The following is a 72,089-nucleotide window of genomic DNA, read 5'->3' as shown; positions in this document are numbered from 1 at the left end:
GGGGTATATCTGATTAGGTGGTTCGAGTTAGGGACAGAAATGAAAATGGCCCTTTTTTAAACATATGATGTGGACTATGGGTTGAATTTAAGAAACTGTAGGGGGGTTTCTACAAAATGTGAAACATTTTCTTTAGGCCACTTAGAGTAGTAATGCGGGTTAACTATTCAAAATGATGATTTATTTTGCAAAATGAAACGTTTTGTTTGTTTGTCACTTAAAATTGTATCGCAACCTAATTACGAGTAAATATAGGGGGTTTTCTGCAAAATTGATAACAATGTGCGGGCCTAAGCTATTGGTACTTTATTATTAGGTATAGATAAAACATCCTCGTGTACAACAACCCCCCTCTAAAATAAAGATATGACTTCTGAAGCAAACCAATGGTGTGGACTTACTCCTCACTTACAAAGGGTAATTTAAACAATTTCGGTGTTATAAATGCCCATAAAAGAAAATGATTCACCCTTTTTGACCTGCAGTGTTGACCCCATCCGCCGAGGGAGACGTAGGCTAGGCTCTTTGGTAGCGGATGCATATTCATCTGACCCTAATTACCGTCCATTCTAACTAGCACACATGTGAGCAAAGTCAATCTACCATATCTTAGAGTTGCACGACACGTGAGGTGCCCCACCCGACTATAGTCTCACTTTTGTGCCTCCACACCTCTCCAACGAAGACATACCTTCCCTAAAGGAGGAAATTCCAACAACACATCCTCGTCTCCATCATTTACACTTGTGGTTATGATAAGGGGTTTCCCAATCTTCTCAGTGAGCAGCTGGTGTCGATGATGAACTTGCTGGATAAATTGTGAGACGCTCTCGAACTCTCCGGTTGTTCCCTTGTTCCCAATGCAACGGATCTTCAACCCTATGGATATTCGCAACACCACACACTTGCACATGTAGCCGCCGACCACAAAGCGGTTCTGCAATCTCCATATTCCCAATGGAACGACAGATAGCACTTGACTTTCAGTAGCAAAACACCCTATCAAAATGAATTTGGTGTACATAGATATTCCTGGATAGATGCGAAGATGAATATAATTTCAGAGGAATGCTTAAAGTAATTCAATCTGGTAGAGGTTTAATCAAAACTCTGTCTAAACCTAAAAGCCACGACTTACAAGGGTATATAAAGACCCCTCAACGTCCAACCTAGTGTTGGGGTCGAAAACAACCATATCTCTAACTTTCCTAACTTAAATGACTCTATTTGGAAAACTGGCAGAAACAACTGCGGTATAGTTTTGACGACTACGACTCGGTCTTCGCAAATGTGGGACTGCGGTATACAATCTGGAAAGCACACGGGTTGACCTTTCCAAATTATATTTACACGCCTTATTTGGAGCACGGACACGGATTCTAAACGTATATCAATTTCAGGCCTCCTAACAGCCAATCCAAGTCTGCTTTTGATTTTCCTTCTCCTGATGTTGTGCACCTGCCTCCATCTCCTCCCTCGTGCACGTGCTGATATTGGACGACGTCCGTCTTGCTTCAATTCTTCATATCCACGTGCTAAGCTTGTCTTCCTATCAAATCTAATCATACAAACATGCAAAGACTTAGGCAATATAAATTCTTATTAATACAAATGTCTGATTCAACTAAGAGTGAATTGACATGTTGTTCTAGTAGCTTTGCACGTGCTCTTGTAATTGGTCCAATTCTGATTTCATTGGACTTACTATGTTCAACAACATCATCAATGGGGAAATATGATAAGCAACTAGGGATGTCATCGTCGCCCTCCTCGAAAAGGCATCGACCTCAAGGTGCCAAGTTCTTCTCCATGATATGGTGTCAAATCAGCGATGTTGGATGTATTACTCACACCAAACTCGTTCATGTGAAGAACAATTTTGTATGCATTACTATTAATCCTGGGAAGCACTTTATATGGTCCATCAGCCCTTGGCTTCAACTTTGACTTGCACTGTTTAGGAAATCTATCTTTGTGAAAATGAACCCACACCATGTCGTCGAGCTCAAACATCACTTCCTTTCTCTTCTTATTAATACGTTAGCAGTGTACTTAATATTCTTTTCAATAGCTTCTTTAGTCTTCTCGTGTATCTTCCTCACAAAATCTACCCTCTTGGATGCCTCCATGTTCACTCTCTCTTGAATTGGAAGGGGTAACAAATCAAGGGGCATAATGGGTTTAAAACCATAGACCACCTCAAATGGATAGAACCGAGTTATGGAATGTACCGTCTCTTATGTGCAAACTCCACATGAGGCAAACACTCATCCCATACACGTGGATTCTTATTTATCATGGATCACAACAATGTGGAGAGCGTGCGATTAACCACCTCCATGTGACCATCTGTTTGGGGATAACAAGTAGTGTTGGATAATAACTTTATCCACAACTTTCCCCAAAGTGTCTTCCAGAAGTATCTCATGAACTTCACGCCATGATCAGAAACAATCGCCTTTGGTACTCCATGTAAGTATATGATGTCCCTGCAAAACAGATTAGCAATGTGTGACACATCAACGCTTTTGTGGATGATATGTATGCAATGTATCTACTTTCCCAAATACCTTTTCTCTTGTTTTGGACTCTAATTTGCATGATTTGAACAAAACTAATCCGGACGGACGTTGTTTGAAGCAGAACTACCATGGTGTTGTTTTTATGTAGAAATATAAGTTCTTGGAAATGGACGAAACTTTTTGGAGAATTTTTCTAAAATATATAAAAATAATGGAGCGAAGACCCACCACAGGACCTATTGGTGCCAAGCTAAGAGGGCACAGCGACCCCCCTAAGCATGCCATTTTGGCTTGGTACCACCTCGTAGCTCCATTGACCCTAATTCTAGTCCTATAAATTCCTATTTCTAGAAAAGAAATCAGAGAGAATATTTTGTTGCATTTTATGAGAAGGAGCCATCGCCACCTCCTATTCTTCCTTGGGAGGACTCATCTGGAGTCAATTTGGGGCTCCGTGGAGGGGGATTCATCGCCGTCGTCATCACCAACCTTTCTCCATCAACACCATCATGATGCTCACCACCGTGAGTGAGTAATTACCTTGTAGGCTTGATAGACGGTGATAGGGTTGGATGATATTGATCATGTAATCGAGTTATTTTGATAGGGCTTGATCCCTAGTAACCACTATGTTGTGAGATTGATGTTGTTATGAGTTTGTTATGCTTAATGCTTGTCACTAGGGCCCGAGTGCCATGATTTCAGATCTGAACCTATTATGTTTCTATGAATATGAGATAATTTTTGATCCTATCTTGCAAGTTATATGCACCTATTACGTGTCACGATCCGCATACCCCAAGGTGACAATAATTGGGATTCTTTCTGGTGATTGCCGTAGTTTGAGGATTTAATGTATTCACTATGGGTTAATGCTTTGTTTCGGTTCTGTACTAAAAGGATGCCTTAATATCACTTAGTTTCCTTATGGACCCCGCTGCCATGGGACGGTAGAACAAAATATGTCACGCAAGTTCTTACTATAAGCACTATGACTTTATATGGAATACATCCCTACATTAAATTGATGAGTTGGACCTAGTTTTGTGTCGCTCTAGTCGTCGGTGTCAAAACCGGTTGATCTTAGTTAGGGGACCGAAATGTGGATCTAGGGTTGATGGGTAACAAGAGACAATGGGACGGGATTTTACCTAGGTTTGGGCCCTCTTGATGGAGTTAAAACACTACGTCCTACTCTTGTTGTTATTCATGAGGTAGTACATAGTACAGAGTTGATCTACTGCGAGATCGATGGTGTGGTCTAAACCCTAATCTTAATGAGCTTGATGTGTGCTACGAGCTACTACACCCTGGCTTATATAGATGCCAGGGGAGTAAGGGTTTATAGAAGGTTAGTTACAAAAGAGAAGGAATATGTCGATTACTATATCTCCTTGGATTATAGGCCAAGTCTCCGGAAGAGTCCATCTTGAATCCATCGCTTCTACAATAGTCGAGTAGGAGAGAGAGTCTGGCCCATAAGGACAGGTAGGCGGCCCAAGGACCCCCTAATCCTGGACTCCCTCAGTAGCCCCCGAACTAGCCTCTAACGTCGTAGTATAGGTCCACCACTTCCTCGTTTCTTCGGTCTTCGGCTTGCGAGGCGAGTTTCGCATTGTATCCGGTTGACCCTTTCTTCTGCATTATTCCTTCATCTACAACCGATGAAATGCCACAAGGCCCACAAAGAGCACATATTTTATTTTCACGAAGTTAACCACCCCCTCGATTCCCATGCGCCAATGGAAAATGGGTGGTTCCTTCCTTAGAGAAAAGGAATCACACACCACATAACACACACGTGCCCCCTAACAACGCTCCCCATCCCTTCCAACACACCAAGAAGAACACCAGAGGAGCGAAGTCATGGCGACCGCCGCAGGCCCCTCCTCGCATCCTCATGGCTCTATCCTTGGAGATTGGCCCAGCTGTTCTGTCTCGCACCTCCATTGCGCGAGCTCGAGGTGCAGGGGTATTTGCCTGACTCAGATCTGGTTCCCTCTCTTCATGGGTTAACCTCCATCAATGGTGATGCCTTTGTAGAGAGGTTTCCTAAACCCGATACAACATAGAGGGTATGCTTCATTCTTTACCTCTTACGAGGCCTAGGCTTCCCTATCCTTCCCTTTCCGCGGGGCTTGTTAGAATACTATGGAATCCAACTTCACCATCTTACCCGTGGATCTATTCTCCATATTGCGGGATTCGTTTCTCTTTGCGAGATGTTCTTAGGTTGTGAAGCCCATTTTGAATTGTGGAAGAAGTTTTTCTGCCTCGTCTCCCGAACCGAGGGCAGGATTATTTATGAAGTTGGGGGAGCCGAAGTATGGCACATTGCCAGAATCGGATATCTGGTAGGTACTCCGAAGGAAGCTCCCAAAGAATGGACCTCCGAATAGGAAGATCCTAGGTTTTGTAAGAAAACTACGAATAGGAAGATCCCGAGTTTTGTAAGGAATCCAATTTCATCTATTCTAAGCATGGTAACGGTAGTGCTCCTATCCAACGGCCGGGGATATATTCGATTTCTCAATTTTCTAGTGCCGATAAGCTTAGGATGTTATTTCATCATCTTGCGCTAAAAAAGGCACCCTCGTATTATGCTAACAAAGGGGCGGATTGAAGACATACCTTTATTTGACCCCATTCGAAGGGGTTTGCTCGAATTCTCAACCGCTCCACTTAGGAAGCAGTTTAATTGGCACCCAAGAAGCCCGTATAAAGAAGACGACTTGGAGGTTAAGTAGCTGGTCGCCAAGGTAAAGCTGTTGATGCACTACCGGCTAACCATGATCGTTATGGCCGAAGCATTAAGGTGATGCGTCCACCCTCACCAACAGAGATCCCATACTTTGTGACAATTCAAGAGTGCAAGCAACGCCACTCGATACAAGCGGGAAGATCCGGCGGATCAGGCGACATTAGCTGCCATGCTAGCCGATCTTTATATGGGCGAGAAGGATGGATTTATCAGCCAGAATACCAAAGATGGTTATTCAAATCATAATCCATCGAATGGGTTAGTGCAGTTCAATTCCGTTAATTCGGATCCTTAGGTTGTCTCCGGATTGACTAAGTCCCTCGATTTTTTGTTCTTTAAACAGGATTGGAGGCGTGTGGTAGAAAAGATCCGCTTACCTCCTCCTCAGCCAGAGAACCATGCCAAGGACGATGACCCGAGTTTCCATGATGATACGGATATATCGATAATTTTTGCAAACGGGTTCTTTTATGAGAAAAGTATAAATGACACCGAGGTCACCCTCATTGTTGACTATCCGAAGATACCTCCCTCATCGAACAAGGAGAAAAAGAAGAAAGTGACTTCGTGGAAAGGCCATTCGGTTGTCCCAACGGCCCCTCCAGTTACAACATGTCGTCGCTCCATGCGCCAAACACCTATTATTATAGGTTGTGCTGATTCTACGTTGAATACTAATCGGCCCTCCAAACGCGGATCCTCTAGAGGGACTTCTCCCACTCCTCCCTCTTCCAAGAGATATTATTTTTGCAATAAGCATTGTTTTTCCAATAAACAATGGGTATTTATGTCCGTCGATTTATTCGATAGGACTTGAACACAACCACCCCCTTTGACGGTGGTGGAAAATGTGGAAATCCCTCATGCACGTCAAGCCGCCGAGGAGTATGACAATTTTTAATTTACCAACTATGAAGTGGAGAGCATAATGAGCCATCGTCGAAGGAAAGAATCCATGCGCCATCCAGATTTTACCGAATATTTTAACACCTTGAGTTTGGTTGACACGCACCTTGGAGCTGCCCGGGTAGGACTCGAAGGAGTAGCCAGGCATATGTTAGCAAGCATTAAGGTGTGTATACGGATTGATACTATTTTTGTGTATAAATTCTGAGATACTAGCCCCCAATCCTCGATTTGGTAGCATGACCGATCCGAGGGTCTAACCCTAACTGTCGACACACTTTGTAGGCTGCAAGGGACAAAAATAAAGAAATGTCCCAGGAGATCGGGACTTACCGAACACAACTCGAAGTTACGAAAACTGAGTTAGAACAAGTGAAAAGTTTCACCAGATAAGCACATGGTAAGAGTTTTTGTTTTGACCTCATATGCATAGTTGTCCTATTGTCCCCTTTTTAAAATGAAAGCATATATTGTAGCAGCTGAATTTATAGGCCAATTTCAAAAAAAATCTAGAAACGGCCAAAGAATTGCAAAGATATGTCGAGTCTCAAAACGAGGCCAACTGCAAGTCCTTATACCAAAGTGTAAACGAGAATAAGAAGCTTGAAGCAAAAAAGCAAGAATATATAAACAAAATTGAAAGTTTAAAGACTCAACTCGGACAAACCACGACGAAAACAAGAGACTGAAAGGTGGAATGTTCGGTAAGTAACATACCGAATTGTGTGAATATATAGAAATGACTTCAAAAATCAGATCAACGATTCCATTCTTTTGGTGCAGCACTCTTGACCGGGTGTCCTGAGGAAGAAGCCAGTTCATTTAGTGGCAATCTTTTGAAAGATTTGTCCCTGAGTTATGAGCGCTGCCGCAAAGGGATGAGAAGCATGCTAAAGGCCTTATGGCTAGTCGAGACACCTCCGGAAATGATGCCAGAACTGGTTGAGTGCCTTAAAGGGGCTCAGAGCCGATTTTAGCCATGGGAGACATTGGCCTGCCAAGAGGGTGCTTGGGAGGTGTGGGCGATGGTGAAGACAAGGTTTACAAAGCTCAATCCCGAAGACCTCACACGAGTCGGGCCAGCTGGGCCCGATGGTCAAGAGGTGCCACTTCACCTCGTTTATGACTAAGTGATGCCCGTCGTACGTTTGTCGCAACAAGATTGTCGTCTAGATGCAATAATACATAACTTAGATCAGCAATCTAACACATGATATGATGCAACTTAGTATTAGCAATTCTCCGTCCGATGTGTAAATGTTATCTTAATCGACCATCTTCTTCTACCTTCCTGGATAACCATCAGGAAGTATTATGTACTGTGTAACCTATAAAATCAGTAAACAGTTCAGAGAATCAGGCAATCCAGCCAATTGGTGCTACCATATAGATAATTATCGTGGACTAATTTTATATTACTTTTTACTTTAGCAAGAAACACCTTCCCAAGGAAATAGTTCCTTTATAGGTTCGTTTCTCGGGGTTTTGTGAGCATCCGCTTTGTACGGAGCTACTGTATGTTTGGGAATTTTGACCCTTGGTGTTAACCACCGAATTATTGTTATTTACCTTACTTTGCGAGACCAATTTGTCATTTAAGAACCCTAGATTTTGGATTTACCCATCTGAGGTACGTATCCGGATTACCCGGTCATAACAATCACAGAGGTGCTCCCTTTATCCTTTAGCTGAACAATTGGGAACATAGATGATAAACACAGGAGCTAAGCAACACAGCTTGGCAAAATCTTAAGTTAGTGCATATTGAGGCTTTAAGTAAACGAATAAATGACGTATTATATAAAAATAATGCACAATTGTATTATTATCAGCTTTACAAAGCCCCCAGGTGCCTATAGAAATTACATACTTCACACACACAATCCGGTTAATCCGAACATGAACTGGGATACGTTAATTCCCTTCGACAGAGAAAAAAGGATACAAAAATTGAAAAGATAACGAGGAAATCGGTAAATGTAACTGTGTCAGCTTAGCTATAGAAAATACGAAGATGAGCCGCATTCTAGGGGTTTGGTTCAAGACGATTGTCCAACGCATTGCAAAGGCGATACGCCCCTCGAGTAAGTACGTCGTTGATGATGAAGGGGCCCTCCCATTTGAGTGCAAGTTTGTTCTTTTTCTTCTCAGGGAGGCGTAGCACAAGCTCGCCCATGTTGTAAGTATTTGCCCGAACTTCCCTGCTCTGATTGCATCAAACCTGTTGTTGATAAAAGGTGGACCGTGCCAGGGCTATGTCACGCTCCTCTTCCAATGCGTCCAAGTCATCCTGCTGATCTAACTCAGCTTCTATTTCCTCATACATGCGCACTCTATGTGCATCATGGATAATGTCGCAGGGGATGACTGTCTCCGCCCTGTACACCATAAAAAATGGTGTGTAACCCGTAGATCTATTCGAAGTTGTTCGCAGACCCCACAATACGGAGTCGAGCTCCTCTACCCAATGGCAACCAGACTCTTTAAGAGACCAAACTAGGCGAGGCTTAATGCCGCTCATAATGAGACCTTTAGCCCGTTCGACCTGTCCATTTGTTTGTGGGTGGTAGAGGGAGGAGTAGTCGAGCTTGATGTCCAAATTCATGCATCAGTCCTTAAACTCCTGGGCTATAAAATTGGAACCATTATCCATGATTATACTATGAGGAACGCCATAACGGTGAACCACATCGGATATAAACTCGATGACCAGCCCCGATTTGGCAGAATTTACTGGTTTGGCTTCGATCCACTTTGTGAATTTATCAACCATAACTAGTAAGTACTTCTTTTTCTTGAATCTTCCTTTTAGAGGCCCAACCATATCCGACCCCCACACCGCGAGCGACCAAGTGATCGGTATTGTCTGAAGAGATGTTAAACGCATGTGGCTCTAGTTTGCAAAGAGTTGATATCCAACACAATGTTGGACAAGCGCATTAGGGTACGCTCAAGCTGTTGGCCAAAAGAAACCAGCTTGGAATTCCTTGCCTACCAGGGGCTCTAGCCAGCGCGTGATGGCCACCCATACCTGCATGTATCTCAGCCAAGAGTTTTTTACCTTCTTCTTCGGATATGCATCGCTGGAGGACACTGGTAGTGCTTTTTCTATAAAGTTCGCCTTCGTGAACTTTGTAAGTCTTGGATATTCGAACTATCTGTCTTGCTTCCGTATGGTCATCGGGGAGTTCCTCGTGAAGGAGGTAAGCCAGAAAGGGTTCGGTCCATGGCACGATTATAGCCATGATCTCATGGGCTGACAGCGTTTCCTCTAATGCGGATCCAGCAATGGTTTGATCATGTGGCTCAACTATAGGGGGAGCACTTTGCTCCTTCTTTGTGGTTTCAATATCCCCATGCTCGTCTTGCCATACCACGGAAGGTTTAAACAGTCATTCCAAGAAGGTATTTTGGGGGACAGGGTCACGCTTGGCACCCATGCGAGCGAAGATATTGGAGGCTTTATTATTGTTCCTAGAGACATGATGGAACTCTAAGCCTTTGAACCGAGCCGATATTTTAAGGACAATATTCCTATAAGCTGCCATCTTCGGATTTTTGGCATTAAATTCACCATTGATTTGGGAGATATCATGGTTTGAGTCTCCTCGTACCTCTAGTCATTGTACACCCATTGAAGTTGCCATCCTTAAGCCCTATAGCAGAGCTTCGTATTCTGCTGCGTTATTTGAATCAGTATACATGCTTTGTAGAACGTAACGAATATTGTCGCAAGTGTGGATGTAAGTATAACATCAGCCCCGAGGCTAGCTAGCGTCTTGGAGCCGTCAAAGTACATAATCCAATGGGAGTATGTACTATACTCTTTAGGGAGTTCGTCTTCCGTCCATTCTGCTAGAAATTCAGCCAACACCTGAGATTTAATAGCTTGGCGTGGCTTGTATATAATTTCAAAGGTAATAGTTCTATGGACCATTTAGCTATGCGTCCGGTGGCGTCCATATTGTTGATTATGTCATTCAAGTGTACCTCAGATGCTACCGTTATAGAACACTCTTGAAAGTAGTCTCGGAGCTTGCATGATGCCATGAAGACTGTATAGGATATATTTTGGTAGTGAGGGTAGCGAGTCTTGCATGGGCTGAGGACTTCACACACATAGTAGACTGGCTTCTGTACCCGCCATTTGTGGTATGTCGCTTCTCGTTCAACCACGAGTACTGCGCTGACAACCTGATTCATGGTCGATACGTACAATAGCATTGGTTCCCCTATTGTGGGTGCTGTCAGTATTGGGTTGCTGACCAGCAATGTTTTGATTTCTTCCAGGGCTAATGTTGCCACTTCAGTCCACTCGAAGTTTTTGGTTCGCTTGAGCACGCGATATAGTGGCACTGCCTTTTAGCCAAGGCAGGAGATAAAGCGGCTTAATGCCGCCATGCAACCTGCTAGTTTTTGGGCATGTTTTAGCTGTGTTGGGATCTCTAGTTGGGATAGGGCTCGGATTTCGCCGGATTAGCCTCTATTCCCCTATGGGAGACAATGAATCTGAGAAGTTTACCTACAGAGACACCGAAGACGCAGTTCTGTGGGTTTACAGATTGTCAAAAGTTCGCCGGAAGTCGTCCACTAGCTACGTGACGTGTTTGGTTTTGATGGCCACGTCGTCCACATATGCCTGAACTGTCTTGCCAATTTATGTTTCTAAACATGTTTGAATCATGCGTTGATACGTGGCACCAACTTTTTTTTAACCCAAAGGGCATTGTGTTGAAGCAGAATGGCCCGTAGGGAGTGATGAAAGCGGTTGTTGACTGGTCGGATTCCTTCATCTTTATTTGATGGTATCAAAGTAAGCGTTGAGGAAATAGAGTGAGTCATTTCCTGCGGTGGCATCAATGATTTGATCAATGTGAGGAAAAGGAAACGGATCCTTAGGACATGCCTTGTTGAGGTCTTTAAAATCGACACACAATTGCCAAGATTTGTCCTTTTTGGGACCATGACCAGGTTTGCTAGCCACTCAAGATGTTTGATGTCTCGAATGAATCCGACTTCGAGCAATTTTGCTAGTTCCATGCCCATGGCTTGATGATTGGGTTCAAAAAAACGACGCGACGTTTGTTTAACAGGTTTGAAGTCGTCTATGATGTTCAAGATGTGCTCGACTAGTTTTTGCGGGCTTCCTGACATGTGTGAAGGACTGAAGGGTGCCACGCGAATATATCGTAGTTTTCTTGCAAGAATCCGCACAATGCTTCAGAGATTGTGGGGTCAACCTGTGTTCCGATGGATATTGTCTTGGTAGGGTTCGTCGGGTGTACTTGAAACTTGACTATTTCGTTGGTAGCCTTGAAATATGTGGACTTAGGCCTCTTGCTAAGAGTCACATCGTCAGTGTTGACCATTGATCTCAGTTTGGGGAGTTCTTCGACCGCAAGAGCTTCTGAAAGTGCCTCGAGGGCGAGCGTTGCGGTTTTATTTTCAACCCGTAGGGATCTATCGGGATCACTTGTGAGGGTAATGACACAATTGGGTCCGGGCATTTTTAGTTTCATATACCCATAATGGGGTACGACCTGGAATCTCGTGAAGGCCTCTTGATTCAGAAGGGCGTGAAAGACGCTTTTGAAGGGTTCAATGTGGAAGGTGAGCACTTAGGACGTATAATTCTTATGGGTGCCGAAGACCACATTGAGGGATAACTGACCCATGCATCGAGGTTCCCTTCCGGGGATGATTCCTCGAAAAATTGTGCTACTCCGTTCTATGCGGGATCGATAGAACTGCATTTTCTCCAATGTATCCTCATAGATGAGGTTTAGGCCATTTCCGTTGTCCATTAACACATTAGATAATTTAAAACCATCTATGATGGGATTGAGGACTAATGCGGCTGGTGTTTGGTTGGACTGTATTCCAGGCTGGCCTTCCTCCGTATATGTGATGGGTTCATTGCTGCCACCACAAATACTTGGTCGGCTTCTCGGAGAGCTCTTTTCCTTTGATTATTTGAGGAGAAAGTCTCATAAATCATGAGCACATCAACACTATTATGGGGGGGTTGTTGAGTGAACGCCCTTGTTGTGACTGGGCCTCAAAAATAGCTTCTACGCTTTTGGCCACCTGCCTAATGACCCAACAGGATCGAAGCATGTGAGTTGCGACAGTGCGAGGTAACACAGAGTGAATGAGGCAAGGACAATCTTATATCCTATCCAGTACAGTTTCAGATCCGTCAAGGGGCTTGTTCTTTTTTGACGACCCTCATTTACTTGGTTGCTGCCAAAGTATGCATTTTTTTCGATCTTCTTTGGGTTGCTCGGCGCAGGTAGATTCTGCGTGCAGCAGCTAAGACTGCCACACACTTTCCATGGCACATTATTTATGTACCAATGCCGAAAGATGAGTGAGACTTTGGATGCAGCAACGGGAGAGAGCATTCAAGATTCCCTCTTCGTGGTAGTTATGCCAAAATATGTTTATGACGTCCCGATAGTTGTAATCCGATATCTGGTTTATGTCTAGAAGGAATCTGGCCCAGAAGTGTTGGAATAACTCTCATGTCACGTGCCTGGCATGATGGACGTCTCGTATGCTAGGTCCTTCATCGATGCTCAAGTGCTTCCTAGTCTCGGAGGTGGGTGGGAAAAATTTCGGTGTTTTGACAACACATGTTCCTCCGGTATTACCAATCTATCAAAAACCATTATAGAGTTTGGAGTGCGAGGTCTAGGGCCCATATGGCTGACCAGACATGACACCTCACAGTCTGAATTTAGTTGGGGCAAAAATCGATCGCCGGGGAATCCATGTTACTAGATATTGGAACACACATGGTTCTGAGTTCCGGTGGTCGAGAGGGCGAGCCCCCGTCGGTTCCTCTGTGGTGGCGGTTAGGTGAGTAATGGGTGGGACATAAATTTCCCTGACATCAGGTTTGATCCCGATTGGATCATAGACCGATGGTTGGTCATGGAATACTCCCATGTCCTATGTTCGACCAGATAGCTCGTCTAATTTATCAATATCCACGGCGCCCATAAGTCCGGAGCCGACATGATCAACCGGGGGCGTTGCCACCTTCGGATTATTCAGAGCTAGGGCTGGGATGCGACCACTTGTTGGTGATTCGCATTTCACGTGGATCCGAAACTGGAGCCTCAGCATGAGTTGTTTCAAGGACAAAACCCACCTCCTGTGATGTTAAAGCATCTTTTGGGAGAGAATTTGTCAGAATAAGGTCTCCCCGGGGATTGATACATCTCCAACGTATCTATAATTTTTGATGGTTCCATGCTATTATCCTGTCAAACTTTGGATGTTTTGAATGCATTTTATATCTTTTTTGGGACTAACTTATTAACTCAGTGCCAACTGCCAGTTCCTGTTTTTTCATGTTTTTGACCTTTTTCTGAGGACAATATCAAATGGAGTCCAGACGGAATAAAACCTCCGAAAAGATTTTTTTTTCCGGAACAGAAGATACGCAGGCAGCTTGAGAACCAAGGCAAAGGGTCCCGGGGGAGACCACAAGCCCCCTAGCCACGGCCTGGGGGCGCGCCTAGCAGGCTTGTGGGCCCCCCATGGCTCCTTTGCCCTACTTCTTCCGCCTATAAATCCCCGAAAAATCTGAAACCACGGGAGGGAGCCAAGAAAGTATTTTTCCTTCGCCGCAAGCTTCTGTCTCCGCAAGATCCCATATGGGGCACATTCTGGTGCCTTGCCGGAGGCGGGATTCGGACACGGAGGGCCTTCTTCATCAACAACATTGCCTCTCCGATGATGCGTGAGTAGTTCACCACAGACCTTCGTGTCCATAGCTAGTTGCTAGATGACTTCTTCTCTCTCTTGGATCTTCAATACAAAGTTCTTCATGATCTTCATGGCGACCTATCCGATGTAATCCTCTTTTGCGGTGTGTTTGTCGAGATCCGGTGAATTGTAGGTTTATGATCAGATTATCTATGAATCTTATTTGAGTTTCTTATGATCTCTTATATCCATGATTTCATATCCTTGTAATTCTCTTCGAGTTGTCGGTTTCGGTTGGCCAACTTGATCTATAATTCTTGCAATGGGAGAAGTGCTTGGTTTTGGGTTCATATCATGCGGTGTCCTCACCCAGTGACAGAAGGGGTAGCGAGGCACGCATCATGTTGTTTCCATCAAGGGTAAAAAGATGGGGTTTATATCTATTGCATGAATTTATCTCTCTACATTATTTCATCTTGCTTAAGGCGTTACTCTGTTTGTTATGAACTCAATACACTAGATGCATGCTGGATAGCGGTTGATGTGTGGAGTAATAGTAGTAGATGCAGAAAGTATCGGTGTACTTATCTCGGACGTGATGCCTATATGTATGATCATTGCCTTAGATATCGTCATGACTTTGCGCGGTTCTAACAATTGCTCGACAGTAATTCGTTCACCCGCCGTAATATTTGCTATCATGAGAGAAGCCTCTAGTGAACACTTTGGGCCCCGGGTCTACTTCACATCATATTTTCAGCCCTACACTTTTACTTTGTTGCACTTTCCGCCTTCAGATCTCACCTTGAAATCAATATTGAAGGGATTGATAACCCCTTTGTAGCGTTGGGTGCAAGTTTGCTGTTTTTACGCAGGTACTTTGGAGACTTGCCTTGATACTCGTACTCGATTGATACCTTGGTTCTCAAACTGAGGGAAATACTTACTGCTACTGTGCTGCATCACCCTTTCCTATTCAAGGGAAAAACCAACGCAAGCTCAAGACGTAGCAAGAAGAATTTCTGGCGCCGTTGCCGGGGAGCATCAAGTCAAGAATAGTCTTCCTCCAACGTGTCAATTTCTGGCACCGGAGACTATTCTAAGTGAAGCTTATCCAAGTAACTGTCGCAAACTCATCTCTTGCATTTACTTTTTTTGCCTCTCGTTTTCCTCTCACCCACTTCTGAAAAACAAAAATTTACAATTTTTTTGCCTTTTTCGTTCTCCCTTTTCTTTCGCTTGCTTTCTTCTCGCTTGTGTACTTGTCTGCTTGCTGAAGTCACCATGACTGAAAACACCAAACTTTGTGACTTCTCGAATACTAATAATAATGATTTTATTAGTACTCCGATTGCTCCCGCCACTAGTGCGGAATCATATGAAATCAATGCTGCTTTGCTGAATCTTGTTATGAAAGAGCAATTTTCCGGCCTTCCTAGTGAATATGTCGCATCCCATCTTAATACCTTCATTGAGTTATGTGATATGCAAAAGAAGAAAGATGTGGATAATTATGTGATTAAATTGAAGCTATTTCCGTTCTCATTGCGAGATCGAGCAAAAACTTGATTTTCATCTTTTCCCAAAAATAGTATTGATTCTTGGAACAAGTGCAAAGATGCTTATACATCCAAGTATTTTCCACCGACTAAGATTATCTCTCTCTGTAATGATATCATGAATTTTAAGCAACTAGATCATGAACATGTTGCACAATCTTGGGAGAGAATAAAATTGATGATTAGAAATTGTCCCGCTCATGGCTTGAGTCTTTGGATGATTATACAAATCTTCTATGCTGGTTTGAATTTTGCTTCTAGAAATATCCTTGATTCCGCCTCCGGTGGAACTTTCATGGAAATCACATTAGGAGAAGCCACAAAACTCCTAGACAATATCATGACAAACTATTCTCAATGGCACACTGAAAGGTCACCTACTAGTAAAAAAGTGCACTCTATAGAAGAAATTAACTCTTTGAGTGCTAAGATGGATGAGTTATTGAAATTGTTTGCTAGTAAAGGTGCTCCTTTAGATCCAAATGATATGCCCTTGTCTTCCTTGATTGAGATTAACAGTGAGAGCTTGGATGTTAATTTTGTTGATAGGAATAATTTTGGCCACAACAATGCTTTTAGAGGTAACTATATTCCTAGGCCTTTTCCTAGTAATCCCTCTAATAACTTTGGCAATTCCTACAACAATGCTCATGGAAATTACAATAAATTACCCTCTGATCTGGAGAGTAATATTAAAGAGTTTATCAACTCGCAAAAGATTTTCAATCCATCCATAGATGAAAAACTGCTCAAAATTGATGACTTGGCTAGGAGCGTTGATAGAATGTCTCTTGATATTGATGCTTTGAAATTAAGATGTGCTCCTCCCAAGATCAATATGGATGAAACTTTGAAAGCTATGCGTGTTCCCATGAATGAGAGTAAAGAAAGAACCGCCCAAATTGATGCTAGGCATGAATGGCTTAAAAAGGCGTGTTCTCGTGATGAGAACCACGAAGATCTTAAAATGCTTGGTGTGACTCCCATTGAATCCTTGTTTTCTAGTGTCAAACCTAATGATGATGGGGCTGGATATGAATCCACTTTGGTTGAAAAATGCCCCGATGATTCGGAGTCTATCTATCTTGATGCTAAAAGCATTGAAAGTAGAGTAGAGGATATCAAAACTTTGAGTAGTAATGAAATTACTACTTTGGATTTCAAGGAATTCAATTATGATAGTTGCTCTTTGATTGAATGTATTTCCTTGATGCAATCCATGCTAAACTCTCCACACGCTTATAGCCAAAACAAGGCCTTTACCGATCATATCGTCGATGCTATGATGAAATCTCTTGAAGAGAAACTTGAATTGGAAGTTTCTATTCCTAGAAAACTTCATGATGAGTGGGAACCTACTATCAAAATAAAGATTAAAAACTATGAATGCAATGCTTTGTGTGATTTGGGTGCTAGTGTTTCCGCTATTCCAAAGTCTTTATGTGATGTTCTAGGCTTCAATGAGATTGATGAGTGCTCTCTTAATTTGCATCTTGAGGATTCTATTGTTAAGAAACCTATGGGAAGGATCAATGATGTTCTTATTATTGCAAATAGGAACTATGTACCCATAGATTTCAGTGTGCTTGATATTGATTGCAATCCTACATGTGCCATCATTCTTGGTAGACATTTCCTAAGGACTATTGGTGCTATCATCGATATGAAGGAAGGGAATATTAGATTTCAATTTCCATTAAAGAAGGGCATGGAACATTTTCCTAGAAATAAAATAAGATTGCCTTATGAATCCATGATGAGAGCTACTTATGGTTTGAGCACCAAAGGCGACGATATGTGATTCTATCGCCTTATGCCTAGCTAGGGGGGTTAAACAATAGCGCTTGTTGGGAGGCAACCCAACGAATTTATCTTTGCTTTTTTGCTTTCTGTTTTGTTGTGTCCACACCATCATAATTATGTTATGATTGTGTTTTTCGTGTTTCTTTTTGTTTTTGAGCCAAGTAAAACCTTTATGACTAGTTTTGGTGATGGTTGTTTGATCTTGCTGGAAAAGACATAAACTTTGCGCTCACATAATTATTTTTCATTCCTATCCAGAAAGAGTTTTGAGTTAATTATTTTTGCTGCTGGTTGATATGCCAATTTCCCAAATTGTCATAGTTGTTCAGAATTTTTGAGATACCATAAGTATACGAAGTATACAGATTGCTACAGACTGGTCTATTTTTGACAGATTCTGTTTTTGTTGTGTTGATTTCTTATTTTGATGAAACTATGGATAGTATCGGGGAGTACTAGCCATGGAAAAGTGAGAATAAAGTAATATAACACCAATATAAATAGAAATCAAGTTTGCTACGGTACCTAAAGAGTTGGTAGTTTGTTTTCTTATGCTAATGATATCATGAGTTTCTGTTTAAGTTTTGTGTGGTGAAGTTTTCAAGTTTTGGGTGATGTTCTCATGGAAAATGGGATAAAGAGTGGAAAGAACTCAAGCTTGGGGATGCCCAAGGCATCCCAAGCCAAATTCAAGGACACCAAAAAGCCTAAGCTTGGGGATGCCCCGGGAAGGCATCCCCTCTTTCGTCTTCAATCCATCGGTAACGTTACTTGGAGCTATATTTTTATTCACCACATGATATGTGTTTTGCTTGGAGCGTCGTGTCTTATAGGAGTCTTTTCTTTTTGTTATGTCACAATCATCCTTGTTGCACACCTTTTGAGAGAGACATGTACTCATCGTGAATTTGCTAGAATACTCATTGAGTTTCGCTTATATCTTTTGAGTTAGGCAATTTAGCTCGCATGTGCTTCACTTATAACTTTTGAGCTAGATAACTTTGCTCTAGTGCTTCACTTAGATCTTTTTAGAGCACGTCGGTGTCATATTTTGGAGAAATAAGAACTCTCGATCTTCACTTATATCTTTTTGAGAGTGCTCTCTCTGAGTAACTTGGTAGTTGGCTTGTGCTATGAAATTAGTCCTAAAGATGATAAGCATCCAAAGAGGATATAATAAAACTTCCATATTCATGTGCATTGATTAGTAAAGAGAAGTTTGATTCCTCTCAATTAGTTTTGATACATGGATATGGTAATATTAGAGTCATGTTAGTAGGGTGTTGTGAATCTAGAAATACTTGTGTTGAAGTTAGTGATTCCCGTAACATGCACGTATGGTGAACCGCTATGTTAGGAAATCGGAGCATAATTGATTTATTGATTGTCATCCTTTGTGTGGCGGTCGGGATCGCGCAATGGTTAACACCTACCAACCCTTCCCCTAGGAGTATGCGTTTAGCACTTTGTTTCGATTACTAGTAAAACTTTCGCAATAAGTATATGAGTTCTTCATGACTAATGTGGGTCCATGGTATAGGTGCACTTTCACCTTCCACCATTGCTAGCTTCTCTAGTGCCGTGCAACTTTCGTCGGTGCACAAAACCACCATATACCTTCCTCAAAACAGCCACCATACCTACCTATCATGGCCTTTTCATAGCCATTCCGAGATATATTGCCATGCAACTCCCACCGTTCCGTCTCATGACATGTGTCGTCACTTTCATATTACCATTGCATGATCATAAGATAGCTAGCGAGATGTTTCAACGTAATACGCTAAGCTAGATCGTTGCACATCCCGGTACACTGCCGGAGGCATTTCCTCTAGAGTCATCATTGCTCTAAGTATTGACTTGTGAGTAAATAAAAGTGTGATGATCATCATTATTAGAGCATTGTCCCATGTGAGGAAAAAAAGAGCCCAAAGAGCCCAAACAAAAAAAATAGAAAAAGAGAGAAGGGACATTGCTACTATCTTTTTCCACACTTGTGCTTCATAATAGCACCATGTTCTTCATGATTGAGAGTCTCTTGTTTTGTCACCTCCTTATACTAGTGGGAATCTTAATTATATAACTTGGCTTGTATTTTGCAATGATGGGCTTCCTCAAAATTGCCCTAGGTCTTCGTGAGCAAGCAAGTTGGGTGCACACCCACTAGTTCTCCTTTTGAGATTTCACACACTTATAGCTCTAAGTGCATCCGTTGCAATGGTAATCCCTACCCATTCACATTTATATCTATTGATGGGCATCTCCATAGCCCATTGATACCCCGAGTCGATGTGACCATCTCCTCCTTTTGCCTCACAACCTCCACCATACTCTATTCCACCTATAGTGTTATATCCATGGCTCACGCTCATGTATGGCGTGAGAGTTGAAAAGGTTTGAGAAAGTAAGAGTGCGAAAACAATTACTTGGCCAATACCGGGGTTGTGCATGATTTAAATTCGTTGCGTGGGGATGATGGAGCATAGCCAGACTATATGATTTTGTAGGGATAACTTTCTTTGGCCTTGTTATTTCGAAAGTTCATGATTAGCTTGCTAGTTTGCTTGAAGTATTATTGTTTTCATGTCAATAGCAAACTATTGTTTTGCATCTTACGGATCTGAACGTTCATGTCACATGAAAGAAGTTACAGAGGACAAATATGCTAGGTAGCATTCCACATCAAAAAATCAGTCTTTATCACTTCCCTACTCGAGGATGAGCAGGAGTTAAGCTTGGGGATGCTTGATACGTCTCCAACGTATCTATAATTTTTTATGGTTCCATGCTATTACCCTGTCAAACTTTGGATGTTTTGAATGCATTTTATATCTTTTTGGGGACTAACTTATTAACTCAGTGCCATGTGCCAGTTCCTGTTTTTTTCGTGTTTTTGACCTTTTTCAGAGGAGAATATCAAACGGAGTCCAAACAGAATAAAACCTCCGAAATGATTTTTTTTCCGGAATAGAAGATACGCAGGGAGCTTGAGAACCAAGGCAAAGGGTCCCGGGGGAGGCCACAAGCCCCCTAGCCGCAGCCTGGGGGGCGCACCTAGCAGGCTTGTGGGCCCCCCGTGGCTCCTTTGCCCTACTTCTTCCGCCTATAAATCCCCGAAAAATCTGAAATCACGGGAGGGAGCCACGAAAATAATTTTCAGCCGCCGCAAGCTTCTGTCTCCGCAAGATCCCATCTGGGGCACGTTCTCGTGCCCTGCCGGAGGGGGATTCGGACACGGAGGGCTTCTTCATCAACACCATTGCCTCTTCGATGATGCATGAGTAGTTCACCATAGACCTTCGGGTCCATAGCTAGTAGCTAGATGGCTTCTTCTCTTTCTTGGATCTTCAATACAAAGTTCTCCATGATCTTCATGGAGATCTAGCCGATGTAATCCTCTTTTGCGGTGTGTTTGTCGAGATCCGATGAATTGTTGATTTATGATCAGATTATCTATGAATCTTATTTGAGTTTCTTCTGATCTCTTATATGCATGATTTCATATCCTTGTAATTCTCTTCGAGTTGTGGGTTTCGTTTGGCCAACTTGATCTATGATTCTTGCAATGGGAGAAGTGCTTGGTTTTGGGTTCATACCGTGCGGTGTCCTCGCCCAGTGATACAAGGGGTAGTGAGGCACGCATCGTGTTTTTGCCATCAAGGGTAAAAAGATGGGGTTTATATCTATTGCATGAATTTATCCCTCTACATCATGTCATCTTTCTTAAGGCGTTACTCTGTTTGTTATGAACTCAATACACTAGATGCATGCTGGATAGCGGTCGATGTGTGGAGTAATAGTAGTAGATGCAGAAAGTATCAGTCTACTTGTCTCGGACATGATGCCTATATGTATGATCATTCCCTTAGATATCGTCATGACTTTGCGCGGTTCTATCAATTGCTCGACAGTAATTGGTTCACCCACCGTAATGTTTGCTATCATGAGAGAAGCCTCTAGTGAACACTATGGCCCCCGGGTCTACTTCAGATCATATTTTCAGCCCTACACTTTTACTTTGTTGCACTTTCCGCCTTCAGATCTCACCTTGCAATCAATCTTGAAGGGATTGACAACCCCTTTGTAGCGTTGGGTGCAACTTTGCTGTTTTGCGCAGGTACTTTGGAGACTTGCCTTGATACTCCTACTGGATTGATACCTTGGTTCTCAAACTGAGGGAAATACTTACTGCTACTGTGCTGCATCACCCTATCCTCTTCAAGGGAAAAACAGCGCAAGCTCAAGAGGTAGCAGGGATCGGCGACGAACTCCAAGTTCCTGAACCGAATTTCATGATTGGGGGCAAAACTTCCGACCTGGTCCAAGTGAATGGCGGGATCGGCGTGCTCCACAAAATTGTTGAACGCGAAGATCTTCCTAGGACAAAGATATCCTTGATGCGGATTTCACTGCCGATGATGACACAAGCCATCGATCCTTCTCGTGATCCTGAAGCGGAGGTCTCAGTGAAAGCATCAATGTGAGTGTCAAAACCGACCGATCTCGAGTTGGGGGGTCCAAACTATGGATCTAGGGTCGATGGGTAACAAGAGACAATGGGGACATTATTTTACCCGGGTTTGGGCCCTCTTGATGGAGGTAAAACCCTATGTCCTGCTCTTAATGTTATTGATGAGGTAGTAGATGGTACAAAGTTGATCTACTGCGAGATCAATGTTGTGGTCTAAACCCTAATCGTAATGAGCTTGATGTGTGCTACGAGCTACAACCCCCTGTCTTATATAGATGCTAGGGGTGTCAGCGTTTACACAAGGTTGGTAACAAAAGAGAAGGAATATGTCGATTACTAAATCTCCTTGGATTACACACCAAGTCTCCGGAAGAGTCCATCTTGAATCCAACGCTTCTGCCAATGGTCGAGCAGGCGAGAGAGTCCGGCCCATAAGGACAGGTAGGCAGCCCAAGGACCCCCTAATCCTGGACTCCCTCACTAGTGTGTAACTGTTACATGATGAATTTCGCCTAAATCATTATCCACCACCGATCTGTGGCTTCTACTACTGTTACAATCACTACGAAACTGCTGCTATTACTGTTACCATTACTACTAATATTTTGATGTGCTACTAAAACTTTTGCTTCAGAGAGATATCCTAGGTGTGGTTGAGTTGACAAATCAACTAGTATAACCAATAAATATTATTTTGCTCCCCTTATGTCGAACCAATAAATTAGGGTGTAATACTACCTGTGAAGACTGTTGTGATCCCCTATACTTGTGGGTTATCAGTGGCACGCAATAAAATGTGCCATCTTAGAAAAAAGATCAACTACCAAAGAAATAGAACCATGTGCTCTCCTAGTACTAGGAAATCCTAACACAAATACCATGCTTATGTCGTCCCATGGTGTAGCAGGAGTTGCGAGAGGAGTATACAAACAGTGAGGTTTCAGCTTGGACTTGGCCTTATTACAAGTAATGCAATGGTTCACAAATTTGTCCACGTCATGCCTCATCTTAGGCTAATGAAAAGGATTAGTGAGCATAAGCAAAGTCTTCTCATGTCCAGAGTGACCCATCAAATCGTTGGCATGAGATTCGTGCAACAATAGCAAACGCACGAACGATTCTGGAACACATAGTTTGTTAGATCTAAACAAGTAGTCGTCATGTATATGATATTTGTTCCATTGTTGTACATTAGAACACAATTTATATGGTGCAAAAATATCTGAATTTGTAGCATGTAAATCACGTAAACTCTCTAAATGAGGAACTTGAACATCCAATTGTGTGAGCAACATGTTTTTCCTAGAAAGGGCGTCAACAACAACATTATACTTACCCTTTTTATACTTAATGATGTATGGGAAGGATTCAATAAATTCAACCCATTTAGCATGATGTTTATTCAAATTTGATTGGCTGGCTCATGATATGAATGTATGATGAATTATTTTAGCCACAAATAATGTTGCCAAACCTGAAGAACGTGAACTAGAGCATACTATTCTTTATCATAAACATGATAGTTCAATTGTACACCATTCAATTTTTCAGAAAAATATGCAGTTGGTCTATCCTCTTGCATCAAATTCAATCTCAAACTGTTTGGTGAAATCAGGAAGTACAAGCAAATGCGCAGCAATCAACCGACATTTTAATTCATCAAATGTATTATCTTGGGTTGTTCCCCATGCAAATTCAACACCTTTTTTGTAAGCTCGTTCAAAGGTGCAACAATGGTACTGAAATCTTTCACAAAACGTCTATGGGAACTAGCAAGACCGTGAAAGCTTCGTACTTGACTAACATTCACAGGAGTAGGCCAATTTTTAATAGCTGCAATTTTAGATTCATCTACCTCAACTCCATCCTTAGAAACAACATATCCTAGAAATATGACCTTATCTTTGCAAAATGTGCACTTATCCTGATTAGCATAAAGCTGAGCATCACACAATAATTGCAAAACTTGTCGAATACGATCACTATGTTCAGATTCATTGCGGTTGTAAAGAAATATATCATCAAAATATACAACCACAAATTTACCAATGAAATGCCTGAAAATATCGTTCATTTATCTCATGAAAGTACTAGGTGCATTAGTTAACCCCAAAGGCATGACTAACCACTCATATAAACCAAACTTTGTTTTAAAGGTAGACTTCCATCCATCCTCTTCTTTCATCCTAATTTTATGATAACCACTACGCGAACCAATTTTAGAGAAAACAACAGCACCACTCAGTTCATCTAACATATTGCTACTGCAACAAAAGACCTTCCAACGGCGCCAAAAACGTGCTACGACACCAGGAATCCTTCTGCTACGGCTACGCCTTAAGGGACTTCCTAGGCAAATATGCAAAGGATTTCCCCTGTGGCCTTGGAGCCTTGCATTGGTGTTCCCTCGAAGCGGAAAGGGTGATGTAGCACAGCGGTGGTAAGTATTTCCCTCAGTTTGAGAACCAAGGTATCGATCCAGTAAAGGAGTATCACAAGTGCGTGCACAAACACAAAAGGCTTGATCCTAACGCTATGAAGGGGTTGTCGATCCCTTATAGATTGTTCGCCAAGTGAGAACTGAAAGCAACAAAGTAACAAAGCAAAGTAAAAGCGAAAGTGGAAACGATAGGTGTGAATAGACTCGGGGGCCATAGTGTTTACTAGTGGCTTCTCTCATGAAAGCGAGTAGACGGTGGGTGAACAAATTACTGTCGAGCAATTGATAGAACCGCGCAAAGTCATGACGTCATCTATGGCAATGATTATATCTATAGGCATCTCGTCCAAAACAAGTAGACCGATACTTTCTGCATCTACTACTATTACTCCACACGTCGACCGCTATCCAGCATGCATCTAGTGTATTAAGTCCAAAAGAACAGAGTAACGCCATAAGCAAGATGACATGATGTAGATGGACAATCTCATATCTAAGACAAAGCCCACCTTGTTACCCTTGATGGCAACTACACGATGTGTGCCTTGCTGCCCCTACTGTCACTGGGAAAGGTCACCACACGGTAAGAACCCAAAACCAAGCACTTCTCCCATTACAAGAATCATAGATCTAGTTGGCCAAACAAACCCAAGACTCGGAGAGACTTACAAGGATATCAAATCATGCATATAAGAAATCAGCAAAGACTCAAATATATATCATAGACAATCTGATCACAAATCCACAATTCATCGGATCTAGACAAACACACCGCCAAAGAGGATTACATCGGATAGATCTCCATGAATATCATGGAGAACTTTGTATTGAAGATCCAAGAGAGAGAAGAAGCCATCTAGCTACTAAGTACGAACCCGTAGGTCTGAACTGAACTACTCACGAGTCATTGGAGGGGCGATGATGTTGATGTAGAAGCCCTCCAACTCCAAAGTCCCCTCCGGCAGGGCACCGGGAAGTGTCTCCAGATGAGATCTCGCGGAAACGGAAGCTTACGGCGGCGGAAAAGTATTTTCGTGGTTCCCTTGATTTTTTTTCCGGTATTTTAGGGAATATATAGGCGAAGGAGCTAGGTTAGGGGGCGCCAGGGAGGCCACAAGCCTGCTGGCCGCCGCCCCCCTGGTGGCGGATAGGGGCTTGTGGGCTCCATGTAGCCCTCCTGGCTTGGCCCTCAAGCCCCCTAATCTTCTTCCATTCGGGAAAAATATATTTCGGGGATTTTATTCCGTTTGGACTCCTGGCTTGGCCCTCAAGTGGTAGCATTCTCCCTTCTCTCTTTTTCACTTATTTTTTTGGTGGGCTCTTTGGCCTCCTTTTTTTGGTGGGCATCTTTGGCCTCTTTTATTTCCTCACATGGGACAATGCTCCATCAATGATGATCATCACACTTTCAACTCAAAACTTAGAGCAACGATGACTCTATATGGAATGCCTTCGGTAGTGTACCGTGACAATGATCTAGCATGGCATAGACATTAGTGGGAACATCATGCTAGCTATCTTACGATCATGCAATTGCAATGTAGATGTGGTGGCACATGTCATGGTGGTAGTTGCATGGCAATATATCTTGGAATGACTTTTAAAAAGCCATAGTAGGTAGGTATGGTGGCTGTTTTGAGGGAGGCTAATGGTGGGTTTTGTGCACCGGCGAAAGTTGCACGGCACTAAGAAGATAGTGATGGTGGAAGGTGAAAGTGCATCTAAACCATGGACTCAACATTAGTAATGAAGAACTCATATACTTGTTGCAAAAAAATTATTAGTAATCGAAACAAAGCATTTAACGCATACTCCTAGGGGAAGGGTTGGTAGGTATAAACCATCGCGCGATCCCGACCGCCACGCAAAGGATGACAATCAAAAGACTAATCATGCTCAGATTTCATCACATAGCGGCTCACCATACGTGCATGCTACGGGAATCACTAACTTCAACACAAGTATTTCTAGATCCACAACACCTTACTAGCATAACTTCAATATTACCACAACCACAACTCAAAACTAATTGAGATGAATCAAACTTCTCTAACTATTCAATGCACATGAAGGTGGAAGTTTTCTACCCCTTTTGAGACTACTTTCAAAGCATAGATCAACTACCAAGCCACGCACCGATGTGCTCTAAAAGATATAAGTGAAGCACATAGAGCAAAAGTATCTAGCTCAAAAGATATAAGTGAAGCACAAGTGAGCTGAATTGTCTACCAAAGGATATAAGTGAAGCTCGACAAAATCACGGTGAGTGCATGTCTCTCTCTCTAGGTGTGCAGAAAGGATGATTGTGACACAACAAAAATAAAATACTCCTACGATACAAGATGCTCCAAGCAAAAACACATAACATGTGGTGAATAAAAATATAGCCCCAAGTAACGTTACCGGTGGATTGAAGACGAGAGAGGGGATGCCTTCCCGGGGCATCCCCAAGCTTAGGCTTTTACAGCATCCTTGAATCTCTTGGGGTGCCTTGGGCATCCCCAAGCTTGAGCTCTTGCCACTCTTTATCTTTTTGTCCATAAGAACTTCACCCAAAACTTGAAAACTTCACAACACGAAACTTAAACAGAAACTCGTGATAACATTAGTATAAGAAAGCAAACCACCACTTCCTTAGGTACTGTAGCAAACTTAAATTATACTTATGTTGATGATGGGTTACTATATATTCAATCTTCCATGGCTAATAGCCCCCGATACTATCCATAGTTTCATCAAAATAAGTAACCAACACAACAAAAACAGAATCTGTTAACAGCAGACCAGTCTGTAGCAATCTGTATTTTTCGTATACTTCTGGTACTTCAAAAATTCTGAAAAATTACGACAGTCTGAAGAATTTTCCTAGAAATCAGCAGCAAAAATAATCAACTTAAAAGCTCTTACAGAAAAAAAAATGAAAATTCTTTTCTTGAGCAGAAAGTTTCTTTCTTTTCCACCATGACCAAACGATCATCCCCAAGACTAATCATAACGGTTTTGCTTGGCACAAATGCAAAAATAAACACAAAAAACACAATCATAACAGAATTATGAAAGTGTGGAAAACACAAAACAGAAAGAAAAAGGATATATTTGTTGGGTTGCCTCCCAACAAGCGCTTTTGTTTAACGCCCTTAGCTAGGCGAAAGGTGATGGAATCACGTATAGTCATCTTTGGTGCTCAAACCATAAGTAGCCCTCATCATAGATTCATAAGGCAATCTTATTTTCTTTCTAGGAAAGTGCTCCATGCCCTTCTTTAAACGAAATTGAAATCTAATATTCCCTTCCTTCATATCGATGATAGCACTGATACGTCTCAAACGTATCTATAATTTTTGATGGTTTCACGTTGTTATCTTGTCATCTTTGGATGTTTTATGTACCTTTTATATCTTTTTTGGTACTAACTTATTAATTCAGTGCCAAGTGCGAGGTCCTGTTTTTTCTGTGTATTTGACTCTTTTTAGATCTGATTTTGGAACGGAGTCCAAACGGAATAAAAAAAACCGAAATGATTTTTTTCCCAAACAGAAGAAGATCAGGGGGCCTCTGGGCCAACCCAGGTGGGCTCCAGGAAGCCCACAAGCTCCCACTCCGCCACTAGGGGGAGGCGGCGGCGTCAGGGCTTGTGGCCTCCCTGGCCGCCCCCTGACCTAGATCCTTGGCCTATATATTCCCAAAAATTCAGCAAAAAATCAGGGGAGCCTCGAAAATACTTTTCCGCCACCGCAAGCTTCCGTTTCCGCGAGATCTCATCTGGATACCCTGCCCGGCAGGGCGCCGGAGGGTACTTTGGAGTTGGAGGGCTTCTACATCATCATCATCGCCCCTCCAATGACTCGTGAGTAGTTCAGTTCAGACCTACGGGTTCGTAGTTAGTAGCTAGATGGCTTCTTCTCTCTCTTGGGTCTTCAATACAAAGTTCTCCATGATCTTCATGGAGATCTATCTGATGTAATCTTCTTTGGCGGTGTGCTTGTCGAGATCCGATGAATTGTGGATTTGTGATCAGATTATCTATGATATAGATTTGAGCCTTTGCTGATTTCTTATATGCATGATTTGATATCCTTGTAAGTCTCTCCGAGTCTTTGGTTTTGTTTGGCCAACTAGATCTATGATTCTGGCAATGGGAGAAGTGCTTGGTTTTGGGTTCTACCATGTGGTGACCTTTCCCAATGACAGTAGGGGCAGCAAGGCACACATTAAGTAGTTGCCATGAAGGGTAAAAGGATGGGGTTTTCATCATTGGTTTGAGATTATCCCTCTACATCATGTCATCTTGCTTAAGGAGTTACTCTGTTCTTATGGACTTAATACACTAGATGCATGTTGGATAGCGGTCAACGTGTGGAGTAATAGTACTAGATGCAGAAAGTATCGGTCTACTTGTTTTGGACGTGATGCCTATAGATATAATCATTGCCATATATATCGTCACGACTTTGCGCGGTTCTATCAATTGCTCGACAGTAATTTGGTCACCCACCATCTACTTGCTTTCATGAGAGAAGCCACTAGTAAACACTACGGCCGCCGGGTCTATTCACATCCATCGTTTACACCTCCGCTTTTACTTTGCTTTGTTACTTTGTTGCTTTAAGTTCTCACTTGGCAAACAATATATAAGGGATTGACAACCCCTTCATAGCGTTGGGAGCAAGCTTTTTGTGTTTGTGCAGGCTCTTGTGATACTCCTCCACTGGATCGATACCTTGGTTCTCAAACTGAGGGAAATACTTACCTTCGCTACGCTACATCACCCTTTCCGCTTCGAGGGAACACCAACGCAAGGCTCCAAGGCCACAGGGGAAATCCTTTCCATACTTGCCTAGGAAGTCCCTTAAGGCGTAGCCGAAGTAGAAGGATCAAGTCAAGTATTCTCCCGTCAACGTGCCTATTTCTGGCTCCATTGGAAGGTCTTCTGTTGCAGTAGCAAGCACCAATAGTCCTTAGGAAAGGTCTACCAAGAATAATGGGACATGAAGGATTGCAATCCATGTCAAGTACAATGAAATCCACGGGTACATAGTTCTTATTTGCAACAATAAGAACATCAACGATCCTTCCCATGGGTTTCTGGACAATAGAATCCACAAGATGCAAATTAAGAGAACACTCTTCAATCTCGTGAAAACCAAGAATATCACATAAAGACTTTGGAATCGCAGAAACACTAGCACCCAAATCACAGAAAGCATTGCACTCATAGTTTTTTATCTTGATTTTGATAGTAGGTTCCCACTCATCATGAAGTTTTCTAGGTATAGAGACTTCTAATTTGAGCTTCTCTTGAAGAGATTTCATCATAGCATCTACGATATGTGCGGTAAAGGCTTTGCTTTGGCTATAAGCATGTGGAGAGTTTGCAATGGATTTCATCAAAGAAATGCATTCAAACAAGGAGAAATTACCATAATTGAATTCCTTGAAATCCAAAGTGGGAGTTTCATTACTACCCAAAATTTTGATTTCTTCTACTCCACTCTCCACACCTTTATCATCAAGATAGGTGGACTCCGAATCATTGGGGCGTTTTTCAACCAAAGTGGATTCATATCCAGCCCCTTCATCAATAGGTTTGACATGCGAAAACAAAGATTCAAGAGGAGACACACCAAGCACTTTAAGATCTTCGTGATTTGCATCACTAGAACGCACCCTTTTAAACCATGCATGCCTAGCGCGAATTTGGGCAGTTCTTTCTTTGCTCTCATTCATGGAGACATGCATAGCTTTCAAAGTTTCATCCAAGTTGGCCTTGGGAGGAGCATATCTAACTTTCAAAGCATGAATATCACAAGACATCCTATCAACGCTCTTAGCCAAATCGTCTATTTTGAGTAATTTTTCCTCTATGGACGCATTGAAAATCTTTTGAGAGTTGATGAACTCTTTGATATTACTCTCTAAATCAGAGGGTAATTTGTTGTGATTTCCATAAGTGTTGTTGTAGGAGTTGCCATAGTTGTTAGAGGAGTTACTAGGAAAAGGCCTAGGAACATAGTTTCCTCTAAAAGCATTGTTGTTGCCAAAATTGTTCCTACCAACAAAATTAACGTACAAACTAGCGTTGCTACTCTCAATCAAGGAAGATAGTGGCACGTCATTAGTATCTACAGTAGCATTTCTACTAGCAACCAAATTCATCAACTCATACATCTTAGCACTAAGCGAGTTAATTTCTTCTATATCGTGTACCTTTTTGCTAGCAGGTGACCTTTCAGTGTGCCACTGAGAGTAGTTGGTCATGATATTGTCTAGGATTTTTGTAGCGTCTCCTAACGTGATTTCCATGAACGTTCCACCTGAGGCGGAGTCCAAGATATTGCGAGAAGCGAAATTCAAGCCAGCGTAAAATATTTCTATAATCATCCACAAACTCAAGCCATGAGCGTGACAATTTCTAATCATAAGCTTCATCCTCACCCAAGATTGTGCAACGCGTTCATGATCAAGTTGCTTGAAATTCATGATATCGTTACGTAAGGAGATGATATTAGCCGGCGGAAAATACTTGGATATGTAAGCATATTTGCACTTATCCCAAGAATCGATACTATTTTTAGGCAAAGAAGAAAACCAAGTTTTTGGGCGATCTCGCAACAAGAAAGGAAAAAGCTTCAACTTAATCACGTCATTATCCACATATCTTTTCTTATGCATATCGCAAATCTCAATGAAGGTATTGAGATGGGATGCGGCATCTTCACTAGGAAGGCCACAAAATTGCTCTTTCATAACAAGATTCAGCAAAGCTGCGTTGATTTCATACGATTCCGCACTAATGGCGGGAGCAATCGGAGTAGTAATAAAATCATTATTATTAGTGCTCGAGAAGTTGCAAAGTTTGGTGTTTTCAGCCATGATGACTTCAACAAGAAAACAAGCACACAAGCAATCAAGAAAACCGGCAAAGGAAAATGGCAAAGGCAAAAGAAAACGGCAAAGGAGAAAGGCAAATAAAACGGCAAATGTGAAGTGGGGGAGAGGAAAACGAGAGGTAACTGGCAAAAAAGTAAATGCAAGAGATGAGTTTGTGAGACCTACTTGGATAGATCTCTCCTTCCCCGGCAACGGCGCCAGAAATAGGCGTGTTGACGGGAGATTATTCTTGTCTTGATCTTCCTCGACAAGCGATCCTCCTTCCCCGGCAACGGCGCTAGAAATACTTCTGCTACTTCAACAAAAGATCTTCGAACGGTGCCAGAAACGTGCTACGGCACCAGGAATCCTTCTGCTACGGCTACGCCTTAAGGGACTTCCTAGGCAAATATGCAAAGGATTTCCCCCGTGGCCTTGGAGCCTTGCGTTGGTGTTCCCTCGAAGCGGAAAGGGTGATGTAGCGCAACGGTCGTAAGTATTTCCCTTAGTTTGAGAACCAAGGTATCGATCCAGTGAAGGAGTATCACAAGTGCCTGCTGATACGTCTCAAACGTATCTATAATTTTTGATGGTTTCATGTTGTTATCTTGTCATCTTTGGATGTTTTATGTACCTTTTATATCTTTTTTGGGACTAACTTATTAATTCAGCGCCAAGTGCCAGTTCCTGTTTTTTCTGTGTTTTTGGCTCTTTTCAGATCTGATTTTGGAACGGAGTACAAACAGAATAAAATCCCCGAAATGATTTTTTCCCGAACGAAAGAAGATCAGGGGGCTTGTGGGCCAAGCCAGGAGGGCTACACGGAGCCCACAAGCCCCCCATCCACCACCAGGGGGCGGAGGTGGGCAGGCTTGTGGCCTCCCAGGCGCCCACCTTGACCTAGATCTTTCGCCTATATATTCCCTAAAATACAGAAAAAAAATCAAGGGATCCACGAAAATACTTCTCCGCCGCCGCAAGCTTCCGTTTCCGCGAGATCTCATCTGGAGACCCTTCCCGGTGCCCTGCCGGAGGGGACTTTGGAGTTGAAGGGCTTCTTCATCATCATCATCGCCCCTCCAATGAATCGTGAGTAGTTCACTTCAGATCTACGGGTCCGTAGTTAGTAGCTAGATGGCTTCTTCTCTCTCTTGGATCTTCAATACAAAGTTCTCCATGATCTTCATGGAGATCTATCCGTTGTAATCTTCTTTGGCGGTGTGGTTGTCGAGATCCGATGAATTGTGGATTTGTGATCAGATTATCTATGATATATATTTGAGTCTTTGCTGATTTCTTATATGCATGATTTGATATCCTTGTAAGTCTCTCCGAGTCTTGGGTTTTGTTTGGCCAACTAGATCTATGATTATTGCAATGGCAGGAGTGCTTGGTTTTGGGTTCTTACCGTGTGGTGACCTTTCCCAGTGACAGTAGGGGCAGCAAGGCACACATCGTGTAGTTGCCATCAAGGGTAACAAGGTGGGCTCTGTCATAGATATGAGATTGTCCATCTACATCATGTCATCTTGCTTATGGCGTTACTCTTTTCTTTTGGACTTAATACACTAGATGCATGCTGGATAGCGGTCGACGTGTGGAGTAATAGTAGTAGATGCAGAAAGTATCGGTCTACTTGTTTTGGACGTGATGCCTATAGATATAATCCTTGCCATAGATGACGTCACGACTTTGCGCGGTTCTATCAATTGCTCGACAGTAATTTGTTCACCCACCGTCTATTTGCTTTCATGAGAGAAGCCGCTAGTAATCACTACGGCCCTCGGGTCTATTCACACCTATCGTTTCCACTTTCGCTTTTACTTTGCTTTGTTACTTTGTTCCTTTCAGTTCTCACTTGGAGAACAATCTATAAGGGATTGACAACCCCTTCATAGCGTTGGGAGCAAGCTTTTTGTGTTTGTGCAGGCTCTTGTGATAGTCCTTCACTAGATCGATACCATGGTTCTCAAACTGAGGGAAATACTTACCACCGCTGTGCTACATCACCCTTTCCGCTTCGAGGGAACACCAACGCAAGGCTCCAAGGCCACGGGGGAAATCCTTTGCATATTTGCCTAGGATGTCCTTTAAGGCGTAGCCGTAGCAGAAGGATTCCTGGTGCTGTCAACACACCTATTTCTGGCGCCGTTCGAAGGTCTTTTCTTGCAGTGGCAGAAGTATTTCTGGCGCCGTTGCCGGGGAAGGAGAGATCTATCCAAGTAGGTCTCACAAACTCATCTCTTGCATTTACTTTTTTGCCAGTTGCCTCTCGTTTTCCTCTCCCCCACTTCACATTTGCCGTTTTCATTTGCCTTTCTCCTTTGCCGATTTTCTTGCTTGCTTTCTGTTCGCTTGTGTGCTATGTGCCTTCATTATGCTTGCATCTTCGCTTGCTGAAAATCTAGTGATATGGATCCTCATCCACTAGCTAATCTCTTTAAGAGACCCACTTATGTGGAACGAATTGCTAGTGAGTTGAGTGCACTTGACTATCTTTATGGAGTTTTGCTTGAGATGCGTGAATCTGAAAATTGTGAGGAAGAAATTTATGAAGTGATTCACGAGGGCTCCTTGGATGAAAAGCATGATTGCAATGGTTTCACTACAAATTCTATTAGTGACAATCATGCTAAATATATGCAAAACCCTAAGCTTGGGGATGCTAGTTTTTCTATCACCACTACTTGTTGCAATAATCATGAGTGGGGCGATGTTTTTTCTTATGATCTTGAAAATTTGTTTAAGCCTAATGATGAATATGATATTTGCAATATTATTGAAAGTGGGTTCGGAGAAGTCATGACTTCAGTTGATGATAATCCCACTATTTTTGAAGAGCATCAACTTTGCATGCATGTGGATCATGAAAAGAATATCCTATGTGATAGTTACATTGTTGAATTCGAATATGATCACACATGTAATTGCTATGATAGAGGAAAATATTGTGGTAGAAACTTTCATGTTACTAAATCACCTCTCGTGATGTTGAGATTGCTCTTGTCTATTTCTTCTTCCTTGCATATGGCAGCTATTGGTTGTCTTGACAATTTGTTTTCCTATAAAATGCCTATGCATAGAAAGTATGTTAGACTTAGATGTGATTTTCACATGCTTTAGGATGCTCTCGTTGTGCTTCAATTCTTGTCTTCTGTGAGAGCATCATTGAATGCCTAGTTAAGGGCGTTAAACAAAAGCGCTTGTTGGGAGGCAACCCAACGAATCTATCCTTTTTCTTTTTGTTTTGTGTTTTCCACACTTTCATAATTCTGTTATGATTGTGTTCTTTGTGTTTCTTTTTGCGTTCGTGCCAAGCAAAACCGTTATGATTAGTCTTGGGGGTGATCGTTTGGTCATGTTGGAAAAGACAGAAACTTTTTGCTCTTGAAAAGAATTTTCATTTTTTATGTAAGATCTTTTGAGTTGATTCTTTGTGCTTCTGGTTTCTACGCAAATTCTTCAAACTGTTGTAATTTTTCAGAATTTTTGGAGTACCAGAAGTATACGAAATATACATATTGCTATAGACTGGTCTGCTGTTAACAGGTTTTGTTTTTGTTGTGTTGGTTGATTATTTTGATGAAACTATGGATAGTATAGGGGGTATTATCCATGGAAGATTGAAGATACAGTAACCCAACATCGACATAAGTAGAATTTAAGTTTGCTACAGTACCTAAGGAAGTGGTGGTTTGCTTTCTCATACTAATGTTATCACGAGTTTCTGTTGAAGTTTCGTGTTGTGAAGTTTTCAAGTTTTGGGTGAAGTTCTTATGGACGAAGAGATAAAGAGTGGCAAGAGCTCAAGCTTGGGGATGCCCAAGGCACCCCAAGAGATTCAAGGATGCCGTAAAATCCTAAGCTTGCGGATGCCCCGGGAAGGCATCCCCTCTCTCGTCTTCAATCCATCGGTAACGTTACTTGGGGCTATATTTTTATTCACCACATGTTATGGGTTTTTGCTTGGAGCGTCTTGTATCGTAGGAGTCTTTTATTTTTATTGTGTCACAATCATCCTTGCTGCACACCTAGATAGAGAGACATGCACTCACCGTGATTTTGTCGAGCTTCACTTATATCCTTTGGTAGACAATTCAGCTCACATGTGCTTCACTTATATCTTTTGAGTTAAATACTTTTGCTCTATGTGCTTCACTTATATATTTTACAGCACAGCGGTGCGTGGATTGGTAGTTGATCTATGCTTTGAAAGTATTCTCAAAAGGGGTAGTTATCCAAAGGGATACGAAAACTTCCACCTTCATGTGCATTGAATAGTTAGAGAAGTTTGATTCATCCCAATTAGTTTTGAGTTGTGGTTTTGGTAATATTGAAGTTATGCTAGTAAGGTGTTGTGGATCTAGAAATACTTGTGTTGAAGTTAGTGATTCCCGTAGCATGCACGTATAGTGAACCGCTATGTGATGAAATCTGAGCATGATTAGTCTATTGATTGTCATCCTTTGCGTGGCGGTCGGGATCGCGAGATGGTTTATACCTACCAACCCTTCCCCTAGGAGTATGCGTTGAATGCTTTGTTTCGATTACTAATAAAACTTTTGCAACAAGTATATGAGTTCTTCAGGACTAATGTTGAGTCCATGGTTTAGATGCACTTTCACCTTCCACCATCACTATCTTCTTAGTGTCGTGCAACTTCCGCCGGTGCACAAAACCCACCATTAGCCTCCCTCAAAACAGCCACCAAACCTACCTACTATGGCTTTTTCAAATTCATTCCGAGATATATTGCCATGCAACTACCACCATGACATGTGCCATCACGTCTACATTGCCATTGCATGATCGTAAGATAGCTAGCATGACGTTTTCATTAATGTCTATGCCATGCTAGATCATTGTCACGATACACTACCGAAGGCATTCCATATAGAGTCATCGTTGCTCTAAGTTTTGAGTTGAAAGTGTGATGATCATCATTGATGGAGCATTGTCCCATGTGAGGAAATAAAAGAAGCCAAAGAATCCCACCAAAACAAAAGAGGCCAAAGAGCCTAACAACAAAAAATGAGAGAAAAAGAGAGAAGGGACAATGCTACCACTTTTTCCACACTTGTGCATATTAAGCACCATGATCTTCATGATTGAGAGTCTCTCGTTTTGTCACCACCATATAGCTAGTGGGAAATTTTCATTATATAACTTGGCTTGTATATTCCAACGATAGGCTTCCTCAAAATTGCTTAGGTCTTCGTGAGCAAGCAAGTTGGATGCACACCCACCAGTTTTCTTTAAGAGCTTTCACATACTCTTAGCTCTAGTGCATCATTTGTATGGCAATCCCTACTCATTCACATTGATATCTATTGATGAGCATCTCCACACCTCATTGATATGCCTAGTTAAAGTGACCATCTTCTCCTTGTTTTGTCTTGCAACCTCCACCACACTCCACACCATCTATAGTGCTATAACCATGGCTCACGCTCATGTATTGCGTGAGAGTTGAAAAGGTTTGAGAAAGTAAAGGTGTGAAACAATTACTTGGCCAATACTCGGGTTGTGCATGATTTAAATTCGTTGTGCAATGATGATAGAGCATAGCCAGACTATATGCTTTTGTAGGGATAACTTTCTTTTGGCCTTGTTATTTTGAAAGTTCATGATTACCTTGCTAGTTTGCTTGAATTATTATTTTTTCACGTCAATAGCAAACTATTGTTTTGAATCTAATGGATCTGAACATTCACATCACATAAGAGGAGTTACAAAGGACATCTATGCTAGGTAGCATGAAAGCATCAAAAAATCATTCTTTATCACTTTCCTACTCGAGGACGAGCACGAGTTAAGCTTGGGGATGCTTGATACGTCTCAAACGTATCTATAATTTTGGATGGTTTCATGTTGTTATCTTGTCATCTTTGGATGTTTTATGTACCTTTTATATGTTTATTGGGACTAACTTATTAATTCAGTGCCAAGTACCAGTTCCTGTTTTTTTCTGTGTTTTTGGCTCTTTTCAGATCTGATTTTGGAACGGAGTCCAAACAGAATAAAATCCCCGAAATAATTTTTTCCCGAACAAAAGAAGATCAGGGGGCGTGTGGGCCAAGCCAGGAGGGCTACACGGAGCCCACAAGCCCCCCATCCGCCACCAGGGGCGGCGGTGCGCAGGCTTGTCGCCTCCCTGACGCCCCCCTGACCTAGATCTTTCGCCTATATATTCCCTAAAATAAAAAAAATCAAGGGATCCACGAAAATACTTTTCCGCCGCCACAAGCTTCCGTTCCCGCAAGATCTCATCTGGAGACCCTTCCCGGTGCCATGCCGGAGGGGACTTTGGAGTTGGAGGGCTTCGTCTTCATCATCATCGCCCCTCCAATGACTCATGAGTAGTTCACTTCAGATCTGCGGGTCTGTAGTTAGTAGCTAGATGGCTTCTTCTCTCTCTTGTATCTTCAATACAAAGTTCTCCATGATCTTCATGGAGATCTATCCGATGTAATCTTCTTTGGCGGTGTGTTTGTCGAGATCCGATGAATTGTGGATTTGTGATCAGATTATCTATGATATATATTTGAGTCATTGCTGATTTCTTATATGCATGATTTGATATCCTTGTAAGTCTCTCCGAGTCTTGGGTTTTGTTTGGCCAACTAGATCTATGATTCTTGCAATGGGAGAAGTGCTTGGTTTTGGGTTCTTACCATGTGGTGACCTTTCCCAGTGACAGTAGGGGCAGCAAGGCACACATCGTGTAGTTTCCATCAAGGGTAACAAGGTGGGCTGTGTCGTAGCTATGAGATTGTCCATCTACATCATGTCATCTTGCTTAAGGCGTCACTCTGTTCTTTTGGACTTTATACACTAGATGCATGCTGGATAGCGGTCGACGTGTGGAGTAATAGTAGTAGATATAGAAAGTATCGGTCTACTTGTTTTGGACGTGATGCCTATAGATATAATCATTGCCATAGATGACGTCACGACTTTGCGCGGTTCTATCAATTGCTCGACAGTAATTTGTTCACCTTCGTCTATTTGCTTTCATGAGAGAAGCCACTAGTAAACACTACGGCCCCCGGGTCTATTCACACCTATCGTTTCCACTTTCGCTTTTACTTTGCTTTGTTATTTTGTTGCTTTCAGTTCTCACTTGGCGAACAATCTATAAGAGATTGACAACCCCTTCATAGCGTTGGGAGCAAACTTTTTGGTTTTGTGCAGGCTCTTGTGATATTCCTTCACTGGATCGATACCTTGGTTCTCAAACTGAGGGAAATACTTACCACCGCTGCGCTACATCACCCTTTCCGCTACAAGGGAACACCAACACAAGGCTCCAAGGCCACGGGGGAAATCCTTTGCATATTTGCCTTGGAAGTCCTTTAAGGTGTAGCCGTAGCAGAAGGATTCCTGGTGCCGTCAACGCACCTATTTCTGGCGTTGTTGGAAGGTCTTTTGTTGCAGTAGCACGTGTGCAAACACAAAATGCTTGCTCCCAACGCTATGAAGGGGTTGTCAATCCCTTATAGATTGTTCGCCAAGTGAGAACTGAAAGCAACAAAGTAACAAAGCAAAGTAAAAGCGAAAGTAGAAACGATAGGTGTGAATAGACCCGGGGGCCGTAGTGTTTACTAGTGGCTTCTCTCATGAAACCAAGTAGACGGTGGGTGAACAAATTACTGTCGAGCAATTGATAGAACCGCCCAAAGTCATGACGTCATCTATGGCAATGATTATATCTATAGGCATCACGTCCAAAACAAGTAGACCGATACTTTTTGCATCTACTACTATTACTCCACACGTCGACCGCTATCCAGCATGCATCTACTGTATTAAGTACAAAAGAACAGAGTAACGCCTTAAGCAAGATGACATGATGTAGATGGACAATCTCATATCTACGACAAAGCCCACCTTGTTACCCTTGATGGCAACTACATGATGTGTGCCTTGCTGCCCCTACTGTCACTGGGAAAGGTCACCACACGGTAAGAACCCAAAACCAAGCACTTCTCCCATTGCAAGAATCAAAGATCTAGTTGGCCAAACAAAACCCAAGACTCGGAGAGACTTACAAGGATATCAAATCATGCATATAAGAAATCAGCAAAGACTCAAATATATATATCATAGATAATCTGATCAGAAATCCACAATTCATCGGATCTCGACAAACACACCGCCAAAGAGGATTACATCGGATAGATCTCCTTGAAGATCATGGAGAACTTTGTATTGAAGATCCAAGAGAGAGAAGAAGCCATCTAGCTACTAACTACGGACCCGTAGGTCTGAAGTGAACTACTCACGAGTCACTGGAGGGGCGATGATGTTGATGTGGAAGCCCTCCAACTCCAAAGTCCCCTCCGGCAGGGCACCGGGAAGGGTCTCCAGATGAGATCTCGCAGAAACGGAAGCTTGCGGTGGCGGAAAAGTATTTTCGTGGATCCCTTGATTTTTTTTCTGTATTTCAGGGAATATATAGGCGAAGGAGCTAGGTCAGGGGGGCGCTAGGGAGGCCACAAGCATGCTGGCCGCCACCCCCCTGGTGGCGGATAGGGGCTTGTGGGGCCCGTGTAGCCCTCCTGGCCTGGCCCTCAAGCCCCTAATCTTCTTCCGTTCGGGAAAAAATTATTTCGGGGATTTTATTCCGTTTGGACTCCATTCCAAAATCAGATCTGAAAAGAGACAAAAACACAGAAAAACAGGAACTGGTACTTGGGAGTGAATTAATAAGTTAGTCCCGAAAAAGATATAAAAGGTACATAAAACATCCAAAGATTACAAGATAACAGCATGAAACCATCAAAAATTATAGATACGTTTGAGACGTATCACAAATCTTCTAAACATGGAATAGGATGACGATATCGAAGAGTGATGTTATTTATAGCTCTTTAATCTACACACATGCGGCATGTACCATCTTTCTTAGGAGCTAAAATGACAGGGATAATGCAAGGACTTAAGCTCACGTGAATATAACTTTTGTCGAGAAGCTCTTGTACGTGTTTCCGAATTTCCTTTGTTTCCTCTCGCTTGGTGCGGTATGGTCCTCGATTGGGCAGCAATGCTCCTGGTATCACTAGTTTGATGTTCTATACCTCACAATGGTGGTAAACCATCGGGTACCTCCTCCGGAAACACATCGCTAAACTGCTGCAATACATTAGAAATGCTAATAGAAACAGGGGTTATGTTGTAAGAAACCAAAATTTGATCCTTGCACATCATCACAACTCATGGGATCCTCACGAATCTCCCTCAAATCAGATTTGGTGGCTAATACAACTAAGGAATTCACTCCTTCACTTTGATTTGTACCACTCAGATTTTTGTTGTGGCTCTCGCTCACCTGAAGTGTAGTCTCCCTTTATCTAATACCTCACTTTCCTTTTCAAGATTGATTTCAATTTTTCAACGAGATTCATTTACAATTTGTTGTAGTGTCATAAGCCTCAAAGTAACCTCCTTGTCGCGCCAATTCAAATGATATGTGTTGGCTCTCCCATTGTGATGCACATCTTTGTCATACTACCATGGGCGTGACAACAACAAGTGACACACGGTCGTAGGAACCACATCACACTCAATGGTGTCTTTGTATGGCCTAATCTGAAATTCCACACGCACCATGTGGTTGACCTTCATCTCTCCACTATCACGTATTCACCGAATAAAATACAGATTGGGGTGCGGTAAATATTTCAGTTTCAACTTTTCGCATAACTCCTATCTAGACATGTCGTGAAAACTACCACAATCAATTATAACCTTGCATGCCTACAAGGACCAACAACAACCTTTGTTTGAAACAGGTTGCATAGCTATTCTACATCACTAGAAGTAACACTTAACACTTTGTGTGAGCAAAAAATTGTAGGAGAGTGCATAGCATAAGCATGTATTGAACCATCTTCATCTTGCTCCCAAGTTTAAGAATCAGGGTCAACATCATCACCGTTTTCATATTCTGTTGTATCCTCATTAATCAACATAACCTTTTTATTGTCATAGTCTCTCTTAAAATGACTCCTTCCACCACATGTATGACATGGCATGTCCCTATTTATTGTTCTATAATTAATAGAACCAACATCACTAGCAACATGTTGCGCTGGTTTCTTTGCATTAGAGATAACCGAATCAGATTTGGAAGAAACATTACCACATAAACCAAAAGTGGAACTAGGAGTATGCTCCACACTAGGCGATGTTCGTGGTGTAAAACGACCTCTACTTGTTGTGGAACGAGATGTAAATTTGGCGTCCTCACAACGTGTAATTTAGTCTGACGTGATTGGTGTAACAAATTTGTCATGTCACAACATTGGTGAAGCCAAACAATATGCTTTATGTTATAGTTCAAACCACAGAGAAATCACTGCATTGTTTGTTCATGCTCTTCACGCACTAGATCACACTGCATTATAAGCTCCATCTCCTAAAAATATTCATCCACAGAAGAAGTACCTTGACTCAAATTTTGCAATTTTTCATAGAGAACACGAATATAATTGCGTGGAACAAAGCGAGCACACATCTCTTCCTTCATAGCTCTCCATGTAACAATGAGACGTTCCCAACCTTCATTTCTGGACTGTACTACATTGTCCCACCAAAGCAAAGAATAATCATCAAATTCAGAAGATGCAAGTTTTATTTTTCTGTCCTCACTATACTCATGCATGCACCATAATTTTTCCACCTTCAACTCCCAATTGAGGTACTGTCCAACATCACTAGAACCAACAAACTTAGGTACGATGAACTTTGGTTTGCCCGACCCATCATCATCATGGTTGGATGGTTGTGCAAAAGCATCATCATTGTATCGACGACGCCCACCAAGAGGAGCAAATCCACGGCCTACGAGCATGGCACTAGCACGACCACCACCAATGCCTCCATTACTATGACCATCATGTTGGCCCGCAACAACTGTCTCATGTTGAGCTTGCCGGTCAAGATAAACTTGTTGGGATTGTGCAAGATGAGTTGCAGCTGCTTTAGCTTTGGCAACATTAGTAGTTGCGGCACCACCATTACCACCAGGAACACTAGGTTCACCATCATCATCATCACGATGCTGATGTTGTTGGCGATCAACGGACTGTTGCAGCGCAGCCAAAGCTTGCTACAAGGTAGCTAGAGTCCCCTGAATTTCAGTAACTTCTTGTTATGTTGTTGTGATGTGTCAAAAATATGCCCTAGAGGCAATAAGAAATTGGTTATTATCATATTTCCCTATTCATGGTAAACGTTTATTATCATGCTAGAATTGTATTGACCGGAAACTTAGATACATGTGTGGACACATAAACAACACTGTGTCCCTAGTGAGCCTATACTAGACTAGTGCGTTGATCAAAGAAGGTTAAGGTTTCCTGACCATAGACATGATTTGTGATTTCATAATGATATCACATCCTTAGGATACTGATGTGATGGAAAAAAACCCAACCATAAGCATATCATTTGATCGTATCACTTAGTTTATTGTTGATGCTTTCTTCATGCCAAGTATCTGCTCCTAAGACTATGAGATCGTGAAACTCCACGACCCCGGAGGAATACCTTGTGTGCTATCAAACATCACTTCATAATTGGTTGATCATAAAGGTGCTCTATAGGTATCTCTGAGGGTGTCTATTGGGTTGGCGTGAACCCAGACTGGGATTTGTCACTCCGTACAACAGAGAGGTATCTATAGGCCCTCTTAATAATACAACATCACAAGAAGCTTGCACGCAATGTGAATAAGGGCTTAGTCATGGGATCTTGCATTACAAAACAAGTAAGGGGAGTTGCCGGTAATGAGATTGAACTAGGTATGGTGATATCAATGATCGAATCTAGGGGAAGTAACATATCGATGGATAAAGGGAAATGCATATGGGATTGACTAAATCCTTCACATCATGGTTCGACTGATAAAGATCTTCGTGGAATATGTAGAAACCAATATGGGCATCTAGGTCCCACTATTGGTTATTGACCGGAGAGGTGTCTCATTCATGTCTACATGATTCTCGAGCACGTAGGGTCCGCATGCTTAATGTTCGCTGATGCTAGAGTAGTATTTGGATATATACATTGGTGAGCAAATATGGTTTGGATTCCCGGGTGAGATTCTGGAAGTCACGAGGAGATCCAGAATGGTTTAGAGTACAGATTTATATATGGCAAGTCATATTTTGGCTACCATAAAAGTTTTGGGTTTTGTTGGTATTGTACAGGGAAGTTGCTTGAAGGTTCCGGAGGATTCCAGAGGGGCGTGGAAGTCCATGCAAGGCTCCTCCATGCCTCTTAGGCCAACATGGGATGTATGGGGGCTCCCTAACCGTATTGGGCCAGCCCCCCAAGGCCCCATGCGGCTAGAGGGTTGGAAACCTTGAGGGGAAAGGCACCTCGAAGTGCCATAGGGAGGGAGGACTCTTCCCTCCTGGCCGCCACCCCTCCCTTGCAGGAGGGGTTAGGGCTGCGCCCGTCCTCTTGCTTGCCTCCTATAAATAGTGGAGGGATGGTCACAACAAGTGTTCTCCCTTGAGGCAGCCCTTTCCCTCCCGTCTCTCCCGTTCTTCCTTGTTCGTAGTTCTAGAGGCTCTTGGCGAAGCCGTGCTCGCACTGCTCCACCACCATATCCACCATGTCGTTGTGCTGGTCAAGATACCATCTACTTCTCTGCCCTCGCTTGTTAGATCAAGGAGGTAGAGACGTCATCGATCCGCACAAGTGCTAAACACAAAGGTATCGTCTGTTCTGTGCTGGATCGGATTGGATCACGACTGGATCGTGAAGCGTACGACTACATCAACCCATAATATACGCTCCGTCTAATGGTCTACAAGGGTACGTAGACACACTCTCACATCTCGTTGATATGCATCTCCATAGATAGACCTTTGGTGTTCGTAAGATGTTTTTTGCTTTCCATGCTTCGTTCCCCAACAGTGGCATCATGAGCTAGGTCAATGCGTCGATGATATGCACGAGTCGAACAAAAAAAGTTGTGGGTGTTAATGTTCACATTGCTTACGTCTATTTTTCATTTGGGTTCGGCGGTGTTGTGGGATTAAGGCCCCAGACCAACCTTACATTTCCTTGTACAAGAGATCAGTTTCACTCACACACATGCAATTTGTATTGCATAAAAGTACCTGATGGGTGTCTGTCTCTCCTACTTTAGTTGAACTTGATTTGACATCCGTGGTCCTTGTAGAAGGTTAAAAGGCAGCTTGAATATCACCATTGTGGCTTTGCGTAGGTAAGAACAGTTCTTACTAGTTGCCCATAACAGGCACGTTAAACTTGCAACAACAAATTAGAGGACGCCTAACTTGTCTTTGCAGGGTATGTTGTGATGTGATATGGCCAAGACGTGATTTGATATATGTGGATGTATGAGATGATCATGTTTTGTAGTAGTTATCACGACTTGCATGTCAAAGAGAGCGACAACTGGAAGGGGCCATAGGGTTGTCTTTAATTTATTTTATGTCATTTGTTTACTTTACGCTATGCGTTATCAATAGTCGTTGAAGAAATAGTTGGCGTGAAACCCATGTGATGACATGATGATGAAGATCATGGTGTCATGTCAATGGTGATGGAGATCATGCCGGCGTTTTGAAGATGGAGATCGAAAGCACAAGATGATGATGGACATATCATGTCACTTATTGATTTCATGTGATCACTACTGCAATAAGGTCCTAAGATGACACTTGTATTAGAGAACCTTCGACAAAACTGTGTGCGATGCAGTAATCACAAACGGTATAGTTCTAGCTCCATCGCCAATGAAACAAACTGTTTGCGATGGCTGATCCATCAACCACGAGTTAGACAATAGGTGTGTGTGTGTGATGCGAGGCAAACAACTAGTATTTACAAACTTTTTGTGATGAGGAAAAATAACACAAATGGTTAAAAAATACAGGTGTGTGTGTGTGATGTACGACATATAGTTCACACCGTAAAACTATTTGTGAAGATCCAATGTAACGCACACGCTTACGCAGATCTGGATGTGTGCAATATATGGCATACACGTCGCTCAAATGAACTGTTTGTGATGATTCGCAAGAACACAAATAGCTTGGTGTAACAAGGTATGTGTGATACTCTGCAAACAGGTCGGTAATCACAATTATGTGCTATAATTCTGGATAACAAATATGATTTGTTGTTCTAAATTGTTTTCTCAATAGGGCACGCAGTTAAATAAACCAACTGTGCATGATAATGTGAATGATCATTGTCAAATCTGTATTCTTAACCGATTAAGATGAGATCGACACGGGCAACAGAGTTCAAGTGTAAATATGCACCAACGACGATAGAGATATACAATCTAATTTACTTATTCTTGTTGTTGGATGGCCTCGCGACATTGACTTGGCGTGGATGCTTCTTGCAGCTGATCACTGTCGTCGTCATCACCTTGCCGATGTCCTCGCCGTCCTCCTCCTTGTTTGACCATTCCTTCTCATCATCACCATCGTCGATGTCCTTGTTAGTTTATGATGACCCACAAGTATAGGACATCTATCGTAGTCCTTTCAATAAGTAAGAGTGTCGAACCCAACAAAGAGCAGAAGGAAATGACAAGCGGTTTTCACTAATGTATTATGTGCAAGCACTGAAATTATCAGTAAAAGATAGTTTAGTGATAAGGTGAATTGTAATGGGTAGCAAGTAACAATTGTAACAAAGGTGCATCAAGGTGGCCCAATCCTTTTGGTAGCAAAGGACAAGCTTGGACAAACTCTTATATAAAGCAAAGCACTCCCGAGGACACATGGGAATTTCTGTCAAACTAGTTTTCATCATGCTAATATGATTCGCAATCATTACTTTGATAATTTGATATGTGGGTGGACCGGTGCTTGGTTGCTGCCCTTACTTGGACAAACCTCCCACTTATGATTAACCTCTCTCGCAAGCATCCGCAAGAAGAATTAAGATAAATCTAACCATAGCATGAAACGTATCGATCCAAAGCAGTCCCTTACGAAGCAACGCATAAACTAGGGTTTAAGCTTCTGTCACTCTAGCAACCCATCATCTACTTATTACTTCCCAATGCCTTCCCCTAGGCCCAAATAATGGTGAAGTATCCTGTAGTCGACGTTCACATGACACCACTAGAGGAGAGACAACATACATCTCATCAAAATATCGAACGAATACCAAATTCACATGATTACTTATAGCAAGACTTATCCCATGTCCTGAGGAACAAACGTAATTACTCAGAAAGCATATTCATGTTCATAATCAGAGGAGTATTAATTATCATTAAGGATCTGAACATATGATTTTCCACCAAGTAAACCAACTAGAAGCAACTACAAAGAGTAATCAACACTACTAGCAACCCACAGGTACCAATCTGAGGTTTGCGACAAAGATCGGATACAAGAGATGAACTAGGGTTTGGAGAGGAGATGGTGCTGATGAAGATGTTGATGGAGAATGACCCCCTCTCGATGAGAGGATCGTTGGTGATGACGATGGCTTCGATTTCACCCTCCGGGAGGGAAGTTTCCTCGACAGAATAGCTCCGGTGGAGCTCTAGATGGGTTCTGTCGAAGTTCCGCCTCGAGACGGCGACGCTTCGTCCTAAATCTCTCCTACGATTTTTTACAGGTCAAAACCCTTTATATAGCAGAAGATGGGCACCGGAGGCCTGCCAGGGGGGGCACAAGCCTGCAGGGTGCGGCTAGGGGGTAGGCCTCGCCCTTGGCCTGTGACCTCCTGATGGGTCCCCTCTAGTATTTATTTCGCCCAATATTTTTTATATATTCCAAAACAATTCTCCGTAACTTTTCAGGACTTTTGGAGTAGTGCGGAATAGGTCTCTCAGATTTGCTCCTTTTCTAGTCTAGAATTCCAGTTGTCGGCATTCTCCCTCTTCACGTAAACCTTGTAAAATAAGAGAGAAAAAGCATAAGTATTGTACCATAATGTGTAATAACATCCCATAATGCAATAAATATCGATATAAAAGCATGATGCAAAATGGACGTATCAACTCCCCCAAGCTTAGACCTCGCTTGTCCTCAAGCGAAAATCGAGATCGATAAATATGCCCACATGTTTAGAGATAGAGGTGTCGATAAAAAGAAAATACGGAGATGAAGGCATCATGGTTATCTTTATAACATCAACACATATTGACATATAATTTCTTATGCTAGAGTAACAATTCATTCACAAGGTAAAATATGAATCAAGAAATCATTTGAGAACTAACAAACTATGATGTCAGTCATTGAAGCAATTCCAATTTATCGCAACATAGGAAAGAGTCAGTATAAGAGCTTGTAAAGCAAATACACATACTCAATCATCTTATAGTCTTTCATAATTGCTAACACTCACGCAATACCTATGAGGTCAAAGCTTCAATCGGACATAGAGAAAGATAGGGGCTTATAGTTTTGCCTCCCAACTGTTTACCTCAAGGGTAATGTCAACAATAATAACTCATGATCACCCACATCCGAGTGGATATATTTTTCTCGATCATTCCCCAACACACGACGCTTGCCAAAATATAAAGGCGAAATAAATGAAATGGTGAACATCACCACGACTCTTACATAAAGGTAAGTACTAGAAAGTAAAGGTAACACATAGGCCGTTCCCAGAGGGAAGCAGAGGTTGTCATGCGCTTTTATAGTTGGATGCGCAATCCCTTAATGCAAAAGAACGTCACTTTATATTGCCCCTTGTGACAAAGAACTTTATTATGCAGTCTTTCGCTTTTATTTCTTCCATATCACAAGCTCGTATAAAGTTTATTTTCCTCACACTAATAAACCACACATATTTAAAGAGTAATTTTTATTGCTTACACCGATGACAACTTACTTGAAGGATCTTACTCAATCCATAGGTAGGTATGGTGGACTCTCAAGGCAAGACTGGGTTAAAGGTGTTTGGATGCACAAGTAGTATCTCTACTTGGTGCGGAAGTTTTTGGCTAATATGGGGTGGAAGCAAGCGACACATGTTGGAGTATCTATAACCATATAACTTCTATTCGGAAATAAGAAAACATAACTCATTATGGTGTCTTCCTTGTCCAATATCAACTTACTAACATATAATATTTTAATGAGTGCTCACAATCACAAAAGATGTCTAATATAGTATATTTATATGTGAACCTCTCTTTATTTATTACTTCCTTTTAAATGCAACAATGACCAATAGCTTTTTTGTCACCTCACAACAAATTTCAATCGACATACTTTTTATTTGTGAAGTCATCACTCCCCCTAATATCATTATATATACTCTTTTGCTTTCATTATGTACTTCTTTCTATTTCTATTTCTCAAGATCATAGCAAGCAAGCAAAGCCCTCAACTCAAAACTACTCTTTATTATATAACTCTCGGACTTGCTTACATAGGTGGATCATAAAGCAAAACTCAAAACTAGATCACACTAAAACTTTATTCTACTAGATCAAGCTATAACCAAAAGTATCGAACGGAAAAAACGGAAAAAAGTAAAAGATGCGATGGACGATACCGGGGCACCTCCCCCAAGCTTGGCACAAGCCAAGGGTAGTTCCCCATACCCATGTGTTTAGTTGTCTTTCTTCGGAGGTGGTGATGTTGGAGTTGTTGGTGAGGTTGAAGGCTTGTCCTCCATCTTCCAAGGCATGGGCTCACCATCGTAAAAAGATGAACGAGTCTACGTGTAGCGACCCGACTCAAAACGAGTCAAGCCTCTGTGTATCTGTGCCATCCCTGGATCAGTATACTGGCACACACAGTACATCAATGTATATATCAAAGTGCAATCACATGTAAACAGCGTAAAACTGATATATACCTTAAATATCTCAGCGGAAGCAGTCAAGGGAGTGGAGTCCCAATAAACACCAACGGCAAGTTGAGTGTAGACCGTAACCCTGAATCATACTCTTACTCGTCGAAGAAAAAGATCTGCAACATAAGACGTTGCAGCCGTGTAGGTCAGCATATTGAATATGCCGGCAAGTCACATATGAGAGGGGGAAAATATAATCATCTATCTCTACATGCATATATGGCAGGTGGTGTTGTAAGTTTTAGCGTAAAGCAAATTTTCTCCTACAACAAGAGGGGCTAAAAGCAAAATATTACTACGCTGTTGGTTGTTAATGAGATGGTTCCGCCAACCAGTTCTCATACCCAGGTTATCAATAATACCCTCATCAAATATATGTAATGGTGTTGAGAATTCCAGATAACTTCAGTTCCTTTGGCTCAAGTTGTCCATGACCGTGGACACGGCTAATCGATTAGGTTTGAGTACTCTGCAGAGTTTTGCACACGTTCCCCACAAGATTTGATCGCCTCCGAGTATGTCCTCGCACTTCAGGGTGTTTGAAGACCGGATGATCAAAACATGGTCTTTCAACGGGTCCCTCTGAATCCCTGTCAGTGCCCATCCATTCCTACCGTTCTTCTACATCTGCTAGCACCGCCTGTCCAGAGTCGCCGCGTTGTCCAACCAAGCCAGAACCCATAATGACTTGTGGCTGTGCAGGTAAGCCTTGGGTCTTGAAAATATCCGTCCGTCTCTTTGAGCCTGGGTGAAGCTTTCCGTAGGATGTTATGGCCTCTCCAGCATCCCGGGTCATCCACTGGGTTCTCCAGGGAGCCAATCAACCGTCCTTCACCCAGAGTTGCATTGCGTCTAAGGTCTTGAAAATCTTGTCTTAACCGGTCTTGATTATTTAATCAACCTTGCATCACTCGTGTCATGCACTCAACCGAAATCCCGTCTACTCAAGCATAGCAATATGAAATATGTCGTCCCGGGGCCAAGTATCGGGGTTGTTGTGTGCCTACCACATGATACTACAATCTATACTAAAATTTCGAAGTACCTAAGCAGCATGCAATTGGGCATAGGATGGTAGAACCATGATGCAACATAGGTGATAGTATGATCAAAGTGACTTGCCTGGTGATGTTGACGAAGAAGAATTTCTCGAGAAATAACTTGATAGACTACTTGTCACTCTCCGATGAAATCTATATAACAAACATATCATTCACATAAGCACTCATACTAGCAATCATTCTAGCAATCAAAACAAAAGAGAGAGCGAATAGGAATCCGAAAGAAACTTCAAATAAGACTAGGGAGTCCTCTACTACATCAAACACTAAATGATTTTTGTCCAACAGAAAATAATAACAAGGAACTACAGAAAAAATTATTTTCACAAAATTACCTAAAAGGTTTATTTTCTTTTGCAAATAATTTTCAAATGACCCTCTAAGTTTTAGGGTTCAAATAACTTTCAAAATGCCCGTGGGTTTGAGGGTCATGTTCCTCCTCTCTAGAATGTATTTCCCGGCATTTCTTGCACAAAGAAAACAAATGGAAATGCAAAAGAATTGAAATGCAAATATCTCCGTTCAAATTATTTATAGTTGAAGAAGTCATGTCATCTTCTCTCTTTGCTTTTAAAAGATTGAATTTGAATTTACCGGAGATGGGGAAAGTCATTTTATTCCCTCTCAATCAAAAGTTTCGGAAAGTTTCAAATTTCACACAAGTTTCAATCACTCAGGCAACCAACAAACAAGCAATCCAATAATTATATTAACATTCCAAAATTTATAATTTTGGGATGTTACAAACTACCACACTTAAAATGAATCTCGTCCTCGAGATTCGAAGAGGCTAGAAAGAAAGGTTAGGGTTTGGGGGTCTTCTAACAAATCCAATCTCCGGCAAGGTGGGATGCTACCACACTTAAAATGAGAGATACTGGTCCCTCAAAATGCTTTAACGATCCTCTGGGGTTTTGGCAACTGACATCGCACAGTCTTCATATTAAATCCTTTGGTGATGCTCTCCCGTTGATATAAGCTTCTTCCGTTACTGGGTCTTCTTTAACTGACAGTCTCGTGGTCCATTCTAAATAACACATCGATGATTCTCATGGTGGTCTACCATTTGTGGTTATCCTGCAGAGAGAGAGATCTTGGTTTCATTCTCACCGTAAAATTTCCTACGCGTGACAACAAGTGCCATGTACATGGGCTTTCATTATACCATTCTAAGGCTTAAACAAAAGCTTCAAAGAACGTCGTCTCTCTATATGGGTAAGTCTCTCAGATTTACCATTCCGAATAGCAAGATCAATGATAAGAGTAAGTCGTCATGGTGATCAATCCATTCCGCACCCAAATCATTTCTCTATATAAGGTTTAGCGAATCTCGCATTCTAACACTTGGGCATCCTCACAAGCGTTGCAGAATTTCTCTTGTCCACGAACGAAGTTCGGATAATCCATTGGTTCTGCAAGCTGAACGAAACATCTATCGTATCTTCACAACTCTCAGGTTTTCGTATGCTCCTAAGAAAACGTTTGCTGATCCATCATAGCTTATTCCATAAATCATATTCATTTCATAATCAATCCTTTATTACATCCTTGCTTTCTTCAAAATTCTAACTCAAAAGTAATTTATTACAAATGCTGCCATCCACATTGTTCGGTATGGTCAAGCATTTCTGCCAACTTTATTCATCCATCTTTCTTGGAGGTACTTTAGTTCCACTCGAACTTTTCGAGGTGCTCCTTGAAATCATCCATCTTTTGCTTCATCATGGTGGTCATGAGCTTTATCTCCATCATCTCCGTACGTACTTCACTCAGGTATTCCTGGTACATTCCTACTCAGTGGATCCTGTGGGTTTACCGATTACTACCACACTTAAATGAATTATACTCATGCCTGCATAGACCATATTTTCTCATATCCTCAGAGATCTTTGTTCGATGAGAAACAACGCATACAGTTTCAACATAGGCAATCATGAGACAATAAATTCCATTTATTCATGATGTTATTACAATCTCAGGGACTTCTGTTACAAAAAATTTCACTCCATGATCTCATGAAAAACAAGAGTTCTTCAGATTACACTAATTGCCATGGTCAAAGCTTAACTACTCCATTCTAGCTGTCTTCCTTTGTGGACAATCGCTGGCAAAATGTCCTGCTTCCTTGCAACAAAAGCAAATGAGTTCTCACAAGTCTCGAGGCGTCTTAGTGTTTGCCTTTGCTCCTTGGGTTCCCGGCTTCCTTCCTGAGCACATGTATTTGTGGTGGCCAAATTCCATACACTTCTAACATCTGACATGACTCAGGTTTATAATTTTGGGATGTTACACTACGGGATCCTCAAATCTGCAGCCAAACTCATTTTCTTAAATCTGTATTCATACTCACAGTTTTGGTTTTGCAGGTCATAGATCTAGGCTTGGAGATACTTGATTTTCTCGTAAATCTTGAAGACGTGATCCCAGATATCCTTGGCATCTAGCTTGTGCTTATGGGTAAACTCCACGATCATCATGTGATTGGCATTGAGCCCTTGTTCCACCATCCCTTGGCACTTGAAGACTTGTTGCTCCATTGCTTCGAGCCTTGTCTTCACGCTTCCGGTCTTCTTTGGCCCCTCAACATCACGGATGTGCAGCACCCCCTCATGCATCTCAATGGTTTGAGTGTGTTGCAGCACCTCCACAAGGTAGGGATTGATGACCCTCTCAAAGAACTTGTCCTTCAAAGAACTTGAAGACGTCATGTTGATCTAAATCTGCTGCAGAAACAACTCAAAACGAGAACAAGAGATATTGTTGTGATATGAAGGTCAAAACCTTCGGGAGATTATATAATGAATGTTTACCGACCCAAAGGAGTATTCCGCAAGAAAACGGAGTCCGAAGGGTGTATGGGGTGGCCACAAGCTTGCAGGGCGCGCCCTCGGGGGTAGGCCGCGCCCCCACGCTTGTAGCCTCCTCGTGCACGTTTTGGACTGCTTTCAATTTTCCTAATTTTTTTAAATATTCCAAAATTGATAAAAAAATGTCATTGGAATAGTTTTGGAGTCGGTTTGCTTACCGTAACACATACCTATTCCTTTTCGGAGTCTAAAACGTTCTCATAGGTCTCCCTAATGTACTCCTCCCGAGTTATGGTATTGATATGTAACATCCCCAAATATTAAATTTTGGAATGTTAATATAATTATTACATTGATTGTTTGTTTGTTTGAGTGACTGAAACTTGAGTGGCATTTGAAACTTCTTAAAAAATGAGAGGGAATAAAATGACTTTCCCATTTTTCTTTTGAATTCAAATTCGTCCATTTAAAATCAGTGAGAGAAGATAACATGACTTCTTCAACTATAAAGAATTTGAATGAATGTGGCATTTGAATTTTATTTTAATTTTTGATTTTAATTTTTATTTTATTTTTGGCACAAGATTTCAACCACAAAATTTTCCTGACAATATACTTGCCAAGCAAGAAAGAGAGGAGGTAACATGACACCCCCCCCCCCAAAAAAAGTCAGAAGAAAAATAGTGCCAAAAATTTTAAGGACAAAATTTGGATTTTATTGAATTTTAAAAAAAATTATAAAGTTTTTATTTTGTGAAAAATAAAATGTCCATGTTGTAGGAAATTTTATTCTGAAAATTTCGATATATAATATGTTTATATAAAATATTTTATTATTCCCTTTATTTTGTTGTTTAAAAACAATTTAAAAAAACGAAAAAGAAGCTCACGTGGCCATGCACGTGTGTGTGCGCGCTGTGTGCGGCGGCCGAATTGTTTTGGCCCACGCGGCACTTCCATTTCCCTCCTTTTTTTCTAGTTTACCTACATTACGTATATGTTTAGTCCCACATTGTCTATCTATACATCTTTAGACCTCCCTTCCACCTATAAATATAGACCCATGGGAGCATCCAAAAATCATCTATTTCGGGTTAAATCAATCTTTTGGTTTGACTAGGTTTATTAAATAAAAATATTGTTTTCTCTTCGGCGGGATTTCTCGAAGTTGTCTCCTCATTGGAATTAATTCTTACTATGCATTCTAAAGATAGTTTTCTTCATTTTTTTTTATACTCACGTACTTTATTATTTCTAGACTAGTATTTCTACACTAGTATACGGTAGAGTAATTAGATATATTAATTAGTCTTCGTATTTACACATTAGTACTAGAATTCATTTAGACATAACACTTTTCTTCCGTAAAACAGTTTGGCCCTGATTTTTCAAATAACCATAACTTTTTACTCATTTATCCGAATTAGATGAAACCAACGCCTAGAGTTTCGTCTTGATCCCACTTATCCGGTGAACCTATCATATCAACTTTTTGAAATTTTCAAATTTCGAAATTTGTTCACACTGATATTCAAACTTCTTTTGATCATATCTTTTTATCCGTAGCTCCGTTTTAGATGAATCCAATTGCGTCGGATTCGTATCAAAGTAATCTTCCCGTTTGTATCATTAGTTTTAACTTGTCAACTTATAATTTTGATCAAATCAGATTTATCTATTAGTGCCCAAAAGTGTTCACATCGTTCTAAGCCGATTCAATGTTATATTGAAGTATTTGTATCTTTTGATCCGCTATTTCAAATCTAGTAATTCTTTTTCTACACGCTCATATTGATCTCCTATATCCAGTAGCATCATTAGTTTCGACCTTTGAACCTTACAAATTTGAGCGATTCAAATTGTGTATTCGAACATTCATTTGATCTTATCTTGCAAATCGTACCACCTTTTCAATTGATTCCTTTTACCCCTAAACACTCATGTCATATATTTTTGTACGTAACCATCGTACTTCAGTTCAACTTCACTTGACCTTTTGAATGCAAATTCAATTCATACTTCAATTCGCTATAACTTGTGTTGTAGTGCTCCATTTCAAGAAATTCTTTCTACAAATAAATTTGTATGTCTTATACTATTTGTCAAATAAAATTCATGTTGTTCTCCCAATATTTTTGATCATCTTCCATAGTGTATGCAAGTCGAGCTTATATAGCAATAGTTCATCATCCATTAACTCTTTTGATCTCATTCATGCACCTTCACTTTACAACACACTTAGGACCTTTTTATTAAACCTTAGTACGTTGTTATTTTGCACCAAGACATGCTTTGTCCTTATGTTCTCTTGGTTCTTCCTTTTTGGCATGAATGTTTATTGAATGCTATTTACGATAGATTGCTCGGAGTATGGCGAGTAGAATTATCAGGATTTTGAGAGCGACTATCTTCATCAAGTAATACCAGGCAAGTCATTTGATCATGTATCACCTATGTTTTATGCATCGTAGTTCTACCATCCTATGCCCAATTGCATGCTGAGTAGGTACTTGGAAATTATGGTTACATATTGTAGTATCATGTGGTAGGCACCCAACAACCCCGTTACTTGGCCCGGGACGACAAATTTCATATTGCTATGCTTGAGTAGACGGCATTCTGGTTGAGAGTTTATCACGAGTGATGCGAGAATAATTTAATAACGAAGACCGATTAAGTCAATACTTTTCAAGACCTCGGGATGCAATGCAACTCTGGGTGAAGGACGGTTGATCGGCTCCCTGGAGAAACCAGTGGATGACCCGGGATGCTGGAGACGTGCCATGACATCTTGCGGAAAGCTTCACCCAGGCTCAAAGAGACGGACGGATATTTTCAGGACCCAAGGCTTACCTGCACAGCCACAAGTCATTATGGGCTCTGGCTTGGTTGGACAACGCGGCGACTCTGGACAAGCGGTGCCAGCAGATGTAGAAGAACGGTAGGATTTGGATGGGCACCGACAGGGATTCAGAGGGACCCGTTGAAAGACCATGTTTTGATCATCCGGTCTTCAAACACCCTAAAGTGCGAGGACATACACGGAGACGATCAAATCTTGTGGGAACGTGTGCAAAACTCTGCAGAGTACTCAAACCTAATCGATTAGCCGTGTCCACGGTCATGGACAACTTGAGCCAAAGGAACTCAAGTTATCTGAAATTCTCAACACCATTATATATATTTGATGTGGGTAATATTGATAACTTGGGTATGAGAACTGGTTGGCGGAACCATCTCATTAACAACCAACTATGTAGTAATATTTTGCTTTTAGCCCCTCTCTTGTTGTAGGAGAAAATTTGCTTTACGCTAAAACTTACAACACCACCTGCCATATATGCATATAGTATGGATGATATTTTACCCCCTCTCATATGTGACTTGCCGGCATATTCAATATGCTGACCTACACGGCTGCAACGTCTTATGTTGCAGATATTTTTCTTCGACGAGTAAGAGTACGATTCAGGGTTACGGTCTACACTCAACTTGCCGTTGGTGTTTATTGGGACTCCACTCCCTTGACTGCTTCCGCTGAGATATTTAAGGTATATATCAGTTTTACGCTATTTCCATGTGATTGCACTTTGATATATACATTGATGTACTGTGTGTGCCAGCATACTGATCCAGGGATGGCACAGATACACAGAGGCTTGACTCGTTTTGAGTCGGGTCGCTACATGATAATATTGGTTTCAACATTTATGGGAGTACCTCAGATATAATGTTTGATTCTTTGCCCATTTACCACCTTCGGATTTGTGCCTTCGGCGTTGTTGATCTTGATGGCACCGGAACGATATACTTCCTCGATAATGTAAGGCCCTTCCCATTTAGAGAGGAGTTTTCCTGCAAAAAATCTTAAATGAGAGTTGTATAGCAAGACATGATCACCTACATTGAATTCATGCTTTTGTATCCTTCTATCATGCCATCTCTTAACCTTTTCTTTAAACAACTTAGCATTCTCATAGGCCTGGGTTCTCCATTCATTAAGTGAGGTAATGTCAAATAACCTCTTCTCACCAGCAAGTTTGAAATCATAGTTAAGCTCTTTAATTGGCCAATAAACTTTATGTTCTAGCTCTAGAGGTAAGTGACATGCTTTACCATAAACCATTTTATACAGAGACATACCCATAGGGTTTTTGTAAGCAGTTCTATAAGCCCATAATGCATCATCAAGTTTCTTAGACCAATTCTTTCTTGATCTATTAACGGTATTTTGCAAGATCAATTTGATTTCTCTATTTCTCAATTCTACTTGCCACTAGACTGAGGATGATAAGGAGATGCAATTCTATGGTTAACATCATACCTAGCAAGCAATTTACGGAAAGCACCATGAATAAAGTGTGAACCACCATCAATCATTAAATATCTAGGGACTCCAAATCTAGGGAAAATAACTTCTTTCAGCATTTTAATAGAAGTATTATGATCAGCACTACTAGTTGGAATAGCTTCTACCACTTAGTAACATAATCAACAACAACTAGAATATGAGTATACCCATTGGACTTTGGAAAAGGTCCCATATAATCAAAACCCCAAACATCAAATGGTTCCCTAACAGGAGAGTAATTCATAGGCATTTCCTGACGTCTACTAATATTACCAATTCTTTGACATTCATCACAAGAAAAGACAAACTTACGAGCATCCTTGAAGAGAGCGGGCCAATAGAAACTAGATTGCAATACCTTGTGTGCAGTTATATCTCCCGCGTGATGTCCTCCGTAGGCCTCGGAGTGACACTTGTGTAGGATCTGTCCCTATTAATGCTCTCGTACACAACGTCTAATAATATCATCTACTCCTTCTTTATAAAGGTGTGGATCGTCCCAAAAGTAATGTCTTAAATCATAGAAGAACTTTTTGTTTTGTTGGTATGTGAAACTAGGCGGTATAAATTTAGCAACAATGTAGTTAGCATAATTACCATACCAAGGAGCACTGCGCGAAGCACTTATGATAGCTAATTGTTCATCAGGAAAGCTATCATCAATAGGTAGTGGGTCATCAAGAACATGCTCTAGTCTAGACAAGTTATCTGTTACGGGGTTATGAGCGCCCTTTCTATCAATAATATGCAAATCAAATTCTTGTAGCAGAAGAACCCATCTAATAAGTCTAGGTTGGGCATCTTTATTTCCATAAGGTATTTAATAGTAGCGTGATCAGTGTGAACAATTACTTTGGAATCAACAATATAAGGTCTAAACTTATCACAAGCAAACACAATAGCTAAAAATTCATTTTCAGTGGTAGCGTAGTTTCTTTGAGCATTGTCTACAGTTTTACTAGTGTAATGGATGACATTTAATTTCTTATCAACTCTTTGTCCTAGAACAGCACCAACAACATAATCACTAGCATCACACATAATTTCAAAGGGTAGGTTCCAGTCAGGTGGTTGAACAACAGGTGCAGTGATCAAGGCGCTCTTAAGAATTTCAAATGCTTCTACACAATCATCATCAAAAATGAATGGAACATCCTTTTGCAACAGATTAGTGAGAGGCTTAGAAATCTTAGAGAAGTCTTTAATAAACCTTCTATAGAAACCAACATGAACAAGGAAACTTCTTATACCTTTGATATTTGTTGGACACGACATTTTTTCAATAGCATCAACTTTAGCTTTATCAACTTCAATACCTCTTTCGGAGATTTTGGGTCCCAAGACAATGCATTCATTAACCATAAAGTGGCACTTCTCCCAATTCAAGACAATATTAATTTATTCACATCTCTTCAAAACTCGATCAAGGTTGCTCAAGCAATCATCAAAATAAGTTCCGTAAACGGAAAAATTATCCATGAAAACATCAATAGTCTTTTCATAAAAGTCAGAGAATATAGCCATCATACATATTTGAAAGGTAGCAGGTGCATTGCATAAACCAAAAGGCATACGTCTATAAGCAAAGGTACCGAAAGGGCAAGTAAAAGTGGTCTTCTCGTGATCCTCTTTTGACACATGTATTTGAGAGAAACCAAAATAACCGTCCAGAAAGCAAAAATGTGCATGTTTGGATAATCTTTCTAGCATTTGATCAATAAAAGGAAGCGGGTAATGATCTTTCCTAGTAGCTTTATTTAATTCCCTAAAATCAATTACCATCCTATATCCTTTAACAATTCTTTGCGGGATCAATTCATTTTTATCATTAGGAACAACGCTAATATCTCCCTTTTAGGGACACGATGAACGGGACTAACCCATCTACTATCAGCAATAGGATAAATTATACGTGCCTCGAGAAGCTTTAGTATTTCATTTTTTACCACTTCCTTCATTTTAGGACTTAATCGTCGTTGGTGATCAACAACTCGTTCAGCATCAGGCTCCATGTTAATTTTGTGCTGAAATAGAGTGGGACTAATGCCCTTAAGATCATCAAGAGTATATCCAATAGCAGCATGGTGCTTCCTCAAAGTTTTCAATAATCTCTTTTCTTCATGCTCTGAAAGGTTAGCACTAATAATAACAAGATATATCTCCTTTTCATCTAGATAAGCATACTTGAGAATATCAGGTAATTGTTTAAGCTCAAACAGGGGATCACCCTTGGGTGGAGGAGGATCCCCAAATATTTCAACATGCAGGTTGTGTTTCAAAATAGGCTCTTGATCAAAGAAAATCTTATCTATTTCATTCCTTTCATCCATATGCATATCATTCTCATGGTCTAGCAAATATTGTTCTAAGGGATCCGTAGGAGGCGCAGCGATAGAAGCGAGGCCAATAATTTCATCTTTACTAGGCAATTCTTTGTCATGGGGTTGTCTACAAAATTTAGAGAAATTGAACTCATGAGACACATCCCCAAAACTTACAGTAACCGTTTCTGTCTCACAATCAATCTTAGCATTAACAATATTAAAGAAGGGTCTACCAAATATAATGGGACAAAAATCATCTTCTGGGGAACCAAGAACAAGAAAATTAGTAGGATACTTTATTTTTCCACACAAGACTTCAACATCTCTAACAATCCCAATTGGTGCGATAGTATCTCTATTAGCAAGCTTGATGGTAACATCAATTTCTTCTAATTCAGCTGGTGCGATATCATTCATAATTTCTTGGTATAAGGTAAAGGGAATTGCACTCACACTAGCACCCACATCACATAAGCCATGATAACAGTGATCTCCTATTTTAACAGAAACAACAAGCGCGCCAACAATAGGTCTATATTTACCTTTAGTATCAGGTCTAGCAATTCTAGCAGCTTCATCACAGAAACGAATGACATGCCCATCAATATTATCAACCAAGAGATCTTTAACCACAACAATATTAGGTTCAACTTTAATTTGTTCAGGAGGTATAGGTGTTCTAGTACAACTCCTACAAACCACAGTTGAAGCTTTAGCATGTTCCTTTATACCAATAGGAAAGGGTGGTTTCTCAATATAAGCACTAGGAATAATAGGATCAGTATTATAAATAATAGTTTCTTCTTCAACTTTAATAGGTTCAACCACTTTAACTTCAATGGGAGGATGATATTTAAACCACTTCTCCTTGGGAGATCAACATGAGTAGCAACAGATTCACAGAATGAAGCTACTACCTCAGAGTCAAGTCCATATTTAGTGCTAAAATCGTCGAGTTCTCAATCATCAGAGTTGAGTCTAATTCTTTCCAATAAGTCCCATTTTAATTCAATATATTTCTTCATAAAGGAACATGCACAAGAAGTATTGAGCATGAATTGATCATTATGAGAGAGCCGAGCATAAAAAATCCGAATAATAATTTCTCTCGGGAGCTCATGATTGGGGCATGAATATAACATTGACTTAAGCCTCCCCCAAGCTTGAGCGATTCTTTCTCCTTCACGACGCGAAAAATTATAAATATAATTCCGATCACGATGAACCATATGCATAGGATAAAACTTTTGATGAAATTCCAATTTCAATTGGTTGTGGTTCCATGATCCAATATCATCACATAGCCTATACCATGTCAATGCCTTCTCCTTCAAAGATAAAGTAAATACCTTCTTATTGACATCATCCTCGGGCAGACCTGCAAGCTTAAATAATCCACAAACTTCATCCACATAGATTAGATGCAAATCAGGATGTAGTGTTCCATCTCCTGCATAAGGATTAGCTAGCAGTTTTTCTATCATACCCGAAGGAATTTCATAATAAATATTTTCAGTAGGTGCAGCAGGTTGAGGATCATCTCTTTGTGCTTCCGGTCGGGGTGAAGATACTCCGAACAAGCCCATCAAAGGATTATTTTCCATAATGACAAGTGACAGTAAATTTCAGCATGATATATAAATTTTTCCTTACCAAGTTCCACTCACCAAAGGCGTTTCACTCCCCACCAACGGCGCCAGAAAAGACTCTTGATGACCCACAAGTATAGAGGATATATCGTAGTCCTTTCGATAAGTAAGAGTCTCGAACCCAACGAGGAGGAGAAGGAAATGACAAGCCGTTTTCAGTAAGGTATTCTCTGCAAGCACTGAAATTATCGGTAACAGATAGTTTAGTGATAAGGTAAACTGTAACGGGTAGCAAGTAACAATTGTAACAAAGGTGCAGCAAGTTGGCCCAATACTTTTTGTAGCAAAGGACAAGCCTTGAAAAACTCTTATATAAAGCAAAGCGCTCCCGAGGACACATGGGAATTTCTGTCAAACTAGTTTTCATCATGCTGATATGATTCACGTTCGTTAGTTTGATAATTTGATATGTGGGTGGACCGGCTCTTGGGTGTTGCCTTTACTTGGACAAACCTCCCACTTATGATTAACCTCTCTCGCAAGAATCCGCAACTACGACATAAGAATTAAGATAAATCTAACCATAGCATGAAACGTATGGATCCAAATCAGCCCCTTACGAAGCAACGCATAAACTGGGGTTTAAGCTTCTATCACTCTAGCAACCCATCATCTACTTATTACTTCCCAATGCCTTCCCCTAGGCCCAAATAGTGGTGAAGTGTCATGTAGTCGACGCTCACATGAAACCACTAGAGGAGATACAACCTACATCTCATCAAAATATCGAACGAATACCAAATTCACATGATTACTTATAGCAAGACTTATCCCATGTCCCGAGGAACAAACGTAATTACTCACAAAGCATATTCATGTTCATAATCAGATGAGTATTAATTATCATTATGGATTTGAACATATGATCTTCCACCAAATAAACCAACTAGCATCAACTACAAAGAGTAATCAACACTACTAGCAACCCACAAGTACAAATCTGAGGTTTGAAACAAAGATCGGATACAAGAGATGAACTAGGGTTTGGAGAGGAGATGGTGTTGATGAAGATGTTGATGGAGATTGACCCCCCTCTCGATGAGACGATCGTTAGTGATGACGATGGCTTCGACTTCCCCCTCCGGGAGGGAAGTTTCCCTCACAGAATAGCTCCACCGGAGCTCTAGATTGGTTATGTCAAAGTTCCGCCTCGAGACTGCGGCGCTTCATCCCGAAAGCTCTCCTATGATTTTTCCAGGTCAAAACCCTTCATATAGAAGAAGATGGGCACCAGTGGCATGCCAGGGGGCCCACAAGCCCATAGGGCGCGGCTAGGGGGTAGGCCACGCCCCCTGGCTTGTGACCTCCTGGTGGGTCCCCTCTGGTATTTCTTTCGCCCAATATTTTTTATATATTCCAAAACAATTCTCCATAACTTTCCAAGACTTTTGGAGTTGTGCGGAATAGGTCTCCCAAATTTGCTAATTTTCCAGTCCATAATTCCAACTACCGCATTCTCCCTCTTCATGTAAATCTTGTAAAATAAGAGAGAAAAGGCATAAGTATTGTACCATAATGTGTAATAACAGCCCATAATGCAATAAATATCGATATAAAGGCATGATGCAAAATGGACATATCAGTTTACTCATTGCCATCCTCCTTGTTTGACCATTCCTCCTCATCATCATCGTCGTCATCTTTTTTTCCCTCAACGGCTCCTCCTCCATCTAGTCGTCGTCCGGCGACTCGGGTGATGGTGTCCATTTCATGAACCGGATAAAATAGAGGTCAGGACTCGACGTTGGACGAATGGAAGACGAGTGCGATTATTGTTAGGTTGACCCCAAATCGGGCGCTAGACTCGCAGAACTGTCCTCCTTGTTGTCGCTCGACATGTGTGTGCTATGTAAACAAACAACAAGAAAGAGAGTTTGCAGAGTGTGAGTAAGTGTGTAGCACGGCCTGTCGGGACAATGAAGATGGTGGCGAGACTGGAGCGTGGTATGAAGAAAAGAGGATTCCAATTGAAGCGGGGGATTGATGGATTATATTAGTGCCTTGGGAGGCAGTTAGAATTCCTACATAATCAGCCGCAATTATGAGTACCACATTGCTCTAAATTCCTGCTATTGCGCAGTTCTCAATGAATCACAACATGTGTGACACAAACATTTAACATAGGACAATTGGTAAGCAATAGATGAGCTCTCCTTATTGATGTAGCCAGTAACAATCAAACAAAACCCCTAATCATCATTGCAAACATCACATAGAAGATGGCTAATGTGACAACTACGACTACACATGCTAGTTCCTTCTTGTCTCTTGCTTTCATCTATTGCTTGTGATTGAGTGTTCATTGCTTCATCGTACTGATTGTACACTCGAGATCATTTAGTTTCTTCTTCAACCTTACATTATCTTCTACAAGCTCGGTGATAACACTATGAGCCCTACCATGCCATTCATCATCCAACCAGTTAACAAAGGCACAAGCCTCATATCCATCTGAATGTTAAATAATAAGGATGAGTGGGGGCATTAACTGAACTTAAATGATGAACTTAGCACAAACCTCTAAGGGTCAACCAAAAAACTGTCTACCAATGATGAATCCCTCCGTGCTTACAAGTCGAGCGGGAGTGTTCCATGCACACAACTCATATTTTGGTACTTCTTGCGCAAAACTTCGAATCGAACTCATGTCGCGGGAGTCTGGTGGGGTCATACTCTCCATGTGACATTTGATCGCTTTCCTAAGAGAGAGGAAGGGTCCAAATTAGGATAGGTTGAGTACTTGCTTTGGACATGCTAAAAAGATGAGGAATGATTGGGACCTAACAATACGATTCGAATCCGTAGTACACCGGCCTCCTCATGACATTAGCAAGTGCTCGGCGGTGATCTCCGTCATGGTGGGGCTGCCAAGAGCGACAGTATGAACCAGAGAAGCCACACTGAAACCATCAGCACCACTTGTCCGTATTCCCCCAATGTCAGTGCCACGCTAGGGAATTTGGGGACTAGGGATTTGGAGGCTATTTAGGGATTTGGGGAAGACGGAGAAACCATGGGGATCTAATAATGGTCGGGGAACTATTTATCAAACTCTATTGTATACGGCATACGGTTTCCTAACTAAATCATGTGAGATGGCAACGTGCGTGATACACGTTTTTTGTTACATAACCGTTTGTGATGTGCTACCCGGTACATATGGGGTAGTAAACAATCGCTCTCCGGAAACCACAAAAAACCCGTTATGCTGGTAGAGATGGGGACGGCGACCGATCCAGTGGCTACTAGATAGGAGGTCAATCCCCTCTCGATGGATGGGGTCGGCGTTATACGAATTCCATCCTCGATCGATCGGCGGTGGCGACATGATAGGAGGTCAATTCTCGGTCGATGGTGGGAGATATAGGAGGAGCTTAATCCTCGTGGTTAGCGCCGACGTGATTGGAGCATGTCCCTTGCGGCCACCCCAGTTGGTCGGTGATGTGAGATATTGGAAGTCCATCCTCGGTCAGTCGGTGGTGGCTGCCAATTAATTAAGATATTCTTTTTGTTGAGTGGCCTAATTAAGGTATTAAATTCATATAAGGGTCATCACATGGGTAGATAACATTATGTAGTTCCCTCCATAAATTTTGAAAATAAAATCTTGTGATTTATTCACGCATCTTTGTGCATCCATTAATCGATATATTAATCTTTTTTGAATAACTCCTTGTGTGTGTAGATGGAATGATCTGAGTGGATGGGGGATCGGATAAGCTCAAGGTATGTGGATGATACAAAGGAGTTCATGGCTTTCGCTCAACGGACAAAGAGGAGAATTGACAAAGAAGATTATGTCCTCTATCCATGCAAGGATTGTAGCAATGTAGTGTCGCATCCAATTGGTGAGGTCAGGTTTCAACTATACAAGAGGGTGGATACACTCGATGGACTAGACACGGTGAAGAGCCAGTTATGTATGAAGGTAATAACATGCATCTTGGTGAGGTGCCAAGCCCCGATTAGAGTCGCATGGGTGTTGAATTTAACCTCACGGCTCAGACGTCAAGCTACAGACAGAAGACTCAAATGCCACCCCCAAAGGAAAACCAAGAGTGTGAGGCAAACGACACCGACCTTGATGATATGCTAGATTTTGGTGCTATGATCGCAGATTTACATGGCCAAGAAGAAGATCTAGCCGAGTACAATGAGTTGTCAACCATTGATGTGATATCTAAGAAAGATTTGTATCCAAAATGCAAAAAATAAATATTCCAAGTTGAGTGCCACACTGGTGCTTCCAAGATTTAAAGGATAAAGCGGTCTATCAGACAAGGGCTTCACACAATTGTTGAGTCTTTTCAAAGACATTCTTCTAGAAGATAATGTGCTCCCCAAAAGCACAAACGAAGCAAAGAAAGTTGTTTGTCTGTTAGAACTTGAAGTCGAGAAGATACACGCTTGTGTGAATGATTGTATGTTGTACCATGGTGATGACAAAGATTTGCGTTCATGTTGCATATGCAAGCATGCACAAGGTAGGAGAGCAAAGGACAAGTACCAAACAGACAAAGAGATCAAGACAGGAATTCTACTCAAGGTTGTTTGGTACTTGCCTATAATTCCAAGGTTGAAGCTTTTTTGCAAACCCTATAGAGGCAAAGAGATTGTGGTGGCATCATGATGAGTGAACTTCGGATAAATATATGAGGCACCCAAAAGAGGGGCTTAGTGGGAACAAATCGAGGCCAAGTTTAAAGATTTTACCAAGGATCCTAAAAATTTATGGCTATGGGGGTGTACTGATGGATATAATCCATTTGGCGATATGAGGACCCAACACAACAGTTGGTCGGTGGTTCTGTGCAAATATAAACTTCCTCCTTGGTTGTTTATGAAGAGAAAAATACATCATGATGTCGACGATTATCTAAGGCCCGAAGCAACCTGGAAATGTTATCGACATCTACTTTCAGCTACTAGTAGAAGAACTGCTCACATTGTGGGAGCTTGGTGTAAAATGTTATGATGCTTACGCAAAGGAGTTTTTCTGGCTACATGCATTGCTGCTGCACATCATTCAAGATATCTCGGTGTTAGGCAACACTTCAAGGCAAAAAACAAAGGGATCGGTAGGATGTGTCACACGCATGGATAGGACATCAAATGTCTGATTTGCTGCTGTGTAGCATAGAATCAAGAGCAAGTTTAAAGATCTGATGGTTAGTTGGATTGATCAAGAACTTATAGTATGTGTTTTTAACCATGAATCTTCCTAGAGTAGGCATTGGATAAGTGTATAACCTGTATGATAGACTATCTTTTTCTTTCTTCCATCTGTATATATATGCTTTTACTTAATATAATTACCGTAGAACAATTGTTCTATGAGTCCACTTAAAAAAGTTATGTGTGTGCATCTTTACTCCCAAGCTCACCCCCTGATTAGATGAGATAGCCTCACGCCTTGTTTTTTGGGGGGAAGAAAGGAGAAAGATTGGAGTCGTATTTTCTCTCGAAACAGGCTTACGCCTTGATATATTGATATAGCACACATTCAATACATCCAACAGTAGATGTTAGGATAGAAGCAGCACAATCATATCCAAAAAAGAAATGAACAAATACAAAAAGAACAAATGCCAACAATGGCAAATCAACAAAAACGAAGAGGCCTCACGACTATAGCGCTCACCGAAGATCTCCCACCAAGCTCCTAGCCTCACAAGCGCCGATATCAATCAACACCTCCAAGAAGGGACACGACGATGACAACAATGGTGCCAAGGATTTCCCTTGGTACAAAGACAAGGAGAAAGGAAGCGTAGCACTCAACGCCCTCCAGGAAAGTCAAGCGGCACCCTCACGCGCCACCTCGTCCGTGTCGGACGGGCCGATAATGATTTCTCTTGATCCCAACCATCACCACGGGCGCTCCCGAGCACTCCACCATACCACCCACCTCCCTGCGCAAGCACGACCTTGAAGCCACCCACGCTGTCTCACCTCGGCACCTGAGAAGTGAGGCCTGCACAATAAAGAAGAAGAGTCGGGACTAGATGCAACAGCACCCTCTGCGTGCGGGAGGGTTCGACCTCCACCATCAACGACGGTAACCGACCCGACGCATCAACAGGAGCAAACCAGGCCCATGGGCCAACAGGCCCGGTCAGACCCTCAAATGTCCGTAAAGCTTTTGTCGTCGTGTTGCAGAAAGCACACTGTCGAGATCGCACACCCTCCGTCCGAGCCGCTCAACAAGGCCACATCAGAACCACCCTGCTAGAGCCCAGATAGGGTCCTAAGGGGGCAGATTTGGGCCGGGATCCCGCCGCCAAAAAGCAGCGCCACCACCATGCCGGTCGCCGGCCACCGCCTTCAGGTCGCCGGACCGCAACAGGCCGAACCGCACCGCCGTCGATCTCTTGCCGCAGGAAGAAGATTCCCGCGCGGGTACAGGAGATCCCGACGCCGTCAACGTCATGTGGGCCAGATCCGGGGCTTTGTTTTCGAAGCAGGAGGGAGTAGTCAAATGCTCAAATTCCTGGTAACAGTACTTTTACACGAACTAGCTTCAGAGCTGTGAATTCCAACGTTTCCTGTGAAGCACGTAAAGAGTGAAAAGTTCAAGTTGTTTATTCATTCGAGGCCTTTCTCAGCAGAAAAGATTTGGCAGGCGGATATCCCGACCCGGGACACTCGATGGTTACCACTTTCTCGGGCGTCCCTTTTCCTTCACCAGGCGTGCATGTGTTTGTATTTCCCCCAACTCCACCAATTTTCCCTTTTCACCATCGCCTTTTCTGAAACAAAAAGTGAAGCATTTGGTCTTGGGAAAAGCAAAGGACTGTGCAGATCTACAAATTTGCGTCAAGTAACGATAATGAACTGCAGGATTCGGGATGCCGCCAAATATAATTCCCCTGTGTATGCTTTTTTGTTGCCAAATATCATTCCCGCTCTATTTCGTGAGGTGAGCTGTTTATACCGATATACTCTATACGAGTAAGATGAAGAAAAGTATTACTCCCTCCATCTCAAAATTCTTGTCTTAAATTTGTCTAGATATGAATGTATCTAGTCACGTTTTAGTATTTAGATACATATTTTTTTTTTTTAAATAAGACAAAAAATTTGGGACAGAGGGAGTATGTCAGAGGATGAAGGCCAAATCAACACGTCGACATGTTCAGACGCGCTCGTGGAGAGTTACCGGGATCTTAGATTTTACCATCAACAACAATAAGTTTGATTTTCAAAACATCAAATATATGGAATCACATGCCCATCGATTATTTTCTGAACATAATACATATAGAGGCGCTCATATAAACGGGCATACTCTCAAGCATACAACGCATACCTTATTCCCGTGAACATCTTCAAAAGATTGAACAGATATATCATCTTAAGATTTTACGATGTCATCTTAGACACCTTGTACTTGACGGTAACGTTTTCTTTCACTCAACGTGCATCGTTAAAATTCTAAAATAAATTCAGGATAAATGCAAGAACCGAGACTTAAACCCTAAAGGGCTAGAGATAACACATTCCTCCTAACTATCCAACCACATATTGGTTGGGTGCGCATCGATCATTTCAAATGTTTAGTTCGTGTTGGCCCAGCAGGGTTGGGGTTTAGTCACCTCGTAACGTGAGGATCGACACCACCGGATTAAATAGCCGCGTCGTCCAAAAAGAGTAAACTTTAGTCATCATCGCATCATTTCTGAAGGATATGGACCGTCCATATCCCTCACAAACTGAGCATTGATATATGTCTGACAATTTATGAATCATTACGTCGAGCATCGTCAGTCCATATTACTTGTCCAACGAAATCATCATAATCCATGGTTCTTCCCAAGAAAATCCATCGAGAAACCTGGTCAAACAATGCATCGAATACATAGAATTTAAGGTGTCATGCAGTCCGACGCAAAGAAGACAATGAAGCTAGGAGACGTCTAGCGCGAGGGAGGGAGAAGACACGAGAGGAACAAGTGAAATCGAATAGGTCAAAGGGGGATCTGATGCAATTTTTGTTGGGGTCGCACTGTCAGGTCCGACGCGACGGACATGTTCGAGCCACCTCATATTTGTCTCGAATACGAGTTGAATATAAGAAATGCCGGTCAGTCCAAGTGTTTGAGACCGCGCCCAGTCGAGGTATTTTTCTTACCGATCACCGACGGAGCCGTGTTTTGAGGGGCATGACTTGGCCTCCGCGTTCGAGCAAGTGTTGATTCTCCATGGGGGCGCGCCAAGTGTGGACCGAGAGGGGTTGGGCGATGCAGGTGCCACGGCCGACATTTGAGCCCTATGACTGTTGTGCCTTGTTGTGTTTGTTAGTTTCCAATGTTAGTTAACCTTCCCACTGCTTCTACTAGGAGAGGATGTTCTCCTGCCTGCTTCGGTCTGCCTGTGTTAAGGCTTGTATCATGTGTGTTCATGTTCATGGGTTTGTCCCTCCATGCATATGTTTGTTGCCAAAACAATGGTCTTCAGCTGCTCCTGTGTCTGCATTTTTTTCGCGAATATGCGAAGATTGTGTATCATTGTATCGACAGAAGAGATGAAAAAAATACAATTTTCGGTTACAAGAGCCACGGATACACAAAGCGACGCGTGCCCAAAGAACCGGAGCAGCGAGATGTAGGAGTTGCTCATCCCCAATACATCAAAAGAGTTCTATCTCTCAGAAACCATGATTGCCGAGCCGTTGACGCTGGCGGTAGCCCATAGGCGCGCGTTTTCTTGGAAGCACTGCAATAGTCTCGCGGTGGATGCTGAAGGTGATCGAAGATACAACCGTCTTCTTGAAACCATCGAGATGTTAGAACAACCTCTTAGCATCATATCCTCGAACCTTCGGGGCCTGAACTACCCGAACAAACGTTCGACCGTCCATGAAATGATATCATCCTCGTCCTGCAACCTCCTGTGTATCCCAGAATCTAAGGTTGTGTTTGGTTGAACTGCAGATTCTGAAAAAACTGCTGTGGAAAAGCTGTTTTGAAAAGGCTGTTGTGTAAAAGTTGGAAGCTGGAAAGTTGGGGTACCCCCAACTTTGAAATTTACACTAGGAAGAATCTATAGATTCTCAAAAGTTGCTTTGAACAGTTACCCCTTTGGTTAGCTTTTAGCTTTTCAAAGTGGAAGTTGGTAACAAAAGCTGAACCAAACACAGCCTAAACTTGGGGCTATCAATGCGGGTACCGCGGCTTACATTGGAGGCTCAAGGTTGCGGGGCTTTGCGAATAGGCCGACCACTGGTACTAGGGGCGGCATCCTTCTCCTTTGGGACGATAGGGTCTTCAACATCAGCAACGTCTCCTTTGGGGAGTTCCATCTCTCGGCAATGATCAATAGCTCGGCTACTGACTATTCCTCCGCCTTCAAAATCACGTCCGTGTATGGGCTGATGGCCTCCAACATGAAGGATGACTTCTTTGCAGCTCTCCTCGCCGAGCGGCCTCCCCAGGTGTTAAATGGCCAGTCAATGGTGATTTCAACCAAATCTACAAAGCTCGCGACAAGAACAAGCGAAACGCCAACATTTTGCGTCTCACTCGGTTTCGTGACACGCTTCGGGTGTGGAGATCTGCCTTCAGAATAGGAAGTTCATTTGGAGCAATGAAAGACGAGATCCAACTATTTGCAAGCTCGACACCTACGTTTGCAACTTTGACTGGGATCTTCACTTTGATTGCCATGTGCTCGCTGCATTGTCGTAATCCCACTCGGACCAATGTCCATTGTTTCTTTCTAGTGAACGTGGCCCCAAGAGGTCGCGCACATTCAAATTTGGGAACTTTTGGGTGAAGATTTCGGGCTTTAGAGAGGTCGTCGTTGAGGCTTGGGCTAAGCCGCCGGTTCACACGGAGCCCTTTAGGGTTGTATTTGATAAGTTGAAGCATACTGGCTTGCAACTGTGGCGCTAGAGCAATAATCTCTTCTCCAACCATCAGGTCGAGTCACATATCACGCTTGAGGTCATCCTTAGATTGGATTTAGCTATGGAATGTAGGCCCCTCTCCGCGGAGGAACATGACTTGAGGTCAAGAAGCGGGTGGTTGGGCTTGTGGTCTTGGAGTGCTCCAGGAAGCGCGAATGCTCACATATTGCACATCTGAAGGAGGGTGACGCCAACATAAAATTCCCCACCTCCGTATTAATGCTCGTCGGCGCAAGAATTTTGTCCACAGATTAAAGCAGGGGGCGAGGTGGGTTTCCTCCCGCGATGACAAGGCTAAGGTGGTGGAGGAGCATTTCATGGCCGTTCTCCGCAAGGCCCACAAGAGGCAACAAGATTTCAATTAGGATGTGCTTCAATTCACATCTTGCAACTGTGCAAGTATCACGGACCCCTTTTCGGAGGCCAAGGTGCTTGATGCCATTGCCCAAATGCCCAAGGACAAGGCGTCGGGTCCGGACGGTTTCACGGGGGCCTTATTCAAGGCCTGTTGGGTTATAATCAGCACGACATTATGGTTGTCATTAACGGGTTCTCTCACCTCCTAACCGAGCACCTTAAGTGGCTTAACTCAGCAAAACATCGTGCTTCTACCTAAGAAAGAGGGGGTGGAATGCATCTCTCACTTCAGGCCTATAAGCCTCATTCAAGCGATTCTAAAGATTGTGTCCAAGATGCTCGATACACGCTTGGCTCCATTCATGCACACGCTTGTCTCCCGCACTCAGAGCGCCTTCAACAAAACCCGGAGTATCCATGATAACTTCGAGTACGTCCTCAACGTGGTTCGGAAAATGCATCCCTTGAGAAATCCCTCCCTGGTATTCAAGCTCGACATTAAAAAGGCTTTCAAATCGGTCAGATGGGACTATCCCCTTGACCCGCGCACTCATCGTGGTTTTCCTGTTAGATTCTGTGATATGCTTGCTGCTTTGTTGAGATCCTCTTCTTTGAGGATTCTGCTCAACGGGGGGCCATCCAAGCCTATCAAGCATGGGAGGGGCCTTCGGCAGGGAGAACCCCTGCTCCCCTCCTTTTCGTGCTCGCGGTTAACCCATTGTAGAACATCCTTGACCTATCAACACTATGCGGGGA

This window comes from Hordeum vulgare, chromosome 2H, assembly GCF_904849725.1.
Source record: "Hordeum vulgare subsp. vulgare chromosome 2H, MorexV3_pseudomolecules_assembly, whole genome shotgun sequence".
Taxonomy (NCBI): domain Eukaryota; kingdom Viridiplantae; phylum Streptophyta; class Magnoliopsida; order Poales; family Poaceae; genus Hordeum; species Hordeum vulgare.
Note: the sequence above shows the minus strand (reverse complement) of the source record.